At 35.3% G+C, this 63761-nt stretch overlaps 6 protein-coding genes and 2 pseudogenes across 7 annotated transcripts; 4 read left to right on the plus strand and 4 right to left on the minus strand.

The window, feature by feature from the left end:
* The first annotated feature begins 6056 nt into the window (after positions 1-6056).
* Positions 6057-7813, plus strand: LOC143530814 (uncharacterized). The gene is made up of 3 exons (XM_077026245.1): positions 6057-6275; positions 6371-6815; positions 7406-7813. The coding sequence occupies exons 1-3, from the start codon at positions 6087-6089 to the stop codon at positions 7555-7557; spliced, it is 786 nt and encodes a 261-aa protein (XP_076882360.1). The 5' UTR covers positions 6057-6086; the 3' UTR covers positions 7558-7813.
* A 2275-nt stretch (positions 7814-10088) lies between these two features.
* LOC143530815 (UDP-glycosyltransferase 76G1-like) lies at positions 10089-12433 on the plus strand. The gene is made up of 2 exons (XM_077026246.1): positions 10089-10605; positions 11559-12433. Exons 1-2 carry the CDS (start codon positions 10098-10100, stop codon positions 12431-12433), a joined length of 1383 nt encoding a protein of 460 aa, XP_076882361.1. The 5' UTR covers positions 10089-10097.
* A 6918-nt stretch (positions 12434-19351) lies between these two features.
* Positions 19352-21707, plus strand: LOC143530841 (UDP-glycosyltransferase 76G1-like). Its single transcript, XM_077026271.1, has 2 exons — positions 19352-19898; positions 20773-21707. The coding sequence occupies exons 1-2, from the start codon at positions 19394-19396 to the stop codon at positions 21633-21635; spliced, it is 1368 nt and encodes a 455-aa protein (XP_076882386.1). The 5' UTR covers positions 19352-19393; the 3' UTR covers positions 21636-21707.
* A 4351-nt stretch (positions 21708-26058) lies between these two features.
* LOC143530842 (17.6 kDa class I heat shock protein-like) lies at positions 26059-26532 on the plus strand. Its single transcript, XM_077026272.1, has one exon. It carries the CDS (start codon positions 26068-26070, stop codon positions 26530-26532), a length of 465 nt encoding a protein of 154 aa, XP_076882387.1. The 5' UTR covers positions 26059-26067.
* Positions 26533-28084: 1552 nt separating this feature from the next.
* On the minus strand, positions 28085-29528 carry LOC143530816 (rubisco accumulation factor 1.1, chloroplastic pseudogene; annotated as a pseudogene).
* Positions 29529-33314: 3786 nt separating this feature from the next.
* LOC143530817 (uncharacterized) lies at positions 33315-35455 on the minus strand. The gene is made up of 3 exons (XM_077026248.1): positions 35132-35455; positions 34402-34779; positions 33315-34013 (listed from the first exon to the last, which is right to left on the minus strand). Exons 1-3 carry the CDS (start codon positions 35447-35449, stop codon positions 33390-33392), a joined length of 1320 nt encoding a protein of 439 aa, XP_076882363.1. The 5' UTR covers positions 35450-35455; the 3' UTR covers positions 33315-33389.
* A 6144-nt stretch (positions 35456-41599) lies between these two features.
* LOC143530818 (uncharacterized) lies at positions 41600-45153 on the minus strand. The gene is made up of 2 exons (XM_077026249.1): positions 44773-45153; positions 41600-42031 (listed from the first exon to the last, which is right to left on the minus strand). Exons 1-2 carry the CDS (start codon positions 45090-45092, stop codon positions 41788-41790), a joined length of 564 nt encoding a protein of 187 aa, XP_076882364.1. The 5' UTR covers positions 45093-45153; the 3' UTR covers positions 41600-41787.
* An 8236-nt stretch (positions 45154-53389) lies between these two features.
* On the minus strand, positions 53390-56544 carry LOC143530871 (transcription factor MYB1 pseudogene; annotated as a pseudogene). The gene is made up of 2 exons (XR_013134930.1): positions 56244-56544; positions 53390-54216 (listed from the first exon to the last, which is right to left on the minus strand). The product of XR_013134930.1 is annotated as a transcription factor MYB1 pseudogene (transcript).
* Positions 56545-63761: the final 7217 nt, after the last annotated feature.

Raw genomic sequence — 63761 nt, forward strand, 5'->3', positions numbered from 1 at the left:
GATGGGTGATAGCGGTGACGAGGTGCGACAATTGTGGAGGTGGTGCTGGTTCCGGATGGTAATAGTGTCAGCAACGACAGTGATCGAGGTGGCCACGTTAACAGATGTGTGATGGTGACAAACAATGTTCGTGAAAAGTGCTAATTCATTTATATAATAATAATAATAATAGTTGTCACTTTTAACGGTTCAACTTTATCTCAAATAAAACTATATGTTGAAAATTAACAAATTTTTCGAGTGGCATGTGCTATTTTTGAAAGCTTATAAATAAAGATAAAAATGAGATGAAATAAAAGTAAATATGAGTGAGTGAGACACGTACCAGGTGGGATGATACTATGATAAGTCACCATATGTTTGTAAAAAGCCATCATAATTACTATTTTTGGACAAACCGTTCATTCTGAGCTTAGTCGTATGTACGTCCTTAACCAAACATCTTCCAACATTTCTAAAACCGGTCAAAGGTCTCTGTTTCGTGCTTAGTTTTGGCGGGAACAGTAATAAATCCAATTGAAATATCATGTTTGAAGTCCAGGCATTGAGTACGGTGGATAGCCACCGATCGCTTTACGTTACAAATTTTGTGATATTTTAATCCAAACCTTTGGAATAAGGCGTATCGGGTAGAAGCAACATCTTTTTTCTTATAAGGCCGCACGGTATAGTTTATGGAGCCTGCCGTGAGCTCACCAACACCGAGCCAGCATGCAAATGGTCACGCGTGGTGAGGCCGAAATAAGGAGTTTTTTACTGAACTAATATCGTTTTAGAAATTCTTTTCACAACTAAGCATGGGTTTGGAAATTTTTCAAAATTAATGCAATCTCCATTAGTAATGGCAACTTGAAAAAACCATATAGAGTTAGTCAGGGAATGTAAGACTTAAATTATTGGGAATGTATAAGTTGCCGTTACTAACGGCAACTTCTGTCATGTTTTTGTCAAGTTGCCATTACTAATGGCAACTTCTGAAAAGTTGTCATTAGCAATGGAAACTTCTGCCATGTTTTTGTCAACTTGCCATTACTAATGACAACTTCTGAAAAGTTGTCATTAGCAATGGAAACTTATGACAGGTTGCCGTTAACAATGGAAACTTCTGCCAAGTTGCCAGTACTAATGGCAACTTTCCGGTATCGAAACGAGTTTATGAACCACGGTTTTAAACACATCTCCTTGTGGTCATTTCTTAGACGTGATTCCACGTTTGCGGCTGCGACTAATGCTCCGGTTGAAGATCGCGACTCCGACTCTGATGGTTTAGGTGCGGAGGAGCATTGGTGAATTTATGTTTTTAGTATATGTATTATGGTTTTAACGCATGTTTTAAGGTTTCTTATGAATTTAAGGTTTTAATGTATGCTTTATGGTTTGTTATGAATGTTGTTTTTTTTATTAACTAACTTTTAAATTTTAATACACCAAGTGTATTATCTTTAACCGGCAAACATGTAAAGAAAATTACAAAATATGTTAATATTTTCTAAATGCAATATGAGCACGGTTATTGACTATGTTCGACAAAGTGAATTTTGAGTTACTCGAGTTAATTGAAAAAGTACTAATTTTCATGCTTGTTCATAATCTTGACTTAAAAAAAATAAAATAAAAACAAAGCAAGTTTCAAATTAATTCTCATTATCACCTTTTAAAAATAACGGTCTCCCTTCAATCTACTTATATTATAATAACTAAACATAATTAAAAGGATGCATGTATTATATTAGAAGTTTAAAAAATGCATGCATGCATCTTTTACTGACATTCATCTTATTTATTGTTCCAAACAAACACCTGTGAACTAAAGCAAAGAAGTGATATCAGAAGTTGCCATTAGTAATGGCAATTTGGCAGAAGTTTCCATTGTTTACGGCAACCTGTCATAAGTTTCCATAGCTAATGACAACTTTTCAGAAGTTGCCATTAGTAATGGCAACTTGACAAAAACATGGCAGAAGTTGCCGTTAGTAACGGCAACTTATGCATTCCCAATAATTTAAGTCTTACATTCCCTGACTAACCCTATAGGGTTTTTTTAAGTTGCCATTACTAATGGAGATTGCATTAATTTTGAAAAATTTTCAAATCCATGCTTAGTTGTGAAAAGAATTTCTTAAACGATATTAGTTTTGTAAGATGGTCACGTGGCTCATTTGAGCCTCTCACTCACACTTACATATACATACACACACGTAACATATGGATGTATTTGTTTTGTATTGTAGTACCATAAATAAATGAAATAATGGAGAATGATATATAACATAAGTTAAGTGGTGGGGTTGAAAGGTGGAGTAAAGGCGGAGGTGACGCCGATATGACGAATGATCTAGAATGACAAAGGGTGACTCATAACGCTTAGCCTAAAGCTCACATGACCATTATCCTATATGTAGTTTTGTGTGTGCTAGGCCTAGGTACTCAGGCATCCACTTATACATGCTCGTTAGTTAGAGCAAATCATAGTCAAACATATTGTAATTCATTAATTTGCAAATAGCCAAATATAACTAACTATGACCTACTTGTCAATATTGGTCCCACATTTCACCAACTTACGACGTGGAGTCTGGAAATTATTAACAAAACACACGTATGTATAATTCTACATGCATCTACGTAATACTAGTAGTAATACTAATAAGGCAATCAAGAAACAACAATCCATTTCAAACATATTAAAAGGATTTACAATTACAAACAAAGGAAGTAATAAGGCAATCAAGAAACAACAATCCATTTCAAACATATTAAAAGGATTTACAATTACAAACAAAGGAACTCTTTGGGTTGAACTTGAACAACATAACCGAAACTTTCCCTTCTAGCCAAGATGAAAGGAGGGTGATGGAACGGCACACCAGCCAATGGTGGGTTATCCCCGGCATAGATTCATCTCGACATGACCGAGCCAAATAAGTAAGTTGAGATGTGTCCTTTCATTTGGCCAGACACGCCATCTCATCTACATTTTCGAGGAATCACATGATGAATATAAGAACCATTATCTCCACAGATGTGTTACGTGTGAGGGCAATTAACCAACGTACACTTTATTTGTTATAAATACTCATAACCTCGAGGGTTAGTCATATCTAAATTAGATAAATATATAATACAACTAAAGAAAATATGCACTTATCAGTGGCGAACTTAAGGTCCTGCTGGGTCCTTATGAAGATTCGCCCATGGCTCTATTGTCACCTAACCATCCTCCATATAACTGTATTCGGATGTCTTCTATTCTCTCCTCACAAGAAATCAGCTTACCTTAGATTTAGACAAATAATATCCAGGCCTAATAGAAAAGCAGTCACTAGCAAAATCATGAAACATCAATTGCTTATAATGAGACCTTCAATCACGTTCTGAAATTTGTTCCAAAAGTCAAGATATTTAGATATGTCCAAAGTGAAAAAGGACTAAAACTTAACCAAAATATTACATTATTTGTTCTTTATTTCACTTTTATTTGTCGGTTTCCTCACAACAATATCATTAGCCGAATGTTTTTTTGGATTATGATGTTTGATATGTAGTTGCAAACATTCAATCATTATTATAAAATTCACAATAAAGAATATGATCTAATAAAGTAAGGTCTAAAGTTAAAGATGCATACTATACTTGCATTTCGTATCATACTAATAATATACTCATATGAGTTGTATGATAGTAGAAAAATGATCACACGGGTTGTATCAATACAAGAACATACAATTGCTATTTGGATCGTATGAGATGGATTTTGCCAAATCACGCAATCATGGTAACGTGTTTAACTCACAAAAAAATAATTAATTAGACAAAAAATCATACAGGCATACGACCATTTATCTTCATATAATACGGCCCACGTGTGTATGATTTGCCTCGATGTACAGACTTAGTTTGATATCGTATGACTTTATATAAGCAAATGTGATGTTACAAACAATAAGACACATTATAGAGCAATGCCCATTAAACATCAACCTCAAATAGCTCACTTCAAATTACATGTTTCATAAAACGAATCACAAAACACGTTATTTAATCGTTATAACATATAGAAAATGATCTGACTTTATACCCTTAATCCAAATTAGGGTTATTCACACGTCGAGCTCAACCAAACCAAGCTAATAAGCTCATTTACATACAAAACGAAAATCGAACTAACACAAAATCGAACGAGCGTTTTTCAATCGAGGATAGACCTTGTTTATAGCATTGTTTATTTCTTTTTTCACTTTAAAAATTTTTATAAGAAACAAGTTTCAAGTTAGATATAATGTATCTGAAAACATACCAGTAACTTTTAAACAAATTTGTAGTAACTTGCAGATTTCTATAATAAAGAAATTTGAAATTAAATAGTACATAAAAAAGACTTTTAGTAGCCTGAAACTTGAAGTGAAAACATAAAATATGAAATTGACAAAGCGATGGAAATTTTAACAGGGTTTAAAAAATTGTATATAAAATTCTATATATGTTGAAAATTAGTTCGATACACCCGAACCAAACCAATCGTGAAAATTTGCTCGTGCTTGACTTGTTTACAATCCGAACATAACCAATTGCCTCATTTACAAACCCAGCCAAAATTCAACGAACAATTTACAAATGTTTTTCGATCGAGCGAGCATCAAACGCTTTGGACAACGCTAACTTATATTACATATGACAATTGACAAAGTTGTTTTAAACGAAATCACACAAATGATTTATGATTATACATCTTGTAATGCAATATTACGGCATCTATTTTATTTAGGAGCGAAATCGCCACCGAACTAGTTCTTATCGAAAATACCGTTATTGAAAACGAAGTGAAAGTATAAACTGAATACCTTGTCTATTTTACAGGCTTACTACCGGTGTGTCGCCAAAAATATCAAAACTGAATGATATCAACATCAAAAACATGAAAAACAAATATTGGTACACGTACCAACTATGGTTGATCGATACACATTCATTACCATACTGACAAAGTATCATACCTGGTAAAATATTGTTCGTCCCTAATTTTATTTGCTAGCGACAACTGCATTAATGTTAGTTGTTTAAAGAACAGGGAATTGAAATAACATAAAGTTGCCACCGTGTTAAAATCAGTACTACAATGTAACGATAAAATTCAGTCTCGTTAGGCTGGTCGCTATGGGCGCCCTCATGGGTGATTTTGGGGCGCGATGGGCGCCGTACACCGCCGCAGGGCGCGGTGGGTAGGGGCGCAGATGGGATGACCGGCGCCCTCTCTCTCTCTCTCTCTCTTCGGCGCCTTCTCTCTCTTCCTATTATACACACATACACATATACATATGCATTTATATATATATAATGGGGCGCCTAAGGGGCTTTAACCATAGCGGGGTGTTATGAAGAAGTTTTTCGAAACCCCCGGTGCCTACATGACGCTGACGTGACACTGTGAATGAGCTTCGATGCCCCTCACCATAGCATACAGTCTTATGGTTCAATACCAAACCACTCTTCCTATTACGGTTCCAAATTGTTTCCATCTAGATTTAATATTTTTGATTTTTTTTCCTTGAAAACTTTATCTAAAACACTAGAGTCAAATCTTATTATTTTAATCATCAAAAGATGGTAAAAGTTGATATCCATAGGCCTTGTTTTCGGAATCTTCACAACAAAATGATTTTAGATCCTAATCTAGGATTTGATCACAATTTATATCTCAAAACTAATTTAAAATACAAAATAATAATAATTATTATAATAACAAAAACTTAAGTGTCAATGAATTTTAACTCAACTACAACCAGAGCAGAAATGAAAATATGAAACATAGGTTGTAAGATCTCAAATTCAAATACAAACCCAACCAAGATATACCAGAGTAGGTCTTCTGACAACATGTTTATCCAGACTAGGAAACGGGTGAGCTTGAGGCATTCAACGCTATTAACAATAGCAGACGTATGAGGTCGCCTTTTGCTATTCAATTATAGTTCATTAAAGAAAAAACGAAAAAAAGACCTAGAAACCTTAATAAAAAGGAAACCAACATTCCCTCCACTTTCATTATCATATCTTCTCCATCCATCCATTAAACTCTCTTCCCCCAAATGTCTCACTCTCACACTCTCCCGGACCTCGCCACCTGCCTCCCGCCGGACTTTCTCACCGGCGACCTCGCCTACTCCTCTTCCACCGAGTCCGAGAGTGACGATGATGACGTCACTGGGTTAACTCGCCGCTTCACTCGCTCTGTTTCCTTACAAGAGCGCTTCAAAATCCCTTACCCACCTCTCAAGGTTAATTTTGTTACAATATTATTATTATTATTATTATTATTATTATTATTATTATTTATTTTAATTTTTTCTAACTTAAAAAAAAATATATTTAGACGAAAAGCGGTTTTGCTGGTTCGCCGGAATCGACATTTAAGTGGAATGTTTCCGGGCCCACTCAGGCTTGGTCTACTCCAACAACGCCGTTTGGTCACCGGAATGAAGACTCTTGGGATCTAATTTACGCCGCTGCAGAGCAAGTGGCCATGATGAAATTGAAGATGAAAATGAGCAGCATGAACGACGCCGTTTATGGTAATAGAGGTTTACTCGGAGCCCCACGTCCAGCCGGAGCTCCGGTTTCTCATTATTTTTCTCAAAGAGTTACCGGCGGACCGTTAGGGTTCCGTCAGTCTGGTTGGCCTCAACTTCCGGTTGAACCCCAACGCCGTCAACACGCCGTCGGTTCTAATAACGTTGTCAGGAAAGAACGTGCGGGTACCGGCGTGTTTTTGCCACGTAATTACCCGAATTTTCCACCGGAATTTAATAAAAAACCAGGTATGTAACATGGGTGTAAATCAGTCACTTCAAGCTTGATTAGGCTCGAGCTCGGCTCCTTTTAACTTACGATGGCTCGAGCTTACGCTAGACTTATTTCGAGCTCTTTTTCTGAAGCTCAAGCTTGAGCTCGGCTCATTTCGCACTCTTTTTCTGAAGCTTAAGCTTGAGCTCTGCTCGTTTTGAGCTTTCTTTTTTCTAATTCTCGAGTTCGGCTAGTGAGTGGTTTTATCAAGCTCGGCTCAAGCTCGGCTCAAGCTCGGCTCATTTTGACTTACAATAGCTTGAGCGTGTGTTTAGCTCGTTTCGAGCTCTTTTTTAAAGCTTGAACTTTAAGTTGGCTTGTTTCGGGCTTTTTTTTTAAAGTTCGAGCTTGTCTAGTGAGTCACTATCTCAAACTGATAGCAAACTTGGGTTTAGTTCGAGCTCAGCTTGTTTATTTTAATTACTTTGATATATATTTTTTTGAAAGCCTTTAATGGAACATAGTTTATGTCGTTTTAATGCATTCTTTTAGTGACTTGATTGATGTTCTGTTCGTCATAATTATTAATTTAATTATTATATTTTTTGGAATTAAATTTAAACAGCTGGAGTAGCTCAGCCATTCAACAAAAACATGGACCCCATTATTGCTCCACCACAACAACCAAACATCCTCGCCGGATTCATTCCACCACCACGGCGGAGCACTGGCCGTGAAGCACAAGAAATTGTCCTCCCTCAAGAATGGACATACTGAAGGTTAAAAAATAGGTAGAAGTTCATCAATGGTATAGGTATAGGGTATTGAAGAATTTTAATAAGCTAAGGTAGGAATTTGAAAAGCAAGTATTGTTGGGGGTAGGTTTTGGTTGGGAGAAAGAAGTGTAAGGGGGTAAATAGTAATATTTGAAGCGTGGGTTTGTTTTTTGTTGAAAAGGGGGAAGTGTATTTCGGGATGTGGAATGGATGTCTCTTTAATTCAAAGTTAATAAAAGAGGCCCAAATTTTGAATGGTTTTCTGATATTGTCAGCATGCTTTTTACTCGTCTTTTCTATCTTTTTATTTTTATATTACTACTATTGATATTTATTTTATTGTTTGTAAAGTAAATTCTTGTAACCAATAAGTTGGTAAGTATAATAAATGATAGATGTATGGTTTGGGGTGTTATTTTAAAGTTGGGTTCAAAAAAGGCTCATGATTAATTGTTTGAAGTGCGTTCCCTCCCATACTTAAGATATTTTACGTGCCGTTTGGGATTTCTTCAAATATCGGCTATCATGTATTTGTATCAACCATCAACATATATTATGTTTCTAAAATTAAATAGAAAACAATGATGGGAGTAACTTTAAAGGTGAACAAAACTCGGTAACTAGTATTGAAATTTGTTTGGCAAGAATTGGTTAGAAACCGAACCACCAATTTGTAATCGGGTTGGGAAACCCTCCGTTGAACAGGTAAAATCCGTTCTCGAATCTGTGAAAAACTATAGTTGGTTTGGTATCAAACCGAGTTTAAACAAAATCTTGTTTAACTTTCGTTGACCCAAACCGGAACCAAGCTGGTTTGGAAAATCCGGTTTGTACACTTCACTTTGTTTTATTTGATTCTTATAAAAGATAGAAGTGTGGGATAACTTGTCACAAACATTCCCACTTAAACACCTCATACCCAATCCATGCCCATCCTTGCCCCATGACATGACATGACAATATGACATGCATGAGCCCACTCACCACACCTGAGGGGGTTGGGGCTATGGCACTTGTACAATATGTGACACCAAATGCCAAAAGGCCTGAATTCATGATCTGAAATAAATTCATTGCAAAAGATTTTGTCAGAACATAAGATTATATGCTAAAATATAACATTATATGTTCAAAGTTGCCATCACCATTAACAACCCTGTCACTTAGCTAAATTTTAATTTCTTTCTCCTCTTCTTAAAAATGATTTGTTCTATGAATAAAATACAAGATAAATACACACAAATTCAAACACAAATGCACACTTATCGCACAAAAAATGCGGTGACATATCGAATGCTAAAATATAATTGTTAGACGAAGTTTCAATTATATAAATGAATAGAGTTTATATCATTTTTGGGTTGTGTGAATAACTTGGGAAGTGTTACTTGGATATGTTAAATGTTTATAAAAGCATGTTTAATGGAGAGAAAAGCATGCTTAATGGAGAAGCTAAAAACACATTCAATTAGCGGTATATAAAACATGCCTTCATGCCTTCATGCTTAATGGGAAGTGTTTTTTTTTTTCTAATTTTTGTTATGTATTTTTTTATTTTAATATTTATTTTTTAATTTTCCTGCATTTTTACTTATTTAATTTAATTTAACTAAGCTTTATTTATTTATTTTAATTATAAAAAGAAAAAAAATGGCGTGGCGATGTGTTGGGACGATTTTGGGCCATAAACCACTACACCTTAAAATGAAAGTTGCCCGTCCTGCTAGCGTGGCGTCACGTACCAAAAATCGCCTCCAATGTTACCCCTCCTGTACACATAGCCTAACTATCTAAGCAAATTAGGCTAGGCTGTAAGGATAAGTTGAAGTCGTTCCGAAGACTGAAGGCATGCGTTTTACTATTTAAAAAGAATATATTCACTCTTTAATATCTGACTAACATTAAATTCAAACATCACCATTACATATTACGAGCATGTTTGGGATTGAGTTTGAAAAATGCTTATTAGCTTATTAGTTTTTTTTAAAAAAAAACCGTTTTGAAAAGTCAGAATTTGGGGCTTTTGAAAGTCTGCTTTTTAACTCTTTTAAAAAGCTAAAATAAAAAAGATTTTTATGATTACAAAACACACTTTAACTTATTGGCTTTTTAAAAACACCAATAAGCCAATAAGCATTTTTAAAACTCAATCTCAAACATGCTCTACATATGGAAGACAAACAGCGTTACTAATTACCATCACACTTTTGAATTTTAAAATCAAGTCTTTTAAAAATAACATTAATAATTTTAAAATATAACATTACTATATATGACCTGTTGGATCTGACCAAGTGCTTCACACACAAGAAAACTAAAAGTATTAAATAAATGCTGGTCCGTAACACACGCCCACTTATATTTAACCGTAAAACCGGTAATTTACAATTCTACAAGAAGGGAAAACCCCGGTAAATGTATTGTGGAAATCATAATAAGATAAGTAAACCATTTGGTTGATGAGGTGTTTACCACCCATGTGGAAAACTACAAAAGCAACAGATGATGCTTGTCTTGTGGTAGCAACACAAACACCTGGTCATGGATCAAACCCATGTGAAAAACTCCATTGTCCAGTCGCCGGAGACTCGCCGGAGAATAATATTATTTCCGCTACCTTTCCAAGGCCACAGCAATCCCATGTTTCAGCTTGCAAACATTCTTCACACCCAAGGCTTTAATATAACCATCATACACACCCAATTCAACTCTCCAAATCATTCAACCTATCCTCACTTCCATTTCCGGTCCATCAACGACCAGTTTTCCGAGGTCGACCACCTGCGGTCGACCAATCGAGATCCTAGCTTTTACGTTAAGTACCTCAATAGAAGCTGTGAAGACCCGTTTAGGAATTGTCTGATTGATTTGTTGGATGAGGAACCAGTTGCTTGTTTAATCTCGGATGCCATGTTCTACTTCACCCAAGGCATCGCTGATGACTTGAAGCTGGTCCGGATGGTGCTCCGGACCAGCAGTCTCGGGTGCGCCATTGGTTATGGCGCTGTACCCTTTTCCAAGGAGGGCCGCTTTAACCTTACCAAACAAGGTCGGTTTCGTAATATTGTTACTAGAAGTGTTCATCGAATCGAATAACGAATTTGCAAATTAATTGAATTGAATAATCCAAATAATCGTTCAAAATATAAGAGTAGCATAAAAACAAGTTATAGAGTACCAAATTACTCGAAAGTGTTTCCAAAAGAACACAGCTTAAAAGTGTTTCAACTTTTAAAAGTTTATTCTCAAATGTGAAAAGTCTAGAAATGGCTAATTATAAAGGTTAGATTGAAATGGGCTAACTGGTCGCTTTTGTACATATAGCCTTCGCCTCCTCGCTTCGCACAAAAGCACAAAAAGCGTTCACTTTTTGCACAAGCTTCGCCTTGGGTAGGCGAAAGCGTTGAGGTACTCGCCTTGGGCCGCTTCTCGCCTCACCTCGCCTTAAGCGCGCTTTTTTAAAACAAGGTAACAGCCACATATTCACTTTTCCCTATTTTGAATTCGAATTTTGAATCGAATCAAATAATAAATCATAAATTCATATTCGATTACCATACTCGAATACGAATCGAATCGAATCGAATTTGAATCTTAATAATCAAATTCGAATCAAAGCGAATTTCGAATTTTTCGAATTCGATTCAAGTTATGAACACCCCTAATTGTTAGGCCATGCGTAATAGGACATTATAGGGTGCGAAAAATTCCTCCTTCAAGTGTATTAACCATTACGCATGGCCTTGAGCGAGTTATTAGCGAGTTAAGCAGTTGAATCATGCCCGTTTAGACATTTTCATTTATATTATTTATTAACGTGTCGATTTGTATATAATCCGAACATGTTATACATATTAGTGTATCCCGTGATAAATTTCCATCAACAGCAATGATTGAATATCATATATATCTCATCAGATCCTAAAAAATGTGCTAAACCATGACATAGTTATGTAAACCACTATACTTAAATAATGCATACTAATATTTTCACTTTAACAGATCCTGGGTACGAGGCATCGGTGCCAGAATATCCACTAATAAAAGGCAAAGATATGTTGAAGATAGCAGTTAACCCTGAAGGTTACGGGGATCTTGTGGCTAACATGCTTAAACAGATGAAGGCGTCATCCGGGCTTATATGGAACACTATTAAAGAACTCGAAGAACCTGAACTAGAAACAATCAACCAAGATTTTCAAGTTCCTAGCTTCACTTTAGGTCCATTTCACAAGCACTTCCCAGCGCCTTCAAGTAGTTCGATCAAACAAGACCGGGATATTCTTTCATGGCTAGACACACAACCTCCCAAATCTGTTATATACACAAGTTTTGGGAGTGTTGCACGTATTACTGATTTAGAGTTTCAAGAAGTGGCATATGGGTTGGCAAATACGAGTTCACCATTCTTGTGGGTGGTTCGACCAGGGATGGTACTTGGTTTTGAATGGATAGAGTCATTGTCTGAAAAGTTCATGGAAAGCGTGGGTGATAGAGGACGTATAGTGAAATGGTGTCCTCAACAAGAAGTACTAGCTCATCCAGCAACAGGGTGTTTTTGGACTCATAACGGATGGAATTCAACATTGGAAAGCATATGTGAAGGAGTTCCCATGATTTGTTCGCCTTGTTTCGTTGACCAACCAATAATTGCAAGATACGCAGGTGATGTTTGGAAAATCGGTATTTTGTTGGAGGATGGGTTTGAGAGGGTGGGAATCGCGAAGGCAATCGAAAGAATAATGATGGATAAAGATGGAGAAGAAATGCGTAAAAGAGTAATCCGTCTTAAGGAGAAGGTAAACCTTTCACTAGATGAAGGCGGCTCTTCTAATGAATCATTAAAGAGCTTAGTTGCGTATATATCATCACTGTAATATACAAAAATTAGTTTTTGCTAAGTATGCCCATTTGGAACTGAAGTTGTTAGAATGGAATAGTTAAGAACAATGAATAAGATGGCTTGGAGTTTGTTTCTTTAAAATAATTAGCAGATTAATCTTAACTTCAAATTTACAGAACATTGTTTTGAATTTCTTGACCTTTTACCATATGTGAGGCTAGCACACTTGCTATAACATGCCTTGTTTCTTGAAGGGGATGTCTAATTCTTAATAAAAAAGTAGTAGCATAATATGGGTTATTCATACCAATCCTTTTTATTTTTGGCTATCTAGATTAACTAGTACTTTACCCGTCTGCTGGACGGAAAAATCAATACAGAATTGTGGTCACTACATTAATTCAGTAAGGGGGGGCGAAGTGGTCTCGGGGAGGTGTCCGATGCTGCATGACCCTGGCGGGAACACCGTCCCATTTCTAACACAAAAATTTCACTCATTCATCTAAGCTCCCTCTCTTAAAACTAACTTAAAATTATCAAATCAAGCAAATAAGCGAAAGTGTTGAAATTGGCCAAAATGAAATTGTCAAAGCTGTTGCTCTACGTTGATGTAACCAAAATATTATAAAACTTTTATACAAAACATCCAAAAAAAACATGAAATATTTGTTGTACTCGAGTTATATACTTATATGAACTCGTGCAATTTGTCTTGATGCAATGTTGCTTCTCTTGCATCCGAGCAAGGACCCCACTATCACATGCCGGAAATTTCATGTTGCAACACCTTCACATATCAAACTATCAATTCCCACAACGTTAATAAGAAGAAAATATTACCGTTTCAAGGTTAGCTTTTTCTCAATAATATAAAAGCTTTAGAAACGTTCGATTTCGACACGTAACAAATTAATAATGCCAAACCTTTACACACCGAGATAAATTTCCCATTAATAACGAATACTGCTTATGCCTGTAACTTGTTAACGATACCAATAATTTTGACCCGCTAAGTAATCCATTAATAAAAAGAAATTAATAACCGTTTTTGGCGTAATTTTTACTCGTTACTAAAACCTTTTGAACCCATTTTTTAAAAACACAATTTCAGCATGAAACCCGTTAATAATAACTTTTGGCCCGTTCTTTAAAACACGGTTTCGATACATGACAGGTCAATAATACCAAACCTTTAAACAGTACCGGGATAACTTTGACCGGTTAACTAACTCGTTAATAATTGAAAATACCACCTATTCCGGGTTAATTTTACTCATCACCCATTCTTGAAAAACACGGTTTCGACATGTAACCCGTAAATAATACCTTATTTTTTTTAAGCTTCACAGTTCCTTTAATTTCTTTATCACGTACAATCACCATCCATGAGATCCCTAACTCTTTTGTTCGGTCAAAGTGCTTGGTCAACCTTTTATTCACCATGAATATTTTCTTCTGATTTCCTGCTAGGTGATAAATTTTCTGCCAAGATGCTCCAGTTGGCACAACTGATGGAAGAAAATGGGAGGTTTGACTTTGACTTTCAACAATGTAAAACAATCCCCATTTGACTTTTGAGTTTGACGGGCGGTACAATATTTACACTGAAATTTGAGGAAAGAGAATGCATGACTGAATCCTTGTGCGGTATTGCTTTGCTATGGAACATTGAAGGTACTGTTATAAAAGTCAAACAGCCCTTAGATGGCATCTTGCATTGCATTCTACAGTAAAATTAGTCATTCATACAAGTGGTAATCTCAACCTACTTAAGGATTAACTGGGTCAAGAAGTGGTCAAACAGGTCGAAACGGTCAAACATGTCAAAAAGCACCCAAATTGTAATTTAATGCATAAATCCTCCTAAATAATTTAGTTTACTGTTAATATAGTGTTACTTTAGTGATCATATTGGAAATACTAATTAGCATAGAACTATAATTTTGAACAAAAAGCAATTCTTGGTCAAACAGACCCATCACTCACATGTAGCAATTTCAACCCATTTTACATCAAATAGACTTTATTATAGCGCATACCTTAAAAATTATATATGCTTGAATGAAAACAATGCTCTATCTTTATTCCTCCACTTTGCAACGGGAAATGACAATACAGACTCACATGAACTGTCCGATATGAACTGTTATATGAGTCCGCCTTTTACCCTCAAAATGTCATCTTTAGTAATAATCTAAGAAGTTGAGATTTGCTTGTATTCATGGACAAAAGATATATAATAGGGTAAGGTGTGGTTGGAAGTTGGTTATCAACTTTCAAAGAAAACATTTTTAATGAAAACTTTTGCGGAACTAAATCAATCACCAAAGAGCAACTCCTGCAAAGTGGGAAAATTCATAATTATTGTAAAATACTAAAATGGTTAAACTACCCCTGCGTTTGTAGCAAATTTTCGATTAATGGTACATGTGGTTGAGAACTCATAACAGAAATCCCAATAAAAGGAATTGAAACCGATAATCTTTCTTCTTAAAAGAAAGGAACTTTCCTGCCTTTGATCAAATTCTATTTTGGCATTTAGTTTAGGAGAATTTGAGCTTTTTATATCATCTAAACTATGATGACTTGAATCAATGACAATGAGAACCTGTATGATGGCAAAAATATCAATTTGACAAAAGAACAATCTTATGAAAAATATTTGCATCTGAAATGCAAAAACTATATATAGCTTTAATACTCCTTCAGCATCCACAAATATTAACAGTCTTCTTTCAGGCTTCTGCACAATATCACGAAAGATAGGTGAGTTACAATGATTGAGATTTCTGAAAACTATAAAATTAATTCATGATGATACCAATTTATAGAGTGGTATCCACTACAATAGCAACTGCAACGTCACATCCCTAGTTTGTAGGAACTGCAAGATAGATATGTTCGGTTAGAAGTAACTACTGAAAAAAATTAAAATCATTCTATATATATTGAATTATTTTTAAAAGCCATTTAATTTATTTAAAATAACATTTTAATTAACTTGATTTGTAGGAGAACATGGTAGAGGACCACCACTAATAACGGTTTAGGTTTAGTACACAATTAAATTTTTTGGTCACATATTTGAAAGCTAATAATATTTACTTGATTGTGTATTTGTATAATAATAACATCAAATAGCATGACACCTTATATGTTTTAATCAACAATCATATGTAATTTACTTAAACTCTAGAACACATATTTGAATTAAATGATATTCAATAGGATTTTGTCAATGTATAAACTTCAGATGCAACAAAAGCTTTAAGGTTAAAAGATAAGATTCATATTCAACATAAGTATAACTAAATTTGGTTTTATGAGCCTAATCTAAAAGCGTCTGACGAGCTCCACCCGAATAAGGAAGCCTGCCCTCTAATATGCTCGTCGTACTGGTTCGGGTATCAAGTTAATCCGGACCGATTAATCGAAAACTCGATTAGGAGGCCGAACGTACCACCCTGGAATATAATTTGCGTAGTATACCGTTCTATCTGATCAACACCACTTTCTCATTGACTTTAGCTAATCGGGTATCGGGTTAATCCGGCCGGACTTTTCGGGGTTTTTTATGTGACAGTCCTGCTAATTGAGTATCGGTTAACTCTTTTTCCTTCAAAAAACAACCCGATAAATCCTGATTCTATAAATAACGGTATATAACCAGTTATATACTTGTCGTAAGCTGTCGTGGTCTACTCAAAAACAATTAATTAAAGACTTAAATATCTATAAACTAGTACGGGTAAGTAAGGTCGTCTCCACAGGAACTCAAGTAAAGTGCTAATTTAATATTACTAAATTAATTATTAAACTAAGGAGAACAGACGATGTCAAGCGGTTTTTAGAAAAAGATTAATTAAAACTAACAATTACTTACAAATGATTTGTAAATAATATTAATAAAAGTATTCATTCTAGGTTCGGTTAATGTGACATTCAACTTAATCCCAGATTCGATTATATTGATTACGCAGTAATTACTAAACCTAGTAGTTGGATTGTGATGTCAAATGATACCCTAACCGAATTGATGACACAATGAAACTCGGTTTACCTAATCACCAACTTATGTTTGTTAAAACCAATTAAAAGACAATATTTGATGATAACTAATCAATTACACAAGAGCTTAAACTCTTAAATATTGATGAACACAACCAAACAAATAATGTATTAATTAATAATCCCAAACACAAATTGTTTAAATAATCAATCACAAATTAAGCAAGACTAAGGCAATAACTCAATCAAGCTTATAAACATTAAGCATACGAATTTGGTCAGAAGTTAAAATACACAAAAACCTACCCTAGAATGAACAAGAAACTTAGCCAAGCATTGACATATCGATTATATCACTTATCTTGATTAACATGCAATCCCGAGATGAACCGGAAGCCTTGGAATGATGGAAGATCGTCATAAGCAGCCACTTTTGCCTCTGGAAGTCGTAAGTAGCCGAATGGGGAGGTTAAGGGGTTTATATAAGGCAAAACTAAATTTTTGGCCGACATAAGCATCTTCGCGTATCGCGAAAATGTAAGGGATGCTTCTTCGCGTATCGCGAAGGACAAAATAGTCGCGGCCGTAATTCTGCAACTTCGCGTATCGCGAAGTTGCCCTTCTTTGCATCTTCGCGTATCGCGAAGATGTAAAAAATCAGATTTTTCTCTTTTCTTTTCTTGAATGCCTCGTGATGCGTGCACGTCCAATCTTTCACTTCTCGATCTTCATTCCAAAGCCGTAAATATCCTCGTTAAGCTCCATAACTTCCAAAATCCTGAAAACAGGTAAACAATGCTTAAAGTACCAATGTTCATTCATTTATTAACCTAAAATTAACTAATAAATATATAATAATAACTAACTTTTACCCAACCATCAATACTTCTTTGAATAAACAAAGCATGTATATAACCGGTTGTTTACCGTTTTGACTTTTGAAAACCCAAAAGAAAACTTATCTAATATTACATGTTGACAAGTGAAAGCTAGGAGAGAAGCGGCATGGTTGAGGTGACGATGAATGGCAAAACAATGTCGCACGAGAACATCGCCCCATCTTTAGATACGTGAGATCATTGTCTTGTGATATCTTCTTGTATTGGCATGACTTTCCCGCCCTTAGAGCAACTGTAACATGCTCCATGGCCCAAAGTTTGAATGCATGTAGCATATCATAGACCGAGCAAAGTAAGGACTCCACCGATGTGAAGATTGAAGTTATGGCGTAGGTTTGTACCTGGAACCCTACAAAAGACTTAAAAGTGGGCCCTCTACTCATGCAACGTGGAAAAGAAATAATGAATGGAAATTTAAACGCTTCCCAATACAAATTGGAAAATAAATAACAAAAAATAATAATTAAATAAATGACAATGATATTTCAACTTCCACAAAAATATTAAATAATTATAAACTCCACTATATAAATTAACACACGCTAGATAAATTGGATGTGGTTCAATGATAGAGCGCTCACTTTACTAGTGAGAGGTAAGGGGGATCAAACATCACTGTCACCAATTTATATAGAAGATACGAGGGATGACCTTGGCCTGTCAGGGTTCGAGTCCTGATCTCACCCGGTTTTACCGGCTACTCGCTGTCGTGCCGTTTGGCGAGCGTGGGTGTCGGGTTTTTATCCGGGGAATCCCTCAATAGGTGGACTGCTAGGGGCTCCGTCTGTCCGGACTCATGGCTGGCTCGGGCTACCTTTAGCCATCGGGGGCCACATTCGAAGTACCCGACTTTACTTAGTTGGTTGTTCTAAAAAAACACACTAGATACATTAAATGCTTTATTTTTATTTTTATGTATGTTTTATTTTTATGTTTAATAAAATGTATTTTATTTCTTAAATGCTTTATTTTTAAATTTATATTTTTTAAATGCTTTTTTAAAGTTATATTTGTTAAATGTTTGATGTATCATTTAAATAAATACGAAACATTAAAACTAAATTTGTTATAAAATTAATTTAAGTAAAATTAAATTAATTATAGAGATAGGTAGGTGATGATGTGAATCATGTGATGATGATGGTTTGTGAAAGTTTATTATTGTGAAAAAAGTAAAGGTTTTTAAGAGAAAATTGAAATATGATGTGGGAGAGTTTGCAAAGGTTTATTGTTATGGATGGTTGTACGTGATCTAAACTTGTCTAATGTAACCCTACAATTTTTCTATTTATAAAATATACAAATATCTTGTCTAAGTTGGCGTGCTTATTTGGTCGTTTGAAATATAGTCGCCGAGATCGTTAGCTTTCAAGAAATAATTGATGGTGATCATTTCGTTTGACAAGATTTATAAAATACTAAATTTTATTCCTCGTATTACGGGGGTTGTTTTACATTATTTGTTTTTAATATTTATATATGTATATTTAGATTTTAATTTTATTTATTGTAAGAAAGTTAATAATTAATATACTTGAGGTTTGATGATAAAATGGTTTCACAAATAAATGATATGTTATAATCCGGTTTAAAAGCTATCTTGGTTTGTTGATACCTATTACCCGTTTATTTTCTTTATTATAAAATTATTTCTTAATTATAAATAATATCTTTTTTTAAATAAAATGGGATATTAAATTTTAGTATATCCCTATTTTATAGGATTTTCATATCAAATAATTGGTAAAATTAATTTTTAATTTAATGAAATGTTATAACCCGTTTAAAAGCTATCTGGGTTTGGTAAGACCACCCATGAATTTGGGTTAAATCAATGAAAGACCTTCATTTAAAAATTAAGCAATCTGGTGGCTTCCATAAAAGAGGGGGAGCGACCGTATCGCGACACGTAAGATTTTAGGGTTCTTGTTTATATATATTATAGATTATTTTTCTCTTTTAATATCTTATATATATTTAACTTGTTTGTACACTATCAATTGTCATCATATCATTTAAAAATCACTACCATCAATATTTTGTTATAAAAATACAACCAGATCTGCCAAAAACATTTGTCAATCACCATGGAGAACCAACCGGAAACCACCGTTCGTGTGCACCGGAGAATAATCATATTTCCGTTGCCACTCCAAGGCCACATAAACCCGATGCTTCAGCTTGCAAATCTACTCTACTCAAAAGGCTTCAGTATCACCATCCTCCACACAAACTTCAACGCCCCCAAAATCTCTAATTATCCTCACTTCACTTTCATATCCGTCCTCGACAACGGTCCTGAAAATGAACACTTTTCCAAATCATCATTGATTGAATTTGCTCATAAGTTCATATTCAAACAAGAGGGTGCAGATGAACTACGAGTTCAACTTGAACGGTTGCTAGCTTCGGGGAAAGATGAACCCGTGTCGTGTTTGATCACCGATGCACTTTGGCACTTCACGCAATCGGTAGCCGATAGTCTTAACCTCCCAAGGCTTGTTTTGAGGACAACTAGCGTGTATAGTACTATTGTTTATTCTTCAATACCCCTTCTTGATGATCGTGGTTACTTCACACTTGACCAAAGCCGTAAGTTCGCTCATAACTAATCTCTTTTCGTTTTACGTTTTTTGTTACTAGTGATCATAATTACTGACAGGATAAGTTAACAAAATAGGATTAATTTTTAAGATGAAAACTTCATCAATGGAGTAACCAAATTTTTCTCTGAGTTCCACTAAAGTTATTTAAAAAAGGCAAATTGGAAATAAATAATCTCACAACTTTTTTGTATTGCCGATAATAATGTCACCTTTAAAAATCACTACCAACAGTCCAACTATTTTTGTCTCAATGGTCATTCGTTAAAAAACACTTAACGCCGTTACGTTTTTTCCGAGTTTCAAACCGATGTTTTAGGGCTTTTGATCGGAATAAATATACGAGCCAATTGATGTAAAACTTATCTCAAAACGGTGATTCAAACGACGAAATAGTGCTTCAATTCGGGTGTTCGAATTTTCAATTAACAAAAATCAATCCATTTGATTCATCGTTTCGAGATAAGTTTTACATTAGTTGACTCGTATCAATCTTCCGATCAAAAGCCCTAAAACATCGGTTTGAAACTCAGAAAAAAAACGTAACGGCATTAAGTGATTTTAACGGAGGACCGTTGATACAAAAATAGTTAAAAGGTTGGACCGTTGCTAGTGACTTTTAAAGGTGACACAAAAGATGAGATTATTTATTTTCAATTTGCCTTTAAAAATTATGATAATAATAATTTCCTTAAGTTCATCAAATTTTATCAAATATTCCAATAATCTTTTTATAACTAGAAACGAACTAGAGGTTAACATACAGTAGGTCTTGAAGGAGTAGATATTCTAATAGAGTAATATGAAATAACATATGCTTGTCTTTGACTCATGATTTCCCCTTAAATTTTGATGGTTCTAAGATTGGGAAGAACATGTGGAGGAGTTTCCTTTACTAAAAGTGAAAGACATCTTAAAGATGGGTATAAAAAGCATTAAGGATCCCTACGCGGAGTTGATAGGTGACATGGTTAAACAAGCAAAGGCATCATCAGGAATCATTTGGAACTCATTCAAAGAACTTGAAGAAACCGAGCTCCAAAGGGTTCAAATTGATTTCTCGATACCGCGTTTCTTGTTTCCATTCCCCAAGTATTTTGCTGCTTCGTCTAGCAGCTTACTAGAACAAGATCGAACCGTATTTCCTTGGTTAGACCAGCAACTACCCAAGTCTGTACTGTATGTTAGTTTTGGTAGCATAAGTCAAGTGAAGGAGGAAGAATACTTGGAAATAGCTCATGGGTTGGTCAATAGCAAGCAACCTTTTTTATGGGTGGTCCGACCTGGGCTTGTAACCGGTTCAACATGGCTTGAGTCACTGCCTGATGGGTTCCCAGGGGAAAAGGGGCGAGTTGTGGAATGGGCTCCTCAACAGGAAGTGCTAGCTCATGAAGCAACAGGTGCGTTTTGGACACATGGTGGATGGAACTCGACATTGGAGAGTGTTTGCGAAGGCGTTGCTATGATTTGCTCACCTTTTTTGGGTGATCAACCACTAGATGCAAGATTCATTAGTCAAGTTTTAAGGATAGGGGTATATTTAGAGAATGGGTTGCAAAGAGAAGAGATTTCAAATGCCATAAGAAGAGTAATGGTGGATGAAGAAGGAAAAGAGATTAGAGATAGAGCTAGAGCTTGGAAACAAAAGGCAAATGTTTCTATAATAAAAGGTGGCTCTTCGACTGAATCAATTGAGTCTCTTGTTAATTATATTTCGTCATTTTAAGTTTCTGATTTAGCAATTTCACTGTGACGATGCTATACATTTTTATTTCTTGAATGGAATATTTAATTAAGAAATGTCATATTCAAATCAGTGTATCATGGCGGAAATTCCTTTAAAGACTAAAGAGAAGGCTAATAAAGAAATCGTAAAAACCTAGTTTAAAAATACTTTAATTTTTTTATTTTATCATTCTTATATGTTGTTTCTTTAAAAAAAGAAAAAAAAAAGACGTTCGGTTGCCATATTACGTATATATAATACAACAGTATTCTTACTGTTTGCAATACAACAATATTGCGTCTATGCAATACACGTAAGATAGATGTCGAGTCTTTTTTTAAAAAGGTAAACTTTATTTAAAAAAATAAAATTTTGTTATTATTTTTTTATAAAAAGAAAAATCATGTTTTGGTTGAGTTTCGCGAGTTAATTATTAGTTATCTAGCCCTCTCTATAAGAAGGAGTTTGTATACTTATGCTTCTCACAAACTATTGTTTTGCAATGATATAACCAAACGATTTTTTTTTCTGGTACCGTAATAAACATGAGGAAACCGATTGATTTCGTGTAGACTCATTGCCTCAATGCCCATGACTAACAACACTTAGGTTTTACTAATACCCAAGTTTTACCGAACCACACCACCCCATTGATCCACTTCAATTTTTATATTTTGTTTTATTTCCGGTATTGTAACGAACCTAGCTGAAATGACCAAATTCAAGTCGATTTACAGCCTCAACCCTCGGGAACAACGCTTGAGCTTTACCATAGCCCGAGTTTTACCGACTGAATAAATGTTGTTTTAAGTATTTTATTTTTTTATATGTTAATTTGACAATTTTGTATTTATTTTTAACACTCGCGTTTTACCAATGTCGTTTATACCGTAACCAAAGTAACCAATACTAATTGAATTCGTGTTAACTCACCTTTGTAACGCTTATTCTTTTCTAACCCTCCGGTCCTACCGACCAATAAATATGGGCAAATTAGAAATAAATAATCCCATCGTTTGTGTATTAGCCGATAATAATCTCATCTTTAAAAATTACTAGCAACAATCCAACCTTTCAACTATTTTTTTGTCTCAATGGTCCTCCGTTAAAAAACACTTAACGTCATTACGTTTTTTTTCGAGTTCCAAATCGATGTTTTAGGTCTTTGAATGGAAGAATTATATGAGTTAACTAATGTAAAAGTTATCTCGAAATGATTTTTCATATCCAGAACCCGACCATATACAATTGAGTTGGTTCGGCTTCAAAACGAGTTTCATGGGTCGGGTACAAACAGGTTTCACGGTGTCACAGCCCCCGCTCCCTATACCCCGGGAGGGGAGCCGTGACCGTTTAGTGGTGGTATCGGTTTTAATTAAAATAATTTGCAGTGGAATATTTCATCAGGATCGTTGTTAGGAAAAATGATCAGAGTTATAAAAACATCATGATTTTTATTTCATAAGTAGGGATTAAACCCATTTTTATACAAACATAGGTTTTATAGGGATAAACTCTAATTTACATAACATGTTTCTTTATTCTTGTGACAAGCCACTTATTTAAGCCGGAAGTCCGTAGGCATCATTCCTTTGTCTCTAACAAGTCACCTAAAACATGTTTAAAAATATTTGATTAGCCGGAAATACTGGTGAGTACATTCGTTTGTAAATGACACATTTTACAATTACAGCATTTAGATGTTTTTACATCTGCCTGCTTACAAATTACCAAAAGGTACTTTCACTTGACTGTATATGCGACTGTGGTCATATTACTTATTGGCTAACACTTGTCCAATAAGTAACGTTTAATAACCCAGTAGGCAAGCCTTGTATACAAAACCCCACAATACAAGTAGTAATCATCCCGCAAGTCTACAGAGTCTTAGTCACCGTAATGTACTTAAAATCCTTTGAAAATATATTTGAAAACATTGGTAGTATCTTTCATGAGTTTAATGGTTTTATAAAATCATCATGACAATATTGGAAAATTTGATGTCTCACGCAAATGCGAGTTGTGCAAAAACTTGAATGTCCCACCTTAAAAGTTTATATTTAACATGCCTTCTGATGATAAGTACCTAGGTTAAGCATAATTTAGTATATCTAAGTTAGTATAAACCCTATAATCATAACAATAATCACGAGACGTGAAACTTTACACGATGACACAATATCTTACCTTGTTCAGGTAGAGCTTTTGGATTCATGTATATAAGTTTCTTTCAATCGGAGAGGCACCGTTACAACTATTCGGGTATTATATCAACACCTTATATAAGAAAAATAAGAGGGAAAATATGATTTGGGACGAGTTGTGAAGCCCAGAATTCATCCGTATTTATACATAAGTTCTCCATCAAAGCGCCACATTGCGCCCATCGCACTTTGCCCGTGCCCGTGCATGTCGGGTGCTTTGCACCCTCCGCTAGGACTACTGGGTGTGATTTGGCACATAAGAATATTATCATGTGAGCTCTCTTCTTTATAAAGAGTTTACAAATCAGAAATCTTACTTATACCATGGTGGAAGCCTTCCATTATCTTTCCTTCACCAATGTGGGATAGAATTTTATTTCATTTACTTTCTCCGTTCTTTCTTTGTTTTATCTCTTTTCCTTCTTATTTCTTCACATCTTCTTCTGATTATTTTTTTTTTTTGATATTTTTTTATGGTTTGTTATACACGGGTTTGTTTGGACATCTAAAACTACAATAAGCAAGACAGAGAGCAACATTCCAAAAATTCGTCCCTGTTTGAATCTAATTGACCGAAATAGCAATACAAAATTATTCATCATACAATCAATCACCAATTATAGCACTGATTACTCAGGGTTTTGTTCCAGACTTCCGTCTAGTTATAGCACTGAATGGGTTTAGCGGGTTTCACAGTTCCGAATTAGTCCGTCGATACATACCCGGAACTGACCCGTTTCCCGGTTTGCTATGTAATCCAGATTCCGAACCCGGACCTGATTTGAAATTTCAGTTCGGTTCACGGGTTTTGTAAACCAGTTCCATGGGTCTAACCCGTAATATGCACACCCCTAAGTGAAACACTTCTAGTCCGCAAAAACCAACCACCATTGGTCTCGTCACGAGAAATGGGTCTTCCCTGTGACCAACATCCGGGATGAGAGTCGATAAAGTGATCCGAAGGGAAAAGTATAACTATAAGTCAAGAATTGAGGGTATGTGAGGTGCCCCATACCTTGATCGGAGACCTTCGATTTATAGTTAATGTTGGTAACTTCACTCTGAGCAACTTAGGTTCATTCCTTTGAGAGTAATCGTCTTTGATGGTGACAAGTTGTTTTTGATTGGTCCAAAACTTATCACAGGGATTAGGCTATATATCTATTGACACACGAGATAGTCTTTAAATTGACTGGTCAACATTCAAGAATGTCCATCAAAAACTAATAAAGAAGCCCAAATTATAATAATCACCCAACTGGATTTAATCCAGCCAAAAAATGCCAAGTTCAAAAAAAAATCCAATCAAACAGTCTGGTTTTTTCAAAATTTCAATCAACCGATTGGAGTTTCTCAAAATTTTGTTTTGAATATTTTATTAATATAATTAACTTTACTTATTTTCTTTTTTCTTTTATCTCTTAAAATATATACTTAAATTTTTTTTTTTTTGAAAAATGCCGTTCAAACGTGTTTATTTTTATCGACATGCCGGCATAAAAATTTACTCGAAACCGAGCCAGGTCAAGCATATCGAAACGGCTTGGATTTGAGTAAGTTTATATCGGCACATAGATAAAAATAAGTATGTTGGAACGGTATCTACAGATTTTATAAAATTATATATTTTAAAAGTTATAAAAGAAAAACCAAATAAAAGTAAAACTAATAATATTAATATAATAATCTAAACAAAATTTTGAAAAAATCCAGTTGGTTCTACTAGATTAACATACTGGATTTTTGACACCTGACATTTTCTGGTTGGATTAAATTCTAGTCTGGTGATGATAGAATTTGGGTTGGCAAACTATTTACGCGTTTTCATCCGAAAATTTTGAATGTCTCCCCATTTTAATGTCGCGTTTTTATCTAAGCTTTCCTGTGATACCTGAAATTTGAGATGTAAAGCTTGTGTTATGTAGATCTGAAGAGCGAACATAATTGTGTATAAAATTTTTATATATATACAAAATATGAAGTATTTAAACATATTAATTTGAATTAATAATATTACATATAAAGGTGCTTCACTTCTCTGTCTATCCAGAGAGCTATAGAAGTTTATAGAAATCGCGTTGGCAATTTCCAGTAGCAGCCACCTCATCACTTCTCAGCTATAAATAGCACTCGTCCTCTCTATCCTCTCACTCACATATTCATATTCATTCACAGGCAAAACCAAGTAGTCATAAATAAATCTTACATCACATTAAGTTTCTAGCACCATGTCTATCATTCCAAGCTTTTTCACCGGCTCCAGGAGCAACATATTCGACCCATTCTCCCTTGACCTCTGGGACCCTTTGCATGGGCTCTCCAGCGCCCTCGGTGAACCCTCACGCGAGACCGCAGCAATCGCGAACGCCCGAATCGACTGGAAAGAGACCCCCGAGGCTCACGTGTTCAAGGCGGACTTGCCCGGGTTAAAGAAGGAAGAGGTGAAGGTGGAGGTGGAAGACGGGAGGGTGTTGCAAATAAGCGGAGAGAGGAGTAAGGAGCAGGAGGAGAAGAATGACACGTGGCATAGGGTTGAGAGGAGCAGTGGCAAGTTTTTGAGGCGGTTTAGGTTGCCCGAGAATGCGAAGATGGAGGGCGTCAAGGCGACGATGGAGAACGGTGTGTTGACGGTGACCGTGCCCAAGGAGGAGGAGAAGAAGCCGGAGGTGAAGGCTATTGATATCTCCGGTTAGGTTTTGTGGTGGTTTTGTATGGTGGTGGTTTGAAATAATGTGTTGTTTTTGTGGTGTAGTTTTTATGCTTATTTGCATGTTTGCTTGAATAAAAGGTTGTGGTGGTGTTATTATTATGTAAAGGTTTGGATTATGTACCAAAGTGAATGAAGAAGAATTATATTGAAAACTTCTAAATTAATAATTTTGGTAATTTTAATGTTATAAATCTAAATTAAAGTAAAATAAAAAGATATTTTCACTTGGCATAATTAATAGATCTATTGTATAACATACAGTCTCATTATAGATATACTGTAGCAATAAGTTTTATAAAAATAAAATATATAGAACTGGAATATAGAAGTTACTACATTGCCTAGGAATCTTAAAACTTGTAATTCAAGTATCAAATAAAAATAAATAATTACTACGATCGAGGAATAACATATGATGAATCCGAATAGAATGATTTACGGACATTCTCTATATTTCGAATAATAGTATTTTTTTTTAGGTTGGTGGTTACACATATTTATTTAGCAAGGCGTGTGGATTGGAATTTCTCTGTATGTCTTCAATTATAAATATCTATTTCTTCAAGCTTCGAGATAGGTGTAGAAACTACGATCTCCCTGCTACTTTTATAAAAATATTGGATATGAACAAGTTTCAAAATTTAAGAAGTTTGTTTCACGGAACTTTCTTCTTCTTTTTTTTTTTTGGTTAGGAATTTGTATGAACGTTTTAAGGAATTCGAACATAAAAGAATAGATATGAAGTTAAAAGAGTTGTGATCTTATCATAACAATTTTAATTTGTAATATGTATTTGGCTGAAAACAATATTAGTGTTGGTGGCGGCAAGTGGCGACTATGGGATTGTGGTGGCGTTGGTGGTCCGCTGATGTAATTCGGCCAGTCACAGCAGGACGTGTCTAAACACTACGTGGAGGTGCCGCAGATGAAATATGTTGCGCCAAGATGAATTGTTGTATCAAATATGTTGTGTTAAGGTTATATCTTTCATCAATGTGATGTCTCGGGTTGAAGGTTGAAATCTATTGTGTAAAATGGGGCATTTACATATTTTCCCTTCCTAAACTTTGAAATTACATATTTTCCCAAACCATGCTTAAAGAGCATTGTATATTTTTTATTAAAAACTTGTATTTTGGAGAAATATGTAATTTCAAAGGTTTAGGAAGGCGAAATATGTAAAAATTCCTAAAATTTATTAATGCGATGAGTCGATGCTATAAATTTAAAAATTCAATATCTATTTTGTTAATTATTATGACAATGTTATTAATTTACATCTCCCAAGTCCTATCATACCTACATTCAAACTCTATTTATTTGTTTTTAGTACCTTCTCCCCAGTCGATCAGCATTAACCATCACATATTTCATTTGTGCGAATGGTAGAATTGGTGCAAAAAAAAACTTTATGCTAAAGCACAAATTGGAATGTAATGTTGCTGGTTGAAATGAATATCTTAAGGCATTATGTATTGTTGGAAGTGTTTAAACAATAACATGCACATATGTTTTAGGAACATGCTGATTAGATGCACAAACATAACTCAATACACATACAACATACTAACCTCCGTATTCCGGTGACAAAAACATCCTTAAAAAAACCAAAATCAATCATCAAAATGTGCTAATGTTTTAATCCCAATCCTGTTCATCCAATTCATCATTACTCTCTTTTGGTGGCCTAACAACAATAACCACACTTCCAAGACTCTCTTCACACCCTTTCTCCTTCAATATCAACCCCCTCTCAACCTTCAATTCATCTTCAATCATCACCAAATAGAATCCAACATCATCCACCACCTCTTTCCGCCCTCGGTCCACCATCACCAATATCGACTCCTCCTTATACCACCGGTTCACCCTCCAAGGCAAACCCCGAGCATCCGGAAATGCCACCACCACACCCCCTTCCTTCACCCTGACCACCGGGTCCCACGCAGGCAACACCACCCACCTCCTCCACCCTTTATCCCCCTCCACAATGCCGAAATCGCCTTTACCCCTATACTCCCACGGAGCGTCCTCCACCCCTTTTCGTCCATCCTCCGCCACACAAACCGGCAAAACCGCCACCACATTCGCCTCCGCAATCTCCCCCAAATTTAACCTCACCACCGGGACCTTAACTCCATCGATTACTCCCCCGACTCGTCCCCGACCTTCCCCTTCGCTTTCGTTTTTCCCATCCAACTCCTTCCCAATCCATTCCTTCGCCTTATCCGAAACCGCAACCGAAAAGGCCTTCTCCAATGCAGGAACCCTCAATTTGGACTCGCGATACTCAAGCGCTTGCCGATAATGCATAAACGCCAAACAATCAGCCGGAATCGAGTAATCAAACGAATCCCAACCGCGATCGCCTTGCCTTCTCGGGTAATCCTTAATCGACCTAGCAAGAGTCTCGGCATCAGCCGGGTCAAACTTATTCTCAAGCATGTACTTAGCCGCATCAGCTCGTTGTCGATTAGTCAGCAACCGAATCTCATACAACAACTCGGCACCACCTTTATCAAAGAACTCAAGGATTGCGTCATCCACACCTAACTGAACCAAAGACTCTCTGACTTGAGCACCAACGACAAGTATGTTCTGCTCGGCACCTGGGATGCCGGTGATTTCCTCAAGGGTGGATGGGTCGAAGCCGTCTTGGATGAGGGGTGGGATGAGGGGGGCGTACTCGTACCATAAGCCGAGGCGGTTGGTGAGGATGTCTAGCCGTTGGGTGGTGTCGAGGGTGCGGTATTTGCGTGGGATAGGGGATTGGGATGGTGGCGGGCGGAAGGGCTGGTAGAGTTGTTTTTGTTGGGGTTGGGAGGATGATGAGGATGGGAGGATGATGGCGGAGATGGTGGTTCGGTGGTGGGGTTTGGTGGTAGGTTTGTGTTGGTGGGTTAAGGGGTGGGTGGGTGGTAGGAATGGGGTGTGGAGGGTGGTGGTGGGTGGTGGGTGGTTTAGAGTGAACGAGAGCATGTTGATGGATGGATGGATGGATGGATGGAAGTTGGAGGTTGAAGAAAACGTTATCCTGTTTGGAGTGGGTTTTAGAGTGACTGTTTTCCTATTGCAGATATCGCCACTCCAACACAATGACAATATTGGCCTTGATGCGTATCATTTGTCAGATATTTTATTTATTTAGGGTCGTTTACGAGCCGAGCTGGATCGAATGAGGGATTGTTCATTGCTTGTCTCGTTTCAAATTGAACTGAGCCGAGCGGCTAAAAATCAAACCAAGCCTAAATAGAATCGAATATTATTTTTCGAGCGGTATCAAGCGAGTTCGGAGCATTACTTTTTTTCTCTTTTTTTTCCCTTGAAATTATTTTATAAGAAACAAATTTGAATTTTTGAATATGATGTGCATTAAAATAAATTAGTAGTTTTTAGAAAAAACAGTAGTAGCTTGTAATTTTTGATAAAGTTGAAGTTTGATTAATGTAATAAAACAATTAATAATTAAAAAATAATTGTTTATATAAATATATGCACAAATATTTAACTTATTTTTATAATTATCTTTAATATTTAAATATTGAAAACTAAATATAATTATTTTTTACATTTAAAATACAAGAAAATATTCAATAATTAAAGGATATTATATTTAATATTCAAGATAATTATTAAAACAAAATATATATTTATGAGTATATAAATATATATAAAACGAATTAAAAATATTCGAGCCGAACCGAATCGAACGCACCGTTTCTTGGCTCGTTTACAAACCGGACCGAGCGGAGCGGCTCGTTTATAATCGAGCGAAAAAGAACGAATATTTTCCGAGCAAATTCCGAACGAGCGACAAGCGGTTTAGACAGTTCTAATTATATTCAACTTAAAAGGGAGGCAAAACTCACCAAACTTAAAATAGAAACGTCTTAATGGGCCGGTTTGCGTAAGCACCCCACCCAACAAGTTAACTACAGGACTAAAGGTGCAAATGAGGCACACTCGAGCCTAGTCAAGCTTAGGCTTGGCTTATCTGCATCGCTAGACAGGACAAAACCAACAACTATTTTCAAAAGGAGATAGATTGGTAGGCTTTATGGCAACCAAGGTTCAAGGGCGTCACATGAGGCCTCAGAAAATTGAAAAGGACTCCTTAACTCTAGAAATTGAATATTAGATCAAAATTTCGATTAGAATATATACTTTAAAAGGTGAACTTCAAACAAACTTGGGCAAAGGCCTTGGTGATATGGCGCCAACAAAGTTTACCTCAACTTGGCCCATTTCAAGTTATTTTTAAAGTTTGGTTTATACGTAGTTTTTCAGTCTCAAAGCTTTTGCTTGGACTTTCCTTGTATTTATAAATTATAACCCAATGAGTATCAATCAGTTGCATTTATCATAACTTTGTATATAACAATATTCATGTAAATATGTAGTTAATATATTATATAAATAATGAGCTTATTAAGACCACCCACGAGGCAAATCGAGATCCATAAGTAAATCTTGGGATCGGGCTTGAGTCGCTTGACCATGAGCTCGTTCTAGCTCGTCTTGATTAAAATTTTTAACGAATCGGTCTCAGATAAAGCACGAATGACTTGGATCAATTGTACCCCTAGACTCTACCGTCGGACACAACTAACTGATATGTCAAAAGTTGCTTAAACCCGAACTTAAAATTTCACATAGGCACCAATAACATCTTGTAAGAATAATCATTAATCAATCTATAATAATCTATGATATATATAAACGAAAACCCAAAAATCCTATGTGTCGCGATGTGGTCGCTCCCCCCTTTTATGGAAGCCACCAGATTTCTTAATTTTTAAATGGAGGTCTCTCATTGATTTAACTCAAATTCATGGATATGGATCTTACCAAAACCAGATAGCTTTTAAACGGATTATAATATCTCATTAAATTAAAAATTAATCTTACCAATTATTTGATATGAAAATCCTACAAAATATGAATATACTAAAATTTAATATCTAATTTAAAAAGAAAAAGATATTATTTATAATTAATAAACAATTTTATAGTAAAAAACATAAGCGGGTCATGGGTCACCAAATCCAGATAGCTTTTAAACGGGTTATAACATATCATTTATTTATGAAACCCTTTCATCATCAAACCCTAATTATATTATTAGTTTTCTTTCAACAAAAGAAAATTAAAATCCAAAAAATAAATATTAAAAAACAAAAAATGTAAAACAACTATTCTCTCAAGCTATCAGATTACTTTATTTGTAAATGAACGTTTCTCACGTATTTGGCCCGAATTCACGGGTAAAGGTCTCACCAAACCCAGATAGCTCTTAAACGGGTTATAACATCTCATTATATTAAAAAATAATCCCATCAAATATTTGATTTGAAAATCCTATAAAAATAGGATTATACTAAAAATTAATATCCTATTTTATTTTTAAAAAAGACATTATTTATAATCAAGAAACAATTTTATAATAAAGAAAATAAACGGGTAATTGGTATCACCAAACTCAGATAGCTTTTAAACCAAATTATAATATATCATTTATTTGTGAAACCATTTCATCATCAAACCTCAAGTATATTAATTATTAACTTGCTTACAATAAATAAAATTAAATCCAAATATACACATATAAATATTAAAAACGAATAATGTAAACAACCACCGTAATATGGGCGATAAAATCTAGTAATATATATAAACGAAAACCCTAAAATCCTATGTGTCGCGATGTGGTCGCTCCCTCCTCTTATAGAAGCCACCAGATTGCTTGATTTTTAAATAGAGACCTCTCATTGATTTAACCCAAATTCATGGGTATGGGTCTTGCCAAAATCAGAAAGCTCTTAAACGGGTTATAACATCTCATTAAATTAAAATTAATCTTATCAATTATTTGATATGAAAATCCAATAAAATAAGGATATACTAAAATTTAAGATCCAATTTAAAAAGAAAAACATATTATTTATAATTAATAAAAATTTTTATAGTAAAAAAAGTGGGTTATGGATCACCAAATCCAGATAGCTTTTAAATGGGTTATAGTATATCATTTATTTACGAAACCCTTTTATTATCAAACCCTAAGTGTATTATTAACTTTCTTATAATAACGAAAATTAAAATCCAAAAAATAAATATTAAAAATCGAAAAATGTAAAATAATCATTCTCTTAAGCTATCATATTGCTTTATTTGTAAATGAAGGTTTCCCACGCATTTGACCCAAATTCACGGGTAAAGGTCTCACCAAACCCAGATAGCTCTTAAACGGGTTACAACATCTCACTATATTAAAAAGTAATCTTATCAAATATTTGATATGAAAATCCTATAAAATAGGGATATACTAAAAATTAATATCCTATTTTATTTAAAAAATATATTATTTATAATTAAGAAACAATTTTATAATAAAGAAAATAAACGGGTAATGTGTATCACCAAACCCAGATAGCTTTTAAACCGGATTACAACATATCATTTATTTGTGAAACCATTTTATCATCAAACCTCAAGTATATTAATTATTAACTTTCTTACAATAAATAAAATTAAAATTCAAATATACATATTAAAAACGAAGAATGTAAAATAACCCCCGTAATACGGGGGATAAAATCTAGTACTATATATATCATAATCAAGTAACTACAAATTTAGTGTCTAATAGCACATATTATTATAAATATCATAATCAAGTATCTAAACATTTTAGTATAGGAAAAATCCTACAAACATCATCTATAAGATCGTCTAAGAGCACATACAAGCTCGATCGTTTCCCTACCTACAAATATCATACAAATTAGTATGACGTTATATGTACACAATATTACAAGACAACAAAACAAAATAAGTATATCACAACTCCCCAAAACTATTGGAATCGACCGCCACAATCTTAGAGACACCAAACCTCGAACCATTTCCTCGCCTCTTGAACTGTAATCTTGCACTTCCAATAAACTTGTCACCACTCTTGGTGCGAACTATCGGTTGATCATCCTCCTTTTTCAAATCACTTGGTGGCAAGAAACAGTCCATTGAAAGACCTTTTATGTTAAAATCAACTTCCTCAATGGTCCAAACCTCCTCCATTTTTGTTTCCGAATGGCTATCCGGATCCTCCCCGAATCTAAACAACGAGACGGTTGTTTGACCACCATGCGCGATGTTAACACCATCGATGGTGCGGTAATCTTGGATTAATGACTCCATGGTTGTCTCCCAAAACACATTATCACTTCCAGGGGTTTTTATTCTTATTAAATGTGAGTCTTTAAGTTGGTGCAAAAGTCCGGTTCTTTGACTAAAATATCCCCAAATTGTGTGCTTCATAATTTGCACATTGTTACTGCTTCGAATTTTAAGAGTTGAAGGCTCTGCTTCAAGCTTTAACACAAAGCAATCTTCTCCCTTGATGGTCTTCTCTCCGATACAGATTGAATTTGTGAATAAATTAGCTGTTGACTTTGGGTCAAGACCCTGTCAAAATCATGATTTGACTTTTTAGGCTATAGTTGACTTTTATTAAAAGGAATTTAAGCAATTGACAGCTAAGAAACTTTAATACGTGCGTGATCTACTCCAGATTATTGTTAGGTTGATTGAAATAGGACGCATGTTGAGATACAAATTGATTTACTTTTATACAAAATAATTAAAAATTTAATTATCACATATTCTTTTTATTTTTATATTCTTTTTTTTTTACTTTTAACATGTCACATTTTATAAGAGAAAAACGAATACGGTGTAGCTATGTGTTTATTTATAGTCATCTCAAATATAAAATGTTATCTGGTCGATAAATTTGCGAAACTTAATTTTTTGTAAAAATAATGTCGAAATCTAGATAGAAATAAACTGGTACCTGTAAGGAACGACGAAGAGGTCTAGGAGGGCCTCTAGAGGCATGAGAATGGTGCCATGGTGTCTGACGCCACGCCACCTTTCCGTCGCTGCCAGCGCTGATCTTGTAACCAGAAACAACGAGTTCCAAACTCCAAAGGTCCGGCCTTTTTTGCCATAACACAAACCCACCCATCTCACCACCATCGCTCTTCGCGCTCTTGGCCTTCAACGCTTTACCAACGCCACAGTTCACGGTTATTTCGTCAATTGCGTTGAACTCCGACGCCACCATCTTCACCTTCCCCAAGGCATACATACTATCGACTGAATTCAAAGCCTTTTCGCCTCCCGCCGCTGCTATATATTGTTGCACAATGTATTTCGCCATTGAAGACTCCTACATAAATCATATTCTGATTAATACTTAGCCATGTACGGACCTGGCGCAATTTTAAACCTGACACGAGTTTTCTAAATTTATTTAAAATAAATGTTGCAAGTGAAAAACCAAAAGAAAATAATAAAGCTTTGAGTTTGATTAATTATGTTAGTCTTTGTGGATAATTATTGCTTGGAGCATTAACGTACTTTTCGTGTTCTCCGTGACACCAAAACCTTATTTGTAACTCTTAGTTTCAATGACATGAATAAAAAGTTATCATTATTTACGTGACACGACTAGATAATTCAAACGTCGGAGTTAAAAGACATCCAAGTATCAAAAAAACCAAATCGTGAATAGGACTTACGATAGGGTGATCGTGAATAGCCGGGTTGATGCCAGCGGGGTGCGAAGAGGACAACGGAAGAGGGACAAGAGGAGCTCCAACAACTCCAAGCAAAAGCTGAATTTCACCATTCGGTCCACCGAAGTCGGAAACCTGGCATTTTTGATCAGTGGAATGAGGCTTCATCCAAGATTTCAGCATTCCAGCCACCGAATTCGGGAAATTAGCATTAGCATTGTGATTAATCTTGATGTCGTCGAAGCTTTCCTCCGGTATCGGAACCTCGAGCACGGTTTCGAGACCATCTTCGTTGTCTAAGTTTGGGCATAAGGTCTTCATTGTTAAGTTTAGAGAAAGATGTTTGAAGTATTGAAGACTTGAAGTGTGTAATCGATTCAAATGGAAAGATATAGGCAGGGAGAATGACCAACCGACCATAAGTCACTTTGTAACGTGCCAACTCTTTTGTTATGTCGTGTCCGCACGCTCACTGTTTTTCTCTCTCTTTATTTTTTATTTTATGCTAATTCCATCTTTAAAGAAATATTATGTTGGTAGATAATTAAAGTGCGCTAGAATAAATTAATGATATAGCTTATCTGACTTAAATTTTAATCAGACAACGTATGATTTAATTATTGAAAAAAATCCGCTTTGTGGCTCTTATTCACTAAAATAAAGCCCAATCTAGTTGTTCTTTCTTCCTAACATAAGATAAATAAAATAAATGACTCACTACATTAAAATAATGTATCATATTTAACAAATAGTGTTATTATATTGAATAAGCTTCAAAATTTCCTTTGATATATTCAATTTTTTAAAATTATATGGTTTACTTTCATAATAACAAAATGTTTTTTTTTTATATATTTAATGCTTTTAAAAATGCATGTTAATTAATATAGTTAAGCTAAAACAAAATTAATAAAGATGTGTGTATATGTATTGAAATAATGTAGCTTACTGACATAACAAAATCTTACTATTTTCCTTGTCGCTGGTGAATCAAACCTGTAACACATTAGCTAGCAATGAGATAGTTGAAGTATTGAGTGGATAACTTTACCTCTAGACGTAATATATTAATAAGAAGGAATGTTGTTTAGCATTTAATAACAAAGAAAAAAAAAATCAAGTGTTTGGAAGCTATTAACATTTAACAACATTATGATCTGGTTGTAATGGAAATAGGGTTTGCATTTGGTTAAGGATGGGTCTAAAGACAGTCATATAATCTGGTCTTGTCGTTTATGGTGGTTGTGGTTGTGGTTGTGGTTGGAGCAACCGGCAATTGGTTTGGCGGTTTGCATGGTTTTTAATAAACCCATCTGATTCATCATGTAACGCACGTTCCATGATATTTTGTGGCTGGGGTTTCAAGCTACCGTCCAAAAATCCATGACCAGATGAATCGTCTCTTCAAATTTATGTTTATTCGACACTAAAAGCTTACAACATTAATGAATAAAATATCATCACCTCAATTATTTGAAATAAATGTCGAAAATATCTCACATTAATAAACCCACTTGAAAATAATCATGTTGGAAGTCCTATATTTTTAACATTTTATCTTATTGGATCTCCGTTAAAAAAAAACACAATAACATTAAGTTTTATCTGAATTTCAGACTGATATTTTTAGGCTTTTGATCGAAATAAAGATATAAGTTGATTGATGTTAAACTTACCTCAAAACAATCCTCCAAACGACGAAACGTTGCTTCAATTTAGGTGTTTGAATTTCCAATTAACAAACATCGAGCAGTTTGGATCGATGCACCGTTTCGAGATAACTTTTACGTCAATCGACTCGTATTTTCCTTCCGATTAAAAGCTCCAGAACATCAATTTAAAGTTCAAATAAAACTTAACAACATTAAGTTTTTCTTAACGAATGTCCATTTACACAAAAATGTTTGCATGCCAACAAATAATTATCTTGTGCTTTAATTTTATATACCTGTCTGTTAAACACAAGTAATGTCCCTTGCCTTTGGTTTTGGTAAAAAAAACTAACAGAGTAATTTAGTGATTAAACTTAGTTGTGAGGTAGTGTGCTCTTCAGAATATTGCAAAAAGTGGGTGAAATAAAGCAGTAACCGAACCATAATATTACAAGAAAAGCTATTAACCTCTAGGGACCTTCGACATAAAACATCTGAATGAGACCAAGCGTTGGTCTACTTTAGAAAATATTATTAACAGAAAAACAATGTACAACTTGATCAGAACAATGTTGGTCGCAGCTAGAATTACAAAGATGGGACTTTTTCGTCTTTGGCCCAAAAAAATTGGGCATTGGGTAAAATTGGTTTTTTGTTGGGTTTAAACAATTTAGTTTTTAAATGGGCTTAGTTTGTTATGATTTGAGTTGTGTAAAAAACTTTTTGTATAAAAATATGCTTAAACATGTTTAAAGTGAGACTTAAACCCATAACCTTTTGGTTTGGAGTCACAACAATTTGCCACTAGACCAGACTAGTAGTTGAGTAATTGAGTTTGAACACTAAATATACATATTTTTTTCCACAAAAATAGATATAAATTAAAAAAAAAAAAGTTACGGGCCAAGTGGGATGCCAAGTCGGGGTCCATTACCACCCCGCCCTCCTTGAGAGCCGGCCTTGTGTGAATTGTGTTCTATTATCAGCCTTGCTTATATTTATAATAAAATTAAAATAACTGACTCTAAGAATCCCGCCTGTTTAATTAATAGGTCTTCAACTTGGTTAGCACTCATAGTCGTTATAATACTCATTCTACATGTTTTCTTCGGTTACTTAGCGAGTTTTTAAGGTGGACTAAGTATCTAATGTTAACATGTGAAGATAAGTCAAAGCAAAAGAGAAAATATCAATTAGTTGTTATTACTTATTAGTGCTAGGGTATTCTGCGAGGATTAGGAATCTTTCCAAACACCTATACAACAAAATAACTTTGAAGCTATTCATAAATTTTGACTAGGGTTCATTATGACTATTCCATCAAAATCAACACAAGTGTTATAAAAACTTAGAACATGATAGTATACTGAATTACAAATTAAACTATGAAAAGGTTGTAAAGTTTTCAATCATCAAACACCAGATGTCTTTAATTTTAATGAAGTAGATTGGAAGATATGTCCAAGAAAGTATGGATGGAGGCCTTTATATCTTCTATAACACATCATATGTCGTTTAAATTTATACATAGTTTTATGGGTCTTATGAAGTTCATGAACTTTTACATATAAACATATAATAATGCCAGTACATACCTCTACACATAGTTGCTTGAGACTACACTTCATTGCATGTACCTCTAACTTCATGAAAGTGAATGGGCCGGGATAAGGAATACATTTAGCAACACCCTTTTAGTGTCAGGCCAAACGTATTGTTGATTTACCATTTTAGTCATTTAATCAAAGATTAACGCTTAAAAAACTACATAAACCCAGGGCTGTAAGCGAAGCGAACCGGATGAGACCTTGTCCATTAAGCTTTTGTCGGACAAGCAGAGGGTTAGCGAACACTCTCAGAACGAAAATTCGTGCCCTTGTCCATTCATTAAGGAATTGAGTGTGTCTCTGTCCGTTTGTTTCCGTTCGTTAGTATTGTAAATTAACGCTAACGAGAACTAGTGGACAACCGAACACTAATGGATAAACAAACACTAATGAACGGTAATTGATAAACAAATATAAACATATTAAAATACTTCAGATAAACACTGATGAACATTACACCATTTAATATCCAAAAATATCTAACACTTAACATAGTAACCAAAGACATAATCATATCAAAATAATGTTTTGGAGTTTAAAATTCACAAACTTCTAGTGTTTCACAAGAAACATGCTTCAAATTCTTCAAGGAATTTCAACATACACAACACCATTAAAATAGAAATCACCGGGCGTTCACGAACACTATTGAACGAACATGGCCTTCGTCTATGTTCGCCCGTTAAAGTTATCGAACAAATTTTTTTGTCTGTGTCCGGTTCATTTATTAAGCGAACAAACATAAACGAATTTTCAACCGAACATATGGTCGAACGTCTAGTTTGCTTACAGCCATATGTGACCTATTCCATTCTATATACCTCTGGTGTTGATTATGTAACTTTTTTTTTCTTTGTCATTCTAAATATTTAGAAAAACAATGGGGCATGTGAGGTGACCCTATCCCATATATATTTAGCACAACCGTATTTTAAATGTATGTTGACTGTTTGTTGTTTTCGTTTGCAACGGCGTTACTGGCGAAAATAAGCATCAATCAACGGCGCCGTTTTGGTCCCACTTGATGTCATTGTAATTGGCAAAGTATTAATATGTGTCGAGTTTTTATTCATTATAAGTTTTCAAAAACTTTTGTATCTTAAAAAATTATAATTGTTAAATTAATACATGAGAATTGAGATTTGTCTAGTGATCTACAGTTGGATAACCGAGTCTAATACTAGATTGGTAGCCTCATGACTTTATGTTCTCAGGTTGTAGGTTTCTTGTTTGAGAAAATTTGTTCTAGATTAAGCCATGGGTTTATCTAGTTGTGGTTTCCTTCTTGATGGATGAGTCAGGTCACCGTGTTCTACTCTTCGAGCGAAAGGGTGTCCAGGTCTTTGCTATTAAAAAATGAAAAATTATTACCAACTTTAATTATGATGTTTTAAATATCACAATAGACAATAACATATCTTAATTGATAATTTAAGATGGATGAGGTACCCAAAGTACCCTAAGCCTCAACCAATCATGCACTGTCATCTATCTACGTCGGACCAATAAATGGAATTAAACTCTCCTATTCAAAACACTTTGGATCTCATCTTAAACAATGACGAAAGAGGATATAGGAAGCACACTTTAGACTTTAGGTTTATAAAACGCTTCGTATAGTTCTTATCTTTTGGGATGGGTTATTACGTATTACACAAACTACGTAATAGAGAGAATGCGATATTCTTGCATGAATTTCAAGATTATAACAAGTCATGTTTATAGGAGATCCCAAATATATGCATGGCCTTGTTAAATTTAAAAGACTGTCGAATAAAATTAATGATTTGCACCTTGTTGATGTAAGAAATTTTGAAGAGTTTTAGAGAATATAATAAATATGTCATCGGTAATAAGTGAAAATCCTGTTACGTGTAACTTTTTTTTTCGTAATGCCAATTAATTTTTATCAAGAGTTAATGGGCTAAATGGTTAACATAATAATAAATATTCAAACAATCGTATTTCAATACACTACCAACAAGTATTAACATTATCAAACCCATTTTGAAGTGGTTTACGTTCATTTATATAAAATTATAAATACACGTTTGGTGTATTAAGTATACAATACAACAAATTAATTGCAAAGAAATTTAGTGTAACAAATTAGATCAATCACAACGATGGACGGCGCAGGATCACCCACGTCACCACCACTCCTACCTTTTCCCCTTTCTTTCCTCTCTCTGTCTCCTTCCCCTCATAGTTATTGCTAGACTTCCGTCCAAAACCTTGAATGAATGTCTATTGTTCTTTCTCTTCCGCTTGTGCTTCAGCTGGGATCAGAATGAGTGAAAAGAACATCGTTACGGGTGCTCTTAGTGTATCTTTATATGCATGCTTTTAGATGTGGACAATCGTTTCATGATTACTACACATGAAGTTCTTTTTGGCTTGCTATATTTATTTGAAAATATAAATGTGGACAAATTTAAAGATTTTTTTTAATGACTAATTAAATCATTGACATGCCCACTGGTCCACCCACTCATTTCCACTCCCTGAGTGCTGAAGACATCTTCATGAGGAAACCTATCATAGATGAGAAACCCCTCCGACCCACCTTGAAACCCCCTATTTTTTTCCACATGTGCTAAGTTTTTTTTAAGTGAAGATAATATTATAACTTATATATATTTATATAAATTAAATCATAATTTAAACTGGATATAAAAAGTGATAAAGTCGTTAATTATCAGTTGGACAAAGTTAGATAACAAGCCCACTGAAAATCCGCAAACTCCATAAAAAGCCCAAGAAGACCATTCAACAAGGCCTCATGGGAGGGTAAGCAAAGGTCGATGGGCTTGATTTCTCAAATCACAACAGATCCTTTGTATATATGTGAGTGGTCGTAACTGGATGAAAGATAAAATATTATTGTTCATGAATAAATTTGAAGAAAGACTGTTCACCCTCTATAAGTTTTTAATAGTTGTTAAAAGTGACTGTGAGCGGAGAAGAGAAAAACGATAATGAAAAATTTATAGAAAAGTATTATTTAATTGAAAATGAGAAAAGAAAATGTAGTAAATTTTAGTGTAATTATAAAGATAGTGATAGATGACCTGCCGGGAATGGTATAAGCACTCATGATCTATGACAAGCCCAAAAAAACAAGTATGATAAAAACACATGGCACATAAAAGATCCCACAGGGGAACTAAGGAAGCGTAGTAGCATACATGGTCTCTTTGTACAACATCAAATACACATCTTTAAGTTAAAAGCTCTAATGAACCACATGAATGCTACACTATCAATGACAATAATAAACAAGAGACTAAATAAACTTCTTCATACTACAATGACAGATGCAGCGGTAACCGATAGCATACAACAAATATTCTTTATATATCTCACCGAATGTTTCTCCATTAATAGAACCGACTTGTTTTCACGAAGGGACGTTGAAATGAAACAGCCACGAGATGACAAAAGCAAAAACCATACAAGCTAGCAAGAAGTTAAGGAACCGATGGCCTTGCCAGAAGTTACGATTATCTGCTGTGGCAGTTGCGGTCCCACCAGGTGCAGTAGCCGATGACATGGCATCATTAGCTTCGTTCCATTGTTCCATTAGTTCGGCCTCGTTTGCACCAGCAACATTACTTGCAATTGATCCACATATCTCACATGTTCTAAGGTTTAAGTTGAACCAAATCATATAACTATAACATTTAAGCAAATGGATATAAAAAAAAATCCTATTTTTCCTGTATTTAATCTTCTCATTATAAACTACAAATAAATGAACTTAAATTCAAAGATAAAGTGGTGACAATAATGTAAAAAGCTTTCAAGATGTCATAACAAACAATACCAACTTTAAAAATGATCGGTCGAGGTGATTTCACCCATGAAACCAGGATCCCGACACCATAAAAGATGTCGTCTTTAAGGTTAAATACAAGAATCTGACGTCGTGTCAAACATACAAGCAAAATAAGAAAATGTGGCTTTAAGCTTTTAAAAGGTATTACGTTGATTTGACTCAAAAGTTGAGTTGATGAACCGAAAGAGAGGGCGAAAAGGAAAGGATGAAAGCAAATTCCAACATGATCTAAAGACTAAAAACACATTCAATGTTTGCCATACATAAAACACACATAGTATTATTAGCTGCCGACTTCTTTTTTAGCTACTAGCATCTTTTTATGTCATATAAACTGCTTTTTTCAACTTTATTTTCTCAATTATTCCCTTCTTCCTTTCTCTAAAGTGTTGATTCCCCATCTGATATATTTAGACATTTTTTTAACTAAGATTTGTCACTGTTGCTTCTTAAATGTATCTGGACAATGGACTTCTCTTTTTAGGAGGACAATGTTTATAAATATCAATATATTGTTATTATAAGAAGGAGATTTAAAAGTTAGCAGATTCTTACTTGACCAGCCAAATAAGAAAAATGGGCAAAAAAAATGAGCCTAAGCATCAAGGAGCAAACTAGGGTTACGAGTGGAGTAGTGGGGCCCATAAGCCTCTAGACGAGCCGGATCATACGGCAAACCACTAACAGACCCATATTCTTCCAACTAGGGCTCCGATTTCATTATTAAAAACATTTTATAATTTTTAGCATTTCTAATTATTTCCCTCTTATACTGCATTCTTGAGTTTTTTATTTAAAGGTTTAGAAAAGAAAAGATAAGAAATTTTTTTTTTCATTCTTGAGTTTTTTCATTAAAAAAAACAAAGAGAATGAAAAGAAAAGTTAAACTTTCCAGCCAAATATGATATGATTCTGAAGGAAAGTTTATAATCATGTACAATATTTACTAATTTACCCTATCTTTTCCTTTCTATCTAACTCAATAATGAGGACATGATTGTAAAGTTACAATTTTTTTCTTACCTATTCCTTCCAATCTAACCAGTGGCGGATCCAAGAATTTTTTCCGGATGGTGCACTACTTTAGATGTTTCAATTTCATAAAGTCGGGTAAAAAATTTCCGGGTCGGTTTGAGGTTCGGGTCGGTTCGATGGTTCGGGAAAAAGTTCATTACATAACAAAAATACAATAAAATAATAAAAGAAACTAACAAAAACTCACAAACTAACAAATTAAAACCAACAATCTAACAAACTAAAACTAAATTTAGCAAATAACTTAACAATTAAGTAGTTAACACTTAACAATTAAGAACAGTTAACATTTAACAATGAATCATGAATGTAAACTTACCTTCAAAGTGGGAGGATAAGAGGATTCGAGTAAGAGTAGGCAACGGCAGGAGGACGGGGACGGCTGAGTGGCAGACAGAGACGAGGTTGACGGCGTTCCGCGATGGTCGGAGTGACGGGGACAAGTGGCTGACCTGACGGAGTGAGGCTGCCGGCGGTCAGGAGTTGAAGAGGTTCAGGGACTGGGGCGGACTGTGGAGGCTGGAGAGGGGCTCTAATTGTGGGCTGGTTATGTTTGAAACCCTAACTGATGTTTGGGTAAGTTATTAAAAAAAAAAGAAAAAAAAAGTTTCAAAACCAGAATCGAACCTACAACCTCTGGGTTACAAAAACCAACATGTTACCATCTAGACAAGCGCTTCAAATTTTTATAAAGTGGTTCCTTTCTAATTTATAAGGTGGTTCCTTTATTATGTTATATATATAACTACACTATTATTTCAAAACTCGGGTGGTTCCGTTAACATCGTAGATCCGCCCCTGAATCTAACTCAAAAATGTAATTAACATTTTCTTTTCTATTCTTTTATTTTTATTCGAGAATATCTTTTAAATATATAATTTTTTTTCCTTTCTTTTCCATCCAATCCTATCATTTCTTTCCCTTTTATTTTAAACCCAAGAATTCAGTGTTAGTCTTAGAACAATTAATCGTGTAACCTTAATTTATGCGTTTAATTATTTATTAGGTATTTTGTAATTTAAATATTTTGGCAGATTTGTCAAATTTAAAATGTAGAACCTTCTTGTAATATTTAAAGCATCGAATAATATATCACTTTAAAAAAAAAAAATTATATCCATATTTATTGTGTGATATTTAAATATTGCATCTCACTTTTTCTTTGAAAATTATATCTGTCTTTATTTTGAGTTTCCCCTACTAGTAAGTTATCTCAATAATTGAAATGAAAAGGGGGGGGGGGGGGTTAGAGGTAAATTTTATGTACAGAAAGGTCAACTAAATCCCAACAATCAACAACCTCAAAATTGGAAGAAGAATCATCCAACTAAACAAAACTTACATTTTAACTAAGAACCAAATCCCAAAATCAATCTTGATTTGTCAAGAAAAATATTATTTTTTTCTCATAAAACATCATTTTTTGTTACCATAAAAGAAGCAAAAAATGCAAATGATTATGTAAAATAATACTAGTAATAAAAATAGAATCTTGGAACATAAGTACTTACTTGTTGCCCTTAATCTTGAACCAAGCTTCAGCACAATGTTTATGAGCAGCAGCTAAGTCATCTTTACAACAACAACCCAACTCAAATGCAACCCCATTCTCACAACTTTTATCATTTGTTAAGTCAAGACTCAAATGACAAATCCTACAATCTCTCTCAACCTTTGACAAATGTACTTTAGTATACTCATCTCCACCATGTTCAAGATCCACCACTGAGATCTCAGAGGTGGCTGTTGTACTGTGTTCACTGGCATCTGATAACCGTGAACCACCGTTGCCAGACTCTAAGTCGAGGTGGGTTTGGTGTAAAGTTGCCATCTTTGGAGATCAAGATTGAAGAAGGTGTGGCTCGTGTAATGAGTTAGTGAAGGTGAGACCATGAATATGAATATGAATATGAATAATTGTGTTAGAATAAGTTGGGAAGAGAAAAGGCTTGAATAAAACACAGAGGAATTAAATAGTAGTATTATACATAGCACGGGATTTGAGAGGGAGGAAGAGAAAGATTTAATTACTTGTTTGTTTTGTTGTGACTTGTGAGTTGTGAATTTGTGATTTTGCATCCTTCTATCTTTATTATTTATTTTTGTTATTCTCTGTTTTTTGTTTCAACCTAATTTAGCATCCACTCTGTTTTTTGTTTCAACCTAATTTAGCATCCACTAAAGTAAGATTGACTCCATGAATTTTCGAAAAAAGGAAGAGGTGAATCCTCTTAAGCTTATGGGTATACCCTAACGTTCAAGGGTGTTAAAGTTGAGTTGACAAGGTTAACGAGTGGTAAACCACTCCCTTCATGGGTCAATGGGCTTTAAATGCAAGGTGGGTTAAAATGTTAATGGGTCTTAAAATCCTCTTCACACAACCACAATAATTTAAGAATCAATTTAGCATTAAATAAAGGGAGTTAAATGGGGGTTAAACAATTTCCGTAGGGTGATGTGGAGTGAAATTGGGTAAAATATGCGATGTGATGCTTGTGTGAAGTTAAGAAGCTTGAATGTATACCTCATGGCCTTAGGTGAATATGTAGGTTCGAAACTGGTTGGTGACAAATGTATGTAAAAATTGTAAATAGCAAGGAAATAAGGAAATTGACTTAGCTATTAAAAAAGAAAAAAAGAAGAAGAGTCCACAAATTTTTCAAAGTTAGATTTTTGTTTTAACCTAAAATTAGAAGTGTAAGAAAATATTTACTAAAGTCGATCTGATCAGTGAACCAAGAGACTTAGAGTTGTTGGTTTTATGATTGGTTCGGTTGTATAAAAAATTATGTTATGGTACGATTGAACACTATTTAAAATGCTTGGTATGCTAACACCATTGTCCAAGTTAGCCTTATAAGGCGCCAAACACCTAAACCGGCAGGGGTGTGAGGAGTGACATGAGCATTTCTTAAGTCGACTGGTGTGGACTTAAAGGGGGCGCCAACCTCGCGCTGCATGAATCCCTTAACGCCCCAAGCAGTGGGCCGTAAGTTTTAAGGGGGCGCTAAAAGCATGTGCGATAGCCAACTAACGCCTTGTGCATCTCTGGTTTGTGGGTTGTGGGCCATCTCCAACGGTCACATGGCCGTTGTATAATAAATAACCAATCAAAGTTAAGAGAGGGAGGGAGGGAGAGAGAAAGATTTTGTAGAAAATGGATTTTCTGAAACACACATAGAAATGTCTCAAAATCATAATTTGCTGGAAAATAGGGCTAAAAGGAAAACCATAATTGTTAATCTTTTATCTAGTTTAAGCATCTAAATTTCACTTTGTATATAATATTGTTATACTTAAAAAACAACTTGTTTTTATTTTTTATATAGGCCGGGTGCCGACGATTTTTGATGTGTAGTTTGGATCACTAACATGAGCACAATAGTGGTGATGGTGCAGTTTAATTCGGCTTGTAGGGGCGTAGATGTGAGGCAGAACATGAAAGCGGAAGTTTTTGGAGGGAGGGTGTCGGCTTAAACATGTCAACTAGAAATTAAGAGGTATGATAATTTAGAATGACAAGGCGAAATCAACTTTTTCTCCTTTAATATCAAAGAGTGTATTTTTCTTTGTTTATCCAATAAATCAAAGTACATAGCTATATATAGAGATATAAGGCTGGCCCTAAGCTAAACCATAAATTTTTATATTTATTTTGTGGTTTTTCGGCTTTTTAGTTATAAGTATTTATCTAATTAATGTGTTCCCATTATAATGTTGACTGTCGACATATAAAGAATTCATTTTTATTTTGTTTTTGTTTGGATCTTAAAATTGTCGGATCTAAAAGAAATGTTGAGAGGTAATGCGGGCTCAAAACTTTTTGTTCACTGGTTGCAGATACATAAAACAAAAAAAGAAAAAAATAATAAAATTTGGCACTATAAATGCTAGTTCCGCCCGTACCTTAAAACATAGGAATATGTGGACACATAAATTATACATGGTTTCATTTAAAGAAAAATTACACTTGTATATACCTACACGAAAATCAGAAAATGATTAGACCTGTCAAAGTTATGATATGATGTTTTGTTTGTACAACCGGTATATATTATTTAAATTAAGTCAATAATCACTAAGCATCTTAACTATGCAGTTACCGTTAAATCAACCTGAAAAATCTATAATCATATAGGAATCCATAGATTGATTTCTGAAATTATATTGACTCTTCATTATCATTAATCTTTAACATCCTCGATTCAAATTAAAATTGTTCTCCATTTCAAATATCTAAATGTGTGTGAAACGTGAGCAAGATTCCACAAACACCAAACCCGTAGTCTGCTAGGTGGCTGGCATCAACGTGACAACGGCCAGACCTTATCCTCTAATCTTTGACTTACTTGATTGAAGTACTATGTGGTTATACAATTTGTACAAATATATTATCATACAACGTTATGATATTAAGGTTTATACCATGTATGCATGTTTCATTGGATGGTTGGTCTTATATGGATTTGGATCCTCAACTCCTTTTCCTTTTCCCAATTAATACATGTGTGTATAGTTTTCATTCAATAACATTATTTTATTTTCTCTCAAAACAGTAAGAAACAAAATTTATACGGATCGATGAGGTTGATCGATCATTCATTCACCATGTGTAAGTTAAAATATGTATATTTCAACTATTGTAATTTGGACAAGTGACATAACACAGCAACACAACACATGGACTGATGGACACATGGTTATAGTCAGAAAAGTAGGCCATAACTTCAATTCTCTATAGCTGTCCTTGGCAGCACCAAATTTCTTTTTCGAACAGCTAACTTTTATTAAAAAGGCAATCTATTTCTTATTCAAAGAAAAGCCAAATATTTAACGTCCTCCACCAACTCCGAGAAGGCTATCTCATTTCTCACCTTCCAAATACACCAGCACGCGGTCATAATAACACCTTGAAAGACTTTCTTCTTTTTATTACAAAGCGGAGCCATTTTGTGAATCGAAATGAAATCTTGACCAAGAACAAATAAATAGGGGAGCATGGCACCACACACTAATTGAATGCCAAACACTATATGTGAACCCTTGAAAACTTCTTTTTACTATATATTATTGTTTGTATTTTAAATACGGTAGGTCTAATTAAAACTTTTTACCCGAGATCATCAAAAGATTGTCTTTACTGTTGTTTTTTTTCCTTTTATGATGAACAATTATGAGATGGCCTTTCTCTTTCGAAGGTAACATTTTTAGTAAATAATCATGGGTATGGAGAGCTATCCCTTTTCATCTGCAACCCTTTCCTTAGATTCAACATCCAACAAAGGTGTATAATGAGCTGCTCGGTATTGACTTGCTAAAAGCCCAAATCGTGCCACACGCTTAAACAAGCTCGAGGTAATGTTTGTCTGTATCATACACTCAGAGTGCCAATAGCTCTGCTATAAATGAGATTATATTGGATACGTTTGTTGGTTTATTTTAAATAGTTAGTCAGGGTGTAAACGAGCCGGGCCGCTCGTGAGTTTCTCGAGGTCATCTCGTTAAAAACTCGAATCGAGCCGAGTGTAAACAAGCTCTACCTTTTATTTAGACTCATTTAAAAAATGACCTTGAGCCCGAGCTTCATATATCAAGCTCAAGCCAACTCACAAGCCTAAACAAGCTTTTATTTATATATTTTTATTTAATATACTTATATAATAACTATTAATATAACTATATATGTAAATAATTATAAAAGCATATAAATAAAATAATTTAAACAATTAACAAATAATAAAAAGTCGAGCCTGAGCCGGGCTCGAGCTTGACAAATTACTCACGAGCCGAACTCTAGCTTAATAAACAAGCCAAGCTTGAGCTCAAACCCTCTTAAGTTAAAACAAGCTGGGGTTGAGGCTAAACGAGCTCGGGCCGACGAGATCAGGCTCGGCTCGTTTACACCCCTTTATAAATATATGCAAAAATAAGTATATATGTATTCATATTATATTATATATATATACAATTTGCAAGTTGTACCTTATGCTTAAATGATGTTTCACGGCTCTCTCTCTACTCTTTCTTCCCTGGCCTCTGTCTGCTCTGCTATCTTCTTTCTCTAACATTGCCAAAAAAAACCACCACCGTGACTGTCCGTCCGTCTTCAGTCTTCTCTGCTCTGCTATCTTGTTCGACCTTTTTGTGGCTACGATCGACTGTCTACGCGACGGCAGTTATGAGGATTCTTCACGACGCAAAACAAAGAGAATCCATGGCACCAGAAGGCTTGGAATGGATTAGATGGAGGCCTGCATTCAGTCAACCCTAATCTCTGCTTCAGGTTGGTTGAACTAAATTGACTCAGGGTTTCCTAATTTTTAGCTACTTGCTTTTACTTTGGGGGGTTTTTGCAGTATCGTTAAGAGTGTGTGATTCATTGTTTGCATATGCCAAAGTCAGGTAAATATATATTATAGTACGTACATACTACATTACAATTTGGATGAGTATAAATTTAAGAACACCACATATTATTTGTTTTGCTCCAAATTGGTCTTTAAATTATGAGATTTTTTTTTCTTTGTTTCTATGAGATGCATTTTAAGTTATTAAACTGTTACATATTTTATTGTTTCAGAAATGCCTAACATTAGAGACCGGACTTAAGACTTTAAGGATGCAATATTCAACAGGGCATGCCCCTGTCATCAAGTTTCTTACAGGTAGCTTCTTTCTTTCATTCTATATTCTTAAATTTGTTTTTGTGTTCTTTTATGGTTTGTCATATTATTGTTGTTGTTTATGCAGCGAACCTGTTCAAGCTTTTGATGAAGCCGAAACACATTGCACATGCAAGTATGGTTCCTGAGACAAATAGAAAGGAAATGATAACTTAAATGTCTAATCATGCATGCTATGTTTTGATTTGTTGAACTTTGTACGTTTGATCAACATTTGAGATGGTGATCCACAGTCAAGTTTATTCTGATTGTTTGTAATGCTCGATAGAATTCAATCAATCCTGAATTTTTAAATTAATAGGGTTGTTCACATACGGTTGAAACCATCTGCGAAGGGAAAGTTGCACATGTTCTTTTGTAAGTTGCAACATATATCAATTACAAATTGTTATTATAACAAGACAATGATTTCAATAACACCTATGTGGTATCAACTATGGTCTCTGAATTTTGTCAAACGTAGGCTTCTTTTAGTTGATTTTAGTGTTAACATATAAAGACCCGGTGCAACACGCGGGTTCTCCTTTCTAGTTAATAAACTAAATAAGTAATGAATAATAAAAAGAGCCCAGAAACTTTTTGACGAACCAAACTGCCAAAGCTTTTGAGTATCAAGCTTAAAACGAGCCAACTTTGAACATAGAGCTCACAGCGTGTAGAGCTCGATCAAGCTTTGCTAAATTAGACAAGCCGCGCTTGAGCTTAGGCGAGCTTGACCTGTAAGGCCCCGAACCCGGTAGCCCTACTTTAGCGTCGGATTTACTCATAAACACAGTTCTTCAATCAGAGTTTATTAAAACTTTTCGCGGAATATAAAACATCAATCATTTGTTACAAAACGTTAAACTTTTTCGTTGATACCATAACACAAAACTTTATATTTAAAACATCTTTACTTCTTTCTTCAGATGCCAGCCGTTCAATCCATGCCGTGTGTCGTCCTCATGCTAACTCTGTAATCAGCTCACCTGCGTGCATACTAAAAGTCAGCTACGCTGAGTGAGTTCTAGTTAATCGAACGCCATACAATACATACACATACATACATATCCGTAGATACATATCCATACTTCACTAGTTACCCTTCTGTTCTACATACACACTTACTACCATACATACACCCATATTTATAACCACTAACCTCAGTCTACCGTGAGTACGTTCATAGTCCGCCGTCTATACCTGTACTCAAGGTCGTGAACACGTAAAAGGTCCGCGGTCCTTACCTATGTTCACCCTTTATGGTACGTGCAAGGTCCGCAGTCCTTCCCTATACCATCCTACATCCACAACACGTACAAGGTCCACAGTCCTCCCCTATGTTGCAACCTAAACCATAGCACGTACGAGGTCCGCAGTCCTCCCCTATGCTACCACAATACAACTACAGCACGTATAAGATCCACAGTCCTTTCCTATGCTGATGCCTATCTATAATACGTATAAGGTCCGCAGTCCTTAACTACGTTGTCGTCTATTATCTGTAACGCGTATAAGGCCCACCGTCCCTATCTACGTTTACGTCTATCATCTACTTTACGTATAAGGCCCGCAGTCCTTAACTACGTTTACATCTATCATCTACTTTACGTATAAGGCCCGCAGTCCTTAACTACGCCATCACCAGCCGAGTCTATGTCCGACAAAAGCTAGAGGGATTTGCCATCCTAACTTACTATGTCGAACGTAGAACTCACATACCATTCGTGTAACTGCATACACCTACTTCACATATACAATAATTACATCATAGCATAAGAACACCCTAGGCGTTCTTTACATCATTCATTTAACAACCATACCTCTTGTCGATACGTGCAATATCCGAAGATCGTTCACGCCCCGACAAGTATTCATTTGTAATGTTCATACATCTTCGATGTATAATATTCGTACCTTTATTTTTGACCTGACAGTACGCGCAATATCCGAAGATCGTTCGCGTACCGACAAGCAACCATTCATAACCATCACATATATCACATATGGCATACACTTATCACTTAGGATAAATGTATTAACAACACATCGAGTATGCACACAGCCCCGAAAACATAACACATAAATGGGGCTAGAAACTCACCTGAATACTGTTACGCTCTCCGTTAATAGTTATTCCCCTCTTGAGCTGCGCACGGCTAACTGTATAATATTTACACGTATCAATTAGCTACTACTACTTATGTTGCGTTTCTATCTTTATATGACCCACAACGAACGGGGGTCCGGGGGCAGCGCCCCTGGTAGCGGGGTTCTAGGGGCGGCAGCCCCTAGCGGGGTCCAAGGGGCAGAGCCCCTGGCTGGGGTTAAGCTGCCAGGTCAGCTTGGAAAAATTTTATTTTCGATAACTGCCTTAACACATTTTCCATTAGGTTTTTAATTTATTTTATAGACGAACTTCGCTTCAGGCGAAGTTAAACCTTAGGCGAACTTGGAAACAGCTTGGTTCTGGCTTGATTCGATCGAATAGGAACACGTTCGATCGAATAGGAACACGTTCGATCGAATACATCACGTTCGATCGAATAGGAACACGTTCGATCAAACAGGAACACGTTCGATCGAATAGGAACACGTTCGATCGAATACAACACTCATTCGATCGAATACAAAACTCATTCGATCGAATGAGTTGGAGACCATTCGGTTGCTTCCCTATTCGGTCGACTGGACTTGTTCGATCTACGCATTCGATCGAATGGACTGATTCGATCGACTGGTTCGATCGAATGAGTCTGATTCGACTCCTTCAAGCTGGGCGACGGAGAAACCCACGGGTTTTCCAGATTTTCCAGATTTTTGACCCAAAATCGAAGTTTTTGACATGGAAATGCTCGGGATTGAAAGGGCTATCGATCCCTAGTACTTTTAAACACAAAAGCTTGTATTTTGACACCAAAACAAGGCGGTTTTTGACCCGAAAACTCAAGTTACGAAAATGGGAGTTTTTGCTCGATTTGAGGTCGAAAATGGTTATGAAAACGGATGATTTTCGAGGGGGACTTACCAAAAATGATTAGGAACAAGATTGTGGACTCGGATTTGTGATTTGAGAACTTTCTCTCTCTAGCTTCTCTCTCTAGAAATGAGAGTGTTTGGGTGGGTGTAAGTGAAGGAAGATGGTGAAAATGGTGGAAGTGTCAAGAACTTTCGTTTATATACTACGGGTTTGGTTAGGCTCGGGTTGGCTTCCTACGGGTCGAGACAGGCCGAGTTCATAAAATAACTAAGCCCAAGACCCGTTCCTTACTCGACATTAAATAACTAAAACGTGAAATTACTAAACATAACTTTCTTTATTCAACATTATAAATTTTAGGATGTTACATGACCTCAGCTCAATTCATTTACACCCATACCAACAGCCTCATGTTTTTCTAATGGTACATACTAGTACCATGCTAAGCAACAAAAAACATACTCAATGCATAAGCTACAACCACCAAATAATGCACGATATGTCAATAACATCAGTCGACTAGTTTAATATTCAGATATATGTAAAACAACGGACCAAGACCATACGCTATAGATCATTTTTGGCTAGCATATCACATTTTTGTAAGCCTATATATATTCATTAAGAAAAACAGAAACTTACAATTAAAACCTGACCATTTCAACTCAATCCTTCAACTGGAACCGAGACATGAGTATGAGCACCCCCCGGGTTTTCAAGCCCGCTTTGAATCCAAGCAATGGTGTTAAGATCAGCAGCGATGTTGGCTAATTCCATATTTGAAAAAGGCGGAACTTCTTCATATTCAACAAACTCAGGACCCAGTAAAGAGGTGTGGGACCTGGAACAGCAACCATGACCACATCTTGATGGAACCACAGGCTCAACAGAGTAGCCTTTAAGAAACTTGCACCCGACACTTCTGGGTTTACACGCCTGTATTAATGGTCCCTGTGTGGGTACAACCGTCCTCGGTGCCCCATTATTTGTAGGATTATAAACGGAAAATGCTCCATATTGTGGGGTGGGACGGGAAAGGGTCTGGTGAGTTGTGACATATTCGGCTTCTTGAGGGTTTGTGTTGTTTTCATTGGATAAGGTGTCTTCAGATGATGCCTTATGGGTGTCGAGGTTGTTGATGTCTGCTTCAGTGATGGATGGGAACATGTTAGGATGCGTGAGCCTTTTTCTCAGGGTAGAATTCCAGTGATTCTTGATTGCGTTATCTGTTCTACCTTGTAAGAATTTTGCAATTAATGCCCATTTGTTTCCATGGATTGCGTGGGCTTTAATAATAATGTTATCTTCTGCATCTGCTCAATAAAAGAAAATTAACTCTTTAGAATCAAATCTGTAAGATAATGACACGAGATGGTTCACGTCGCATTATAAAAAATCAAATTTAATTAAATCAATGATTATTTCACATTTACAAGTGGCATGTTCACGGGACCCCATTCAGATACAAATTATCGCGAACTCATCAAATAGCAACATTTACAAAGACTGCCTTTGATTGTGACAAATCTAACAATTAAAAGCTATAATTGTATTATGCCTAAACGTTATATGTCAAAACGCAAATGTAATATTCAGGAATGCTGATTCTATGATCTCAAGCTCTTCATACAAAATCTTGTGAAAAGTATTGATGGAGCCCTTTTGACCTCATATAGTAATATTAAGGAATGTTACAACTGACAACGCTATCAACATTCAACGTGACATACGAACTCATTTAAATACTTGCTTAGCATCTCAAGTTAGTGATTAAGAAAATCTTATTTCCTTTTTCCTTCCATTCCAACCTAACAAAACATTTGTTGGAAATCAGGTGGATCAAGTACACACAACAATCCGATTCTGTGACCAAATACAGTCACGATTCTTTTCCTTTTATTGATAATCAAAACTCACGACCCACACAAAACATATGACCTGGATACCCTTATATAAACCTAGCGAAAGACCAAACCGATTCTAGCTCAAACTCATTTAAACTAATAAACACTTAAAAGACTCGATAAACCTAACAACTTAACAAATCAACTCAAACAAAAACTCTAAAACAACTTTATCTGAAATCAAGATCAATTTAACTTCACCCCAAATGCGCGTGGGTGGGGCGTCATAGGTATTAAGGGAGTCATTTAAGACAAAATATACTTCCAAAAGGTAAAAGTTGAAGAGACTGGCTAATGTTTAAAACCTAGCACTCATGTAAAACTGGAGAGATTGTTAGCTAGTAGCTACCATATGCACCAACATTAACTAAGGTCAATTCTAAAATAAACTAAGATCAGTTTAGTGGCTGCCATATATTTTCACTTATAGCAACAATATATCCTATTTAATCAAACAGAGATATTGTGAAATCTGTTTGATCTCCCTCAAGGAAAGAAAACATGCTATTTGCATATTGGCTCACGACGTGTTCTATGAACCAAGGATTAACAAAATATAACATTAGCTAAAAGCGTGAACAAACTTGTGTCACATTCTAAATACTTGCTTCCATGTTAACAGAACACGGAGCTTGCTTAATATTTCCAAGTTGCTTAAGTAGTGCCTGCAAGTTAGTTCTGTATAATGATCAGTTCCGTGTGTCTCCAAAACTACTTGCCAATTTGCAAATTGATGAGCATAACCCTGTTTAAGTCTTGCAGATCTCAAACACCACTGAATGATTGGAGATTGTACAAACTTTAGGACTCAATACTCCCTATAATTTGATAAACAACCCTAGTGTAGCCGCAAACTTATGTTGGCGTTAAGCCCAGGGGCAAAGCTTTATGCCCCCCCCCCACCACCCACCCAAAACACACACACACACACATTTTTTTCCATTTCATCCACAACATTTTAAACGTAGTGTATATTAACCCGTTTTGGCCGGAATTTTTTTAACCAGCCCCCTCCCCCGGTTTATGAAATATTTTATACATACTGCCACCCCCCCCCCCCGGGTTTCTATCCAAGCTTCGCCATTGGTTAAGCCATACCCTACCAGAGTTGATAGATGTTGTAGAGTGATAGACAGCCATCTATCATGTCTACAACGATAATCGCTAACAATTTGAGACAAAACTCGATATAATTGACCTAGATTTGTGATCAGACCTCAATCCAACAATTTATGCCTAACTTACAGATACCATTAACAACATACAGTTTGGGATAATACAGAGAATGTAAAACCCCGCGATCAATTCACAAACACAAATGCATAATAATAATAATAATAATAATAATAATAATAATAATAATAATAATAATAATAATAATAATTTATCAATCAAAACTCAATTACGACTTTTCGGAAAAATAAACAACTCCGTACCAGTAAACGGCTTGCGCTCAAGGGACGGGTCAAGCTGATTGCACCACCGTAACCGGCACGACTTACCAGACCGCCCGGGTACACGTCGGGCAATTAAGGTCCAATTTCTGGCCCCAAATCTGCTCACCAGTTCGCTCAAAACCACGTCTTCCTCTCGCGACCATGGTCCCTTGCTAACTTTGCTCTTCTTCTCACCACCGTCGACCGCCATCGCACCGCCGGTTTCTCCGCCGTCTTCCGGATGGCTAGAGTCACCGTCGGTCATCTGTTGGTCGGTTATTATCACCGCGTCGTCGTTCATTTCTTCGGCTCTGTAACCGTACCAACTCGACTAACTGCAATTTTGTTTTTGTTGGAGTGTAACTATAAAGTATTAAAGTATAAATAATTGATTTTTCTCTTCAACCCCTGTACTATATGTTAGGTGTCAAAATCAACCTAAATGGGTTGTTTTGGGTCAATTTAAATAATTTCAAAAATTCAGGATGGATCAAAAGAATTTTACAAGAATGTCAAGATGGGTTGGAAAAATGTTAGGGATTTTTGGTGGTGGGTTAGAATGAACTAAAACAAGTTTTATCCAATTTTATTTCAAACAAAACCCACATAACCGAATAGAAACCGAGAACTTGAAACCGAAATCATTGAACCAGAACATATACCGAAACCGACCAAAATGGAAAAAACAAAACCGAAGTGGAAAAAAAACCGAGTTTTTTTTTAACGAGCGAGGAAGACAGGAGAAATATTTTAGTTATTTTACTTTTTGCGTTTTCGATTAATAATTTGAGTTATTATTTTTTATTAATATTTTTGAATATTTTTTTGAGTGGTTTTTGAACCCCTTTGTATTTTAACATTTAATTAGTTCAAGATGGGTTAACTTTACCCATCTTGACCCACCCATACCCATCCTAAACCGAATGAAACCGAGAAATCGAAACCGAACAAAAACCGAAAACACTATAACCGAATAGATACCGAAATGAAAACAAAAACAAAAATGAACCGAAAAAAGCCAAAACTGAACCCAGATAAAACCAAGTTTTTTTTATGAACGAGGATATGACGGGAGAGACATTTTAGCTATTTTACTTTTTACGTTTTTGATTTATATTTTGCGTTATTAATTTTTTATTAAATTTTTTAAAGCTTTTTTTAGGGGTTTTTGAAACTCTTTGCATTTTAACCTTTACTTGGGTCAACATGGACTAACTTTACCCATCTTGACCCATACCCATCCTAACCCTCTACTTTAAAAATTCAACCTGACCCAAACCCATTCTAACTCATCACCTAAATCCAACCCAACCCACTCATATTGCCACCTCTACACATCACAATGTTTTAGAAAGTATTTCTACACTTGCATACCCCGCATAATCAAACGTTTAGCGAACAGTTCGTTTATATTCGTTTGTTTATTAAATGAGCAAACATGAACAAGAAATTTCGTTTGGTTAGTTAAACAAATAAACATGAACAGAGTGTTAAATTGGTATGTAGAGTGCTGCTATTTTCGTCTTTATTTCCTTTGTTTGCACTTTGCCTACCAATTTAACAATTGTATTCAGAGCTCGATATCAATAATGCCAGAGTTACAGCGATCGGTGGAGTGAAGAAACTCAACAATCAGAATTAAGCTTCTTTGGCTACCTACATGAGCTCGTGCTTGCAGGGTGAGGACCTATGGGATGTTGTTGACGGAACCGATGTTGAACCATTAGGTAACAACAAACGAAATAAAGACGAAATATTTTTTTAGCCAAAAGCTTGTTCATTTTCTGATTTGATAATGCTTTATGGCCTTCCTATTTTTAGAGGTTTTTAAATGATCAATATTTATTTTTCTTATTTGGTAACTGACTAGATATGCTATATTTTAGAATCTACTTATTATTAGATGTCGTGCTGGATTTGAATCCTCTACTTTAAGTTATAATAGTAGAGACACTTTGCCATCAGAATGCTCGTTAATGATAAAAGAGAAGACTGCGGTCAATGATCAATTGTGCACATCCTTGTTGGATGGTCGTTCGAGAAGGGATGCGTGAAGTCTTATTAGATTCAAACACCCCCTTAACTCAAAACTGGTCGCCTTTGAAAGCGTTCGCTGGTAACCAAAGCGTATAGTCCCCGCAACCACTTTTTCGGGGCTAGCCCATCCCCATGGCAATGCACGTACCAGTAGGTACCAGAGGAGATCACTATGTCCGCTATTGCTTCCTCTAGTACTAGCTCTGATCTCTTCAGCAGTTGTAATACGAAGGAAGGCATCTATTTAAGTCTTTACTGAATTTGATATGCGTAGATTCGATTCGACTCAATTTATTTAATCTTTCAATTTACTTTATGAATGTTAAATCAATTTATTTTACCATCGTGGCCTCATAGAGAATATGAGATTCTTTTGTGGTTTGAAGTTTGATTTAAAGTATTATATGTGGGCCTGAATACAAATGGGCCATATGTTAAAAGTTAAAATCGTGCACATTCATCCAAAGCTGAATTTGGTGAACTGGGTCTACATTCGAATACATGTAATATTTAGGGCTCTAGGCTGATGCGAGTAAGCCCAAAACAACATTTTTAGCCTTTGATTTATTTATTTATTTATTTTCAATAATATAGGCATTGTTTATGCAAAGTTCTCATATTAAAATCATTTTCTTTTCTACAATAAGAAACGTGTTTTGCCCGACACATGCAGGCACATATAAATCCAAAAAGAGATCTCATTCACGAGCATTGAGTGTCGGTAAAAGTCCTTGTTTGGCTAACATCATCTCTAGGAGTGGATACAGCAGTGGTGGGGTTGTGGCACCTGGCCGTTGGCTTTGACCGGTAGGTGGGCGATGTTGTCTCCATAAGATGCGTTTTTTTTGTTAAAAATTTTTGTATTATATAAATTGAATAGACTCAGACAACAGTTGTTAAATGCTTAAAATTTGAATTTGAGTTGACGATTACTAAAAGCTTACAAAATTAATATGCATATATAGTAGATGATCTAAAAGCCTCAAATATTTCTTAAATGCTTAAAATTGTAAATAGGAAAATTGATTTACCAATATTGAAATTCAAAATAAGGTATGCATTGCTGTATTTATAATTTACTAGTTTGAGCCCCGTGTATTACACGGGTAATTGATGAAAACTTTAAACATGAAGTAAAATATAGTCAACAAAATGATCATATATTGTTAATACAATTACAATTTACATTAAAATTACAGAAATTACATAACTATGACCACATAAACATATTATAAATAAGTAAAACTTCCTTGCATAGTGCATTTGTGATTGTATTAGTTGGTATACATTGGTTATCAAAAATCAAAGTCTTTAATCTATATCTGCTTGTAACTATTGACAATGTAACATATAAGTCTCCTTATAACTCTTGGTATAGCCACGTATAGATGTTCGTGTGACAAATAAGGATCTTCAAGTGCATAGCAACCCTAAATAAATTTAACTTTAATTAATATATTCAACTTTAATGATTTAATGCTAAGTACCAAGATGCATATAATAGATATTTTTCATGTTTTCATGATTTATACAAAATGTTTTGAGAAAATTAAGAAAATACACATTTTCCTTAGTTTAAATGCATATGAGAAAATTTTCAATCCAAATTTAAAGCAAATCTTATATAAAAATTTATGCACTGCTTCTCGAATCTCAGTTTAAAAATAATTTATAGTTTACCATAAAAATCTAAATTATTCGACAATGATGCACATTTATTTTCTTTAATTTACCTATGACTTTAAACTTTATTCCAACAGGCCTGTAACTTCAAATTTTATATTTTCTTATTTTTTCATTTCACCATTAATGTTAATGAGTGAATCGGTTAGGATCACATTTATAAAAATAAACTTGAATTCATATATTGAAATTACTTAAAATATGAGGACCATATAGTGAAATATGTTGAGAAAGAATGATGAGGGCTATGAGATTGACAAGTGGCAAAAATAATAGTCTTTTATTAGAATAGATAGATTAAATAGAAAAGTAAATGGTGTTTTGGCCCACTTTCCGTAGGGTGTTTTGGGACATGCGATTGTTACATGCTTAAATGCGTGACAATCCTATAATTGGATTCAACAAATCAAATAAATCCATTGAATTGTACCAAGATACATGACAGGAATTTTTTTATAAGCAGGTGGTTTAGAACTTTGTTAAGTGATCAACTTTGTTAAAGTGATCATAAGTGGGTGTTTGAAAAATGGACATAAATAGATAGTTCGCTATTTGAATAAGCGGATTTCAAGTGATTTTCATAACAAAAAAATGAGGTGGCACATTGGGGCGCAATGGAACACACACATGTACTTGAGATTTCTAGTTTGCTCCTTGAATAAGCAAGGCTAATCCTAGTTCGCTCATGTGTCAAGCAGACTTATATGGTTTGCTTCTTGAACCAGCAGAAAACCTACTTGCAAACTAAAAAACTCCGCCTGATGGACAAGCGGACTCTAGAAAAAGTAACTCTACTTATTCAACGAGCGGACTAGGAATCTCAAGTATATGTGAGTGTTCCAATGTACGCTAACTCAATTTTTTTTGTTATGAAAATCAGTTGGAGTCTGCTTGTTCAAGTAGCAAACTACCTATTTATGTCCATTTTTCAAACACCCATCTACGAGCACGTAATAATTTTCTAAACCGCCTACTTATACAAAAAATTTCCATGGCAGCAAAACCTTTCATTGGTGTATTCCCAACCCATCCCCATTTCCAACCCGAAACCTAATGTTTTAATATATATTTTTTTGTGTGTGATGTAAGTGGAAGAAAGATAAAAAAAATAATTAGAAAGTGAATAATAATGTGTTGTTTTAATTTTATGGGGATGGAATGTGACATGCTTTTAAAAAATAAGCGATAAATTAAAAAAATGATATTTTTAATTAAATTATGAGTTAATTATAATTATGGTTCCCATAGTGGAATTCAAAACGCAGTTTGCAACTCCGTGATATCATTTTCGCAGATATGAGCCATCTGATGGTCCTTCTTTTACAATCGGGCCCGTGTGAGGATGAATGATGGACTTGAATGCTCATATACATATAGTACAGTTAGGGCAGCCATCAAATCAACATTTTTTTAAACATCTTTTTTTTTCCTTTTAATTTAAACTAGAGTTTTACCCGACGCATTGCGTCAGGGTTAGTCGGTAAAACTCGGGCGATGGTAAATCCCAAACATTATCAATCTTGGGCGTTGAGGCGAATTTGATTGGTTTTTGTTACAAGCGTTATGGTACCGGAACTAAAACCTTAAATAAAACAAAAAAAAGTAAAATTGAGGGGGATAAATGAGGTAACATCTGTTGGTGAAACTCGAACATTGGTAAAACCCATCCCGATCATTGAGGCGTTGAATCTACGCAAATTCGATTGGTTGGCGACACTTTCGTTACCATATCGGAACTAAAAGGAAATAAATCAAAAACAAAATTGACATCCGGTCAAAAAGTTTATGAGAACTAAAACAAAAAATTGTGGTAACTTAAACAAAAAAAAGTGGCATCCGGTCGGTTTTCGTTACGTTCGTTACGTTACTGATCGAGAATAAGAAATTAAAAAAAAAACAAAATGCCGAGAAAATGGCAACTTTGCAACACCAAAGTTATTATTTGTTATTCTTAGTAATATGTTAATTTTTTGTATTTGAGTATTGACAAATTAAAATTTTTTTGGTTTACTTTTACCTTTTTTCTTTTGATACGTAATTTTTTTTTTGTATTTAGGTGTTGACAAATTTATTTTTTTATTTTACTTTCGGTAACGTAACAAACCTAACCAATATGGCTGAATTTGCGTTGACTTGATGCTGCAACACGCAGTCTTTACTGATTAAATAAACGTCATGTACTTTTTTTTGTATAGTAGGCTATACGAATGCCATTATTGTTTTGGGTGCTTAGTAAATTATTTTTTTGGTCTAGTGCTGGAATCGGAAGGAATCTAACTGATACCGACTGAATTCGTGCTGCATTGATCATAAGTTGTACTAGTGTCAATGGTTATATGGTGTCAGATTTATCTTCTGGTTTTAGTGTTATTGTTCGTTACAAACTTATATTTATTTTGTTTTCTTTGGTATGTATTTCTCACAAAAAGGTTACATAAAGCGCTCAACTAATTTTTTTTGTTGGAAATGTGTCGGAATATTTTCTACGCATTTCCAACATAATTTCTATTTGTCACTATCTTGTCATAATTCTGTTGCAAATTTAGGGTTTTCCTTTTGCGTAGAAATTTCGTTAGAAACGTGTTGAAAATGGCGTTTGTAAGAAATACGTCGGAAATTTTTGTAAGAGAAATTACTATTTTCTAGTAGTGCACAATGCAACAGGTTTAATTTGTTACCTAGTTGTTCATAGAGTTAATTACACATTTGTTGTATTTTTTTCAATCACATATAAATATAAGTTCTAAAAACTTTATGTTTACTTATATGGTATTCATTTTTATCATAAAGATAAAATAGTTATTTTACATAAATTTGACATGCATAACACTTTTTAACATAAGCAGTGCTATATCCCAAACCTATTATATTATTATATATAATAATATATATAAGGAAAAATGGTTTTTATTGGTCCTAGATTTTTCATTTTTGCCGGCGCTGGTCCCAACTTTCATTTTGGCTGGCAACGGTCCCAACTTCAACATTCGTTGCTTCCACCAGTCCGCGACTGACGGAGCACTAACTCCGTTATGTTTTTGCTTACGTGTCAATCTGAGTTGTCAAAAACATATTACGTGGCAGCCACTGTGGATTATTGGTTTATTACGTGGCAGCCACCAGAACCCTAACTCTTCAACGCTCACTCAAAACCACCGGATCCGCCCTTTCCGTCTTCGCTTCAGGCGAACCCCTCGCTGTTGCCGACCAAACTCCCGCCGTCCTCCTCCCCACCCCTTCCTCCACCTCCACCTCCACCAAACCCCCTTCACACACAAACACCACTGAGTCGCCACACAACACACAGAGAAAGAGAGAATGACGAAGTTCGATCCATGGCCCGTATTCTTCAAGCGAGAGTTCAACCGGAACTGGCCGTTCCTCGTTGGATTCGCCATCACCGGCACCATCATCATCAAATTCTCCCTTGGTCTTACCGGTACGCATCCAATTCCTCTTCAAATCAGATTCGATTTAAAACAGGTTCATTGATGGAGGTTAACGGCGGCTGCCGGAACCGATCTGGGTTTTGAGCTAGCAACAGATGGAGACCGGGTCGACGGCGCCGACGGTGGTGGTGGGGGTTGGTGGCGGTGGAATGAAGGGGGTTTGGTGGAGGTGGAGGAAGGGGTGGGGAGGAGGACGGCGGGAGTTTGGTCGGCGACAGCGAGGGGTTCGCCGGAAGCGAAGACGGAGAGGGCGGATCCGGTGGTTTTGAGTGAGCGTTGAAGAGTTAGGGTTCTGGTGGCTACCACGTAATAAACCAATAATCCACGGTGACTGCCACGTAATATGTTT

The sequence above is a fragment of the Bidens hawaiensis genome, unplaced genomic scaffold, assembly GCF_021521415.1.
Source record: "Bidens hawaiensis isolate Kalapana, Puna unplaced genomic scaffold, B.hawaiensis_p1.1 tig00009039_1, whole genome shotgun sequence".
In the NCBI taxonomy this organism is placed as follows: domain Eukaryota; kingdom Viridiplantae; phylum Streptophyta; class Magnoliopsida; order Asterales; family Asteraceae; genus Bidens; species Bidens hawaiensis.

Bases quoted from the DNA above. Each gene is read 5' to 3' on its own strand.
- LOC143530814 (XM_077026245.1), top strand. From the start codon at position 6,087: ATGTCTCACTCTCACACTCTCCCGGACCTCGCCACCTGCCTCCCGCCG. The intron at 6,276-6,370 runs GTTAATTTTGTT...AAATATATTTAG, and splicing joins TCCCTTACCCACCTCTCAAG to ACGAAAAGCGGTTTTGCTGG. The intron at 6,816-7,405 runs GTATGTAACATG...AAATTTAAACAG, and splicing joins GGAATTTAATAAAAAACCAG to CTGGAGTAGCTCAGCCATTC.
- LOC143530815 (XM_077026246.1), top strand. From the start codon at position 10,098: ATGGATCAAACCCATGTGAAAAACTCCATTGTCCAGTCGCCGGAGACT. The intron at 10,606-11,558 runs GTCGGTTTCGTA...TCACTTTAACAG, and splicing joins CTTTAACCTTACCAAACAAG to ATCCTGGGTACGAGGCATCG.
- LOC143530841 (XM_077026271.1), top strand. From the start codon at position 19,394: ATGGAGAACCAACCGGAAACCACCGTTCGTGTGCACCGGAGAATAATC. The intron at 19,899-20,772 runs GTAAGTTCGCTC...GATGGTTCTAAG, and splicing joins CTTCACACTTGACCAAAGCC to ATTGGGAAGAACATGTGGAG.
- LOC143530842 (XM_077026272.1), top strand. From the start codon at position 26,068: ATGTCTATCATTCCAAGCTTTTTCACCGGCTCCAGGAGCAACATATTC.
- LOC143530817 (XM_077026248.1), bottom strand. From the start codon at position 35,449: ATGAAGACCTTATGCCCAAACTTAGACAACGAAGATGGTCTCGAAACC. The intron at 34,780-35,131 runs GTAAGTCCTATT...TGATTTATGTAG, and splicing joins CTATTCACGATCACCCTATC to GAGTCTTCAATGGCGAAATA. The intron at 34,014-34,401 runs GTACCAGTTTAT...TGATTTTGACAG, and splicing joins CTCTTCGTCGTTCCTTACAG to GGTCTTGACCCAAAGTCAAC.
- LOC143530818 (XM_077026249.1), bottom strand. From the start codon at position 45,092: ATGGCAACTTTACACCAAACCCACCTCGACTTAGAGTCTGGCAACGGT. The intron at 42,032-44,772 runs GTAAGTACTTAT...CTTAAACCTTAG, and splicing joins TTCAAGATTAAGGGCAACAA to AACATGTGAGATATGTGGAT.